The following is a 72,089-nucleotide window of genomic DNA, read 5'->3' as shown; positions in this document are numbered from 1 at the left end:
GCTGTTGGGAGACAAAACTATGGAGACAAAACTTTTATCTTAAAATTGAGGTAATTTTTTTTAATTTTATTTTTATTTTTAAAACTTTACCTGTAGAATTTTCCAAGGGTTGGCAAAACTTCAAAGTATTTCTCTACTTCTTGCTATCTTTGTAGAGACTGGTAAGTTTCTCCTCTCAGTTACCTATCTAAAACTGATTCTAAATGATGTAGAGGACAGGGTTAAAAAGAGAACTGGAATCCAAGAAAAAATGTTCACAAATGAAAGCTGATACCTGATTGGAAAAGTATTGCAAATTTTCAGTTTACAGGTAGAAGAAAAAAAGCAGAACAGAAAGTGTTCAACACAACTGTAAAACTCAATGCATATAGGACAATCTCTGAGAAGCTGAGAGTAGTAAGAATAACAGGGGTGGAAAGCTTTGTCAGAAGAGACAGGCAGAAGGAAGTAGGGTCAGTCTAGAGGTTTTGGGTAATAAATAAAAAATATGATAGATAGATAAATAAATAAATCTCCCTTATGAAACCAGTAGGAATAGAAGGAAAGGTTGCAGATTATTAAAAAAGGTCATAAGAATTCCTGGAGTAGTTATTTAGATTATATAAAGTTAGTAGAGTCAAATACCTTTGAAGAATCTTTTACAGTTTCACTTGGAGACATCAGTGGGTGACAGCAGTTAGAAAGCTTAATGCAGATGTAACACCTGTAGTGGCTCGTGCCGAAGGCAGAGTTGTGAACTGTACCCAAGAGAATCCAGAAGTGAATGGCTTGGAAAAAGGAAGAGCAGGACAAGGTTATAACACGACACTTCTGCCTAATGTTAATTTCAATTTCCAACTGTTTTCACTTTAGAAATCTCCTGACTCTACATGGTTCTATACATTTGTAACCCACAATGAATTTCTCTTCCATAAACATTTTCAGTCTGCCAGTCAACTTATATGAGCTTCTAGGATCCACATCAGTTTTGGCAAGGTCTTTTGCACCTACTCTTGTTTGTATTGAGATGCGTTCGTACTGACTTAACTGGACATCTCCTATTCCCCACACTAGAAAAGAGAGTGAAGAATTTCAGTCCATCTTACTTCATGCCACTTGTAGTTTTATTTTCCCCTATCATACCTCCTCTCAGTTTTCTCTTTTTCACAAGGAAAAGTGACAAGTGACTTTATAGTTCAGTCTACAGAAATCATACATAGATACATTTTCTAATGAGATAAAAAAATATTTAGAAAGTGTTCAAGTTTTCTAGTATGTCGGCAAACTTAAAGTACAATTAATTGCATGGTGTGAATACCAGTTTAGCACACACAAAAATAGCTGGACAGAGATGTGACACGTTCATAGAGATTTAGCCAGATCAATATATTTACGTTGATTTTATTGGTAGTATGTGGAGTTTTACGTGATAATTTCTGTTCCTTTTACCATATAGGATTGAGTAAGTGATGAAAAGTGCTTTCTTTTTACCTCTGTCTTCCTTTGTGTGTTATGTAATTTAACTAGTGCCACAGAACTGGGTTAAGTACAGGGGCAGTTGGTTGTTGAGCTGATCAACTTTCTCATCAGATAAACTGGATTATTTTGGGTTTCATTTTCTCTGTTCCAAACCACTGGTAATAAGTTTATTGTTACCAGAATTTTCCTTATCTTCTGTAGAGCCTTGGTTGAGTGAGAAGGGGCATGATTTCATGCCACTGAGCAGTCTGAGCAACCCAGGCTTTGAGCAAGAGTTAGGCCCAGAGCGAGTCACCTTGGACTCTCCTTGAACGCTGCAAAACAAGAACTTGGCAGCTGCAACAGACAGCTAAGAGGAACAGGAAAAGCGAAGGGGGTGCTCACTGCTCTGTGTATCTAAATTTGTAAACTAATCATATACGCTAGTAGGACGCGTGGACAGCAAGGCTTAACCAATGGGAATGCGGGCTTTGGTGTGTGATCAGCGTGCTCTCTGCTTAAAGACTATATATACCCTGTATACGCAATGATTAAACAGAAAACTTCCATACTCATATTGAGATTGTGTCGTTACTCTGGAACCGTCGCCCAGCACCCGTGAGCTGCGGCCTCGACTTCCCCTTTTCTTCAATCTTCTGCCTTTTTTCCCTTCACCACAGAACTACCAATCTTTTTTTTTCCTGTTTTACACAGTCTGAACTCCTTCCTGTTACACATTTTCACCCTTATCTGTATGAAGTGGTTTTAGTGATTTTCCGCATACTATTTAACACCAGTGTTATCACCGCTCAGACTGACTCTGAAGAATAGTTGAACTTCATGTTACAGCATTATGGGAGGCAATTCACAATGCCTGCCATTTGTCACTACAAAATCAGCTTCAGAACAGATTCTAAGAGGAGAATATGACACTGAAAAACCTCCTACTAGCTAAAAAATTCTCTTTCATCGTTGTTGGAGTCCCTTGCCTAATTGAGGAAAAACTGTGGCCCCAGTATATAGTCATTTAAAGACCTGAGAATTTGTGTTTACAAGACGAAATTCTAAATGTAACCAGTTCCCTATTTCTTCTAAATGCCCTTTCTTGGCTAGTGATAGCTTTGGAGTTAGTAGCTATTTAATTTGGTCACTGTACTATTTGAAAGACTTGAAATATCATTCTTCTTTCTCATATCTTTCCTTTTCTCATAACGACTAATGAAGGGATTGTTTTTTATTGACAAGATTCTCTCATTGATAAAAAGCTCCAGCCTCTGTCTGGCTTTGGAGCTCCCTGCTCTCCAAATCTTAGTCCTTGAGAAGCTTATAGGCAGCTTTAATATTGCTACTCTCATTTTTAAAAGGCAGCGTTCTAAGGAAAAATAGTCTTAATTTCTCTCTCTGACCTGACACTCTCTGTCTGTCTTCTCACCCTAGCTCCCCATGCTAAACAGCCTTACTCATTTCCATCTGGGGACAAATATTTCTAGTCAAGAGACACATCAAAGCTGCTTCTTCCATTTTCTTTTTCTTTCTTCCCACAAGAGACATAAAGAACTGCAATGAAAAATAAATGCATGAATAAATAAACATTCAGAGGATCCAACAACAAATCACCCTGAAGGAAAGTAATGCAGACAAGGAAATTGAAAAGAACCATCATCCTTATCAGCAGCCAGTGACAGGCAGTGATCAGGGAAACACTATCTCCTCTGAGGTGGTCAACCCAGTATATGGCAAGGATTTCTGGATAAACATTGTTAGTTTGCTTCTGTGATTGTTGCTTATGAAGGTTGCATTTCATAGACAAACTTTTTGTTGACCAGCCTCTATTATATACCTTCTGCCATTTAACCTTCTACATTTTAACACCAGAAACTCTCTTGAGAAATTTTAAAGAGACGTTGTAGAGAGATGAAGAGGACTGCTTTTTTTCCAAAGCTGTTGTAACTGAATGTAAGGAAACAAGAAGCCAGAACCTGAGACACCTTCTATTTGTGTGACTTAGGGCCAAGTGGTCCAAAACTCTTACATTGACAAAGGAGGAGGTTGGCTGTTTTGTTGCTGACAGGATGGGGATTCAATCAATCTGAGATTACACTTGAATGCAAATTCCTGGACTGCTTAAACAATGCCTACATTTGGGGTTTTGCTCTAACCTGGAATGAACCAGGCAGGAAGACAAAGTTTAGGAAATGTCTCGCATATGACTTCAAGTCACTTGCCTTTGAGATACAACCCTGCACTTAAGAACATTTACCAAAAACCTTAGACACAACCAGAAAGTTTTGTTGAAATTACAGTTAGACACACGTTATCCCATGCATTCTGCAACTGAGAACATGTGAGAAGACTGTAATATTTTTTTCCTTTTTTCACTCCTCTTTTCCAGAACAACAAGGAGAGTGGTGATGGATTGGTCCCAGCTGGCAACCATACTCCCACTCATCCAGTCTCTGACTCCCCCACCTCAGGGGAAGAAGAGGAAGAACAGGAATGAGAAACTTTTTGGATCAAGATGGAGACAGGAAGATCACTTACCAATTACCATTGTGGGCAAAATAGACTTGATTTGGGGTAAAATAATTTATTGACAATAAAAATAAATATGTAATTACTGATTTGGATATTGGAAACAAAAGAACAATAAACCAAACATTTACACACTTAGGAAGAACCCCCTTCCTTCTCTTTTTTTCCATGCTCAACTTCACTCCAAATTCCTCTCCTTCCTCCTTGTTATTGCCGTAGGTTACACTCAGACCTTTCAGCGAGGCAATGCATCATGCAAAGTTGTTGTTGGGGGGGAGTTACCGTCCCCCTGGAGTATGGAGTACATAGTGTTTTCCCTCTGCTGCTCCTTACTTCTCGCTTTTTTCCTCTGCTCTGGATTGGGCTCTCCACGGGCTGCATTCCTTTCAGGAATGTACCTGTTCTTCCACGGAGCACCTCCTCCTCCTCTGACCTTGGTGTTCCCTTTGTTGTTTCTTACTCTTTTCTTCCCTCCTCCTTTTTCTCCCCAGAGCTGTCTGACCTTTCTTAAATATGTTTTCCCAGAGGCACCGAACATATGGCTGATGGGTTCAGCTTTGGCCGGTGGTGGATCTGTTGCAGAGCCAGCTGAAGCTGGCTGTGTCCAATACAGGACAGTCCTTGACCTCTCTGCACAGAGGCCACCGCTGCAGCCCCCAAACTACCAAAAGCTTGTCATTTATATCCAGTCTGAGAGCAAGGGAAGCAATGTCTCCTTAAGTAATAAGAAGATGCTCTTTATGGAAGAGAGATAAGGAAAAAAGTACACCCTAGGAGTGTATTGTCCTACTTTGCCCTTACTATTAGCAGCAGCAGTGCCAGTTCTCCCACTTTTTTCCTCCCTCTCTCAGAATTGACCTGTATTTTCAAAAACAAATGGAGCTTGTTTGTTCTTAGTTTTAGTGGGTGCTATGTTGGTGATGTTTTAAATAATCTGATCTTTAACAATGCGGAAAGAGTGTTTTAGTAAATTCTAATCAGGCCTCTTCAAGCTGGACACACAAAAGTAGACTATGGTTTAAAGCTTTGCTTTGTTTTCTTCTTAGTGTCAGTCCTCTGTAATCTGGGCAAAGAAATCCTGTTACTGCATGATTTTGTGTGCAGTATGAACAGACAGTAAGTTCTTTGTGCCAGTGTAGCAGAGTAAAGCACTGAGTTTGGGCTGGGCTAGTTTCACTCGTTCCATTATTTTTTTAAAAAAATTAGTATGTCTCACAGCTTGTGTATACTTAGAATTCCAGCCTGGTACTTCAGATATAGAAGTCAACAGGATGTGGCTGATACAGGAACCAGATATTTTTAGGTAAAACTCCTGAAGTGGGATTTAATTCTAAGTCTTCTCTGCATTTTTTTTTCTGAAGCTGCTTGCCAGGCTTGAATGATACATGATTAATAATTGAGCATATCGTATTTACACATTCCTTTACAACAGATGCATGAGAAGAAAACAGAAAATGAAGGGGACGGGAAAGGAAAAGGTTTAGCAGCTTGGGATACTAAAAAGCAAAAATGTGCTTCCATTGTAGATCCTGCAAGAAAGGCATGAGCTGGTAGTGATGATAACTTTTCTGCCAATGTACCCGTGTTTAATCTTTATGTATTAATTTCTACATTCCTCCATTTTTATATATTCTCTTGCTCAAGTGAATCAGTGGCAAGATGTTGTAACTGTATTAGGATTAAGACTAGACTGCTTATTTCTTATCAAATGTGCTGCGTAGTGAAGATAGAAATCAGTTTAAAAGTCAATACAAGGTACTTTTCTCCTAGATTCGTTACTGTGTAGTTAGCACTATGGTCCAATGTCTTTGAGTTGACAATTCTATATTTTCTTGGCATGTGACAACTATTTGCTTGTACTTCCAACGAGAACAAAATAATACTGTCAATCAACTTCATTACAACATTTTACGAATCTAAAAATCAAAAGTCTCAGTTACACTGCCTTTAAGTGCTGGTGCTAATGCTCTACTTGTGATATATTGAAGTAACTACCACATCTACCTTTCTTCCCACTAAGAATTGCTGGCAGTAAATTGTTCTTAATTATTTTAAGTTCATAAATGACCAAAGTCTTCCTTTTGGAGCTTGGAAAGTACTGCAGAGAAGGCTGTGAAAAAAAATATTGGTTTTCACAGTTCTCTTCAAAATATAGCTCTTGGGGTGGAGGAGTTACAGTGCAAAAAACTTGAAAATGTCAAAACAAGACTTTATTGGGGAATTTTAAAAGGGCATGCTTTACAGTCTTAGCCATGGTCATGGTCATATCCATGTTCCCAGTCAGAAAAATCTCTGAAAACTCTGCACTGCTCATTTCTGCAGCACATAATGGGGTCCACGTAATTCAGTATTTAGTGTTCAGTAGTAGCCATATCTATATGCTTCTCATATATAGGCAAAAGAAATCTCATGGAACAATAAGTTAATGGAATAATATGCTTAAAGTTTATTTTATTCCTCACCACTAGTAGATGCTTGTTACCTTCAGTCCTGAAACATGAGATTTATATTCATAGAATCGTAGAATCATTTAGTTTGGGAAAGACCTTTAAGATCACTGAGTCCAACCATTAACCTAACACTGCCAAGTCCACCACTAAACTATGTCCATAAGTGCCACATCTACACATCTTTTAAATACCTCCAGGGATGGTGACTCCACCACTTCCCTGGGCAGCCTGTTCCAACCTTTGATAACCCTTTTGGTGAGGAAATTTTTCCTAATATCAAATCTAAACCACTCCTGGCACAACTTGAGGCTGTTTCGTCTTGTCCCATCGCTTGTTACTTGTAAGAGGAGACCGACACCCACCTCACTACAACCACCTTTCAGGTAGTTGTAGAGAGCGATAAGGTCTCCCCTCAGCCTCCTTTTCTCCAGACTAAACAACCCCAGTTCCCTCAGCCACTCCTCATAAGACTTGTTCTCTAGACCCTTCACCAGCTTCGTTGCCCTTCTTTGGACTTGCTCCAGCACTTCAATGTCTTTCTTGTAGTGAGGGGCCCAAAACTGAACACAGTGCAGTCTCACCAGTGCTGAGTACAGGGGGATGATAACTTCCCCAGTCCTGATGGTCACACACCCACACAAACCTTTAAAAAAAAATCTTCTACTGGATCTGTAGATTTTATTATTATCTCTACAAGTGTCCAGTTCCACATGGAATTTTGCCATCTATCTTATGTACTCATATAGTTACCTCTTAAGATACAACGTCTTCAGCATTCACAGCTCCATTTTGAAGTAAGGTTCTATCTTACTGCCACATTCTGGTATCGGTGCTGTCAGTGATAATGAGTCCAAACCTGCATGTAGTATTCCTCAGCAGCATACAGAAGAAACATGTGTCATGTAATTGTATTATTTTCAGAGTTTATTATGTATCTTTTTTCATATATGTTATAATAGATTTTCTGCTTGTTTGCCTATTAATCACTACAATGGTGTTTTCATTGATCCTGTCACATTCAGTCTTTCTCTGAAATGTCTACAGTTAGTACAGAAGCAAACCATTCCAGTCTTAGGTTCAGATTTATTAAGACCTTGCTTATGTAATGAATCTTCAAGACCTATACCCATGCTAATATAAGTGTGACTGGAAGAGTCTTTTACAGTAGATGGAACCTTGACAAAGCAAAGGAGTTGCTGGCATATTTCTCCTACCTCCCCAGTGTGTTCTTCCATCAGCATAGCTTCACCTACACTAGGTGCTTTGTATGCTGGTTCCTCAGCAGATCTTGTGCCAGCTTCCTGAATGACGTTCCTTTGAAATCCCCCCAGATGGTTGTGGGGTTTTTTTGATGACCAGAGATAGATGTGACCATTTAAAACATTTCTGCCACTACACCTGTTTGTTACCACTCTACAGCTAGGAAGTCAGAGCCCTCAAAGCTGACCTGGTGAAACAGATTGTGCAAGTGCTTCTCAACCATTTCAGCAATGTTTTATGGTTTAGTAGCTTGAATTGCTGAAACTGAATACAGAAATCCACAACAGAATGAGGACAAATAGGATATTTTAGAATTTTACAATGGGAATGTTTCAAGTAGAGCCTCCATTGTGGCATATGTGATGGCAAATCTTTCTGAACACTGTCTCAAATGTGACCTGTATATAACAAACTCTTCTTACAGAATAGTATGATGTCTTTCTTTTCCTAAGGAAATATTTAGCCTAATTTTATTTGAAGGCCCACATACTTCTACACAACTGCATGTGTTTTTTTATGTGCTAAATATTTCTGAGGACTACCAAAAGCCTAGTCTGACGAAGAAGGAAAAGCAGCTAATAAAAAAAAAAATCACTGCATGTATATATTTCCACGGTAGATATTGATATTACTGCTGGCGACTACTGATCAGTAGGAAAAGTGTGAAGAAAACACAAGTCATCCATCTGCTTCATCCATCTGCTGAGAAAAAGAACTATGTTACCATTAACAGGTCTGTCTCTATAATTCTGTGTGTTCTGTGTACATCTTCATGAGAAATGTCTTAGATACCTACATTGTTTAACTTTATAGTTAACCATACTAAATAGTGTTAAATTTACCAAATTACAAGCAGCTCTAAGGTTGGGTTTTTTTGAAACAAATGAATAAGAGAGCATAAATTCCCACATGTCTCTCTCAAAGTTCATGATAACAAACCAGTGACTCTTTAATGTGTCAGATAAAAGAGTTTGCTTTGGTATCAGATATAATTGATAATCTATATTTCATATTGTTTTGAGTGAGGATTTTGGCACAATTTGCCATTTTTCTTCTCTTTGCTTATATTCTATTTAAATGTTGACATACCTTTCAAAAGTGAAAGCAATAAAGCTGGGCTGTAAACTTCAGGTGAAACAGAATTCTTCAAGTCCATCTGTGGAGGTTATTGCTGAGGAGAGCAGTTTTCTTGAACTTATATATTAGAAATGTCAATCACAAACACAGAAAGTGAGGGAGACTCCTGAGGAATTTTGTTCAATATTCTTTATTTTTCAGTATTCTATATTTTATTTGTCCTATGGGTTAGGAGCCTTAGAAAGAGAACAACTTTTCTAATTAGACAATTCCCACCCAGAGATGGGAGCAGCCTATATCTAGCAGCTCCTTCTGTGATGTGTGATGAGATCTCCAAAATATACCAGGCATTCAGCATTTCTAGAATCCAGACAATGCCAGATATCCTGTCCGTGTGCACAGTGCCACTGTGTAAACTCAGAAGGTCCTGTGCTTTGCAGCATTGCATACACTATTTCTGCTGCTGCACATGCATAATAAGCTCTTTAGGAATTTATTCTCTTGATGGGTCCAAGAAGTATACTGGAAAGGTTAAAGACAAAGATTGTATCACCATCTCCAGAATCACTCCAACAGGTTTCTCCTGATCCCTTCCTTTCCCCAGCATTTTTGCATACCTGATTAGAATGAACTTCAGGCCAGGAAGTTTTTGTTTGGTTTGTTTTCCATTAATGCAAGCAGCTCTTGACACATATACCGTTTTAGAATGCTATTGGGTCACTTTTTAAGCATTTTCTGTTATCTTGAGTGCTAAGAACTATTTTTTTAAAAATCAACAATCTACAGTACTTATGGAATTATGTAAACATTGCCTTACTTTTTAAAAGGAAATTAGCTAAGTGACGTAATAAGATTTTCCTAATATAAAACTAAAAATAGTAAAAAGCCCCTTTTTTAAGTATACAAAATTATTTTTGTGTAATATATATTCATCTCCTGAGTGCCCTCGTCACTCATAATCAAGTGTAGGGCAGTGATGGTGGAGCGGAGGCAGCTGACAGTCTCTTCAGGGTTGCCATTGTGCAGTTGCAAAAGGTAGACAAAACATTTCCCTGTTCAAAACCCTAATTACAAGACCTTCTTTCAGATCAGTTGAAAAAGTCATAATTTTGGAAGAAAAACCTTTGCATTTTGCTAGACAAATTGCATTTAATTTCACTGAGTGTTTCACTTTATTGCAGAGTTGAACTACCAACATCATTTTTCACAGCAGTGATTTGGTTTGGTAGTCCCTGTAAAGACCCTTCCTTGTTGGCTGTAGTAGGGAAACAGAAAGAATCATGCATTCTATTTTCTGTCTCTTACACAGGAATCCAACTAGTAGGTGAAACAACTAGGATCTACATTTCCACAGGTTTTTTTGTCAGTGCTTAGCCCCATTGAGGTGATGTCACATATGGACAAAAGTAATGTATCTCATGCCTGATTCACCAAAGAAGACGACGTTGATGTGGTGCTCTAGACCCTTCCTCAACTTCGTTAATGAAAAAAATCCTAGAGCACAAGTCTTACGAGCAGCAGCTGAGAGAACTGGCGTTGTTTAGTCTGGAGAAAAGGAGGCTGAGGGGAGATCTGTGGGGATCTGTTCCTTGTCCCCCTTTTTTTTTCAGCATTGTCTCAGTGTCCTGGTTTGGCCTAAACCAGGCCGATTTTCCTTTCAGTGATTTTTACTTTCAGCTAAGTCTCCTCTAAATAACTGCACTTTCTGAAACTAACTGCATGTTTTTGCAGACAGTGTCTGCTTCCAGGACTGATAACGCTCGAAGTTTGTAGTTATCGCTGAGGCACCGGTAGGGATGTTGTGCAGTAAGGCTCTTGCTGTACTTTTTTCTTAGAGAAACCAAGGTCACCGCTGGATTCCTCACTGCTTACAAGTGAAAAGCTGAAGGGGGGGTCGCAGCTGCAGGGGGGAGCAGACAGGGCAGGTGACCCAAAATTGACCAACGAGGGTATTCCATCCCATACACGTCATTCTCGGTATAAAGCGGGGGGATCACGAGGGTCTCGCCCCTCTCTTGCTCGCTCTTGCTTTTTCTGCTATGGCTGGTGTCCAAGGAGGACTCCGACTGTTTTCCTGCTGCCCCCGATCCTGATCTGTGCATCCCTGAATCCAGCTCTCGACCGTCGCTAGGCCCAGCCTGGGCCTTCCCGGAGCCTGCCCTGCAGTGCCGGTGGTGACGTTGCCGACATCGGGGGAGCTCGATCTTGGTTTTGTATATATATTTGTATATATTTGATTATTCCAATATTATTATTATACTCTTTTTCATTATTATAGGTTTATTAAAACTGTTTTAACTTTCCAACCCGTAAGTCTCTCTCCCTTTTCCCTTTCCCTTTCCCTTCGGGTGGGGGGGGGGAGGGTTAACAGAGAGCGTCTGCTGCAGGTTTAATCGCCAGCCCAGCTTTAAACCGTGACAGATTTATTGGCGCCCAACGTGGGGCTCGAGAGAAGCTCCAACAGGTTCCTCTGATAAGTCGAATCCCAGCTCCGGCGGGAGGAGACCCGGAGAGCTCAGCTGAGAGAGTATCAGATTTCTTCCTTTGAGATTTACGAGGGGTTGGAAATTAAAACAGATAGCGAAGATGCTGATGTCATTTTTGAATGCTGTGTTATCTCATCTCTTTATAAAGCCTTTTACAGAGTTAAGTGTAATGATACCTTACTTGCCGTATGCGCTGTTTGTTACTGTTTATGTGCAGTTTATCACTGCTGGGCACTGGTCAATGTGCATTGTTTTGTTATGGCGTTTCATACTGATTTATGTCGTGATAAACTGGGCTGTTACTATTCTGACCGCGGTAGCAGCGATTTTATCTGCGGGCTCCGGGCGTCCTTTAGCTGATTGTGTTAATGATTACACTTCCAATTTTACTTTGGGAAATAGTACCTTCTCCTTTTCTGCCAAGCTGATTCCTCTAGATTTTGTGAAATTCGGATGGTGCTGTCTAGGTGGCATGTTTTTATTTTCGGTTGTCCTGAATGTGTTTCTGATGTGGGATAAGATTAAGTATCGGTGCAGGGACAGGTGTAGGTGTTATGCAGCCACCTCAGATCCTACAGCGTGTGCTGCCGCTACAGCTCGCACCGCAGCTGCTACACCCCCCAAGATGGCCACTGCAGTTACTCAGACTCTAACGAGTCTCAGCACTCCCACGACAGCCACTGCATCTACTCAGACCCCAGCATCTAACGAATCTGTACCAATTGCTCCTGTAACCAGGAAGAAATACCAAAAGAAATCAGCTCGTGAAGAGGAGGATGATGACTCAGAGCCTTCTAAGGCAGAGCCATCACATGACCCAGGTGAGGGCCCTTCTCAGGCAGAGTCAGGGCCTGATGGGGGAACCTGAACACAGATGGGGGTTCCCTTGATCGTCATTTTAAAGCAGACCCATCACAGAAGAAAGGTCGTTCTAAAGCAGAACTATCACAGGAGGAGGACTCGGATGTAGAGATAACCTACCACTCCTTATCCCTGAAGGACCTGAGAAATATAAGGAAAGATTTCAGCCGTTATGATGGTGAGCCAATTATTACCTGGCTGCTCCGATGCTGGGATAATGGGGCAGATAGCATGCAATTAGACGGTAGAGAAGCCAGACAGTTGGGATCCCTGTCCAGAGATGGTGGTATTGATAAGGCGCTTGCAAGAAAGTCAAACACTATCAGTCTCTGGAGGCGACTCTTGTCAGCTGTAAAGAGCAGGTATCCCTATAAAGATGATGTTATGAGCCACCTGAGCAAATGGACCACTATAGAAAAAGGTATTAACTACCTTAGACAACTAGCTGTGCAAGAGATCATTTATAGACACCCACGGGAAATTGTAGATCCTGTAGATCCTGATGAAGTGGAATGCAACCGATCCATGTTCCGGAAGGTTGTGAAGAATGCTCCACCGACATATACCCATACATTGTCAATATTAGTCTGGGGAGAAAATGCTATGGCACGACCTAGTGTGGATGAAATGGCTAACTGTATGCGACAGTATGAAGATAGTATTTCTTCCCCACTGCAGGCCCGTGTCTCGGCTGTGGAAAAACTGACAAAGGAAAACAAGGACTCATTTAAACAACTGTCAGACAAACTGTCCAGGATCGAGAATAAACTTGACTCTCTACCTACACAGGCCCGCGTTGCAGCTGTTAAGAGAAAACGCCCTCCTACAGGACCAGCTCAAAGGAAACGGAACACATCACGAGGTATCCTGTGGTTTGCCCTGCGTGGTTATGGGGAGGACATGAACAGATGGCATGGACAACCTACCAGTACCCTACAGGCACGAGTACGTGAGTTGCAAGCTAAAAGAAATACCAGAGAGAATTTTTCTAGGAGGATGGCTGCTCCAGTTACCAGTGAGCAGGACCCCAGTCAGGGTAGATGGGCCTCAAATTCCTTTTTCCAAAGTGTGAATAGGAGAAATGAAGGTCCAGTCCCTGTGAGCAGCACAAATCCATTTCTTGATTAGGGGGGCCCTGCCTCCAGCCAGGTGGAGGAAAGGGACAACAGAGTTTATTGGACTGTGTGGATTCGATGGCCTGGCACATCAAAACCACAAAGGTATCGAGCCCTGGTAGACACTGGTGCACAGTGCACCCTAATGCCATCGGATCATAAAGGGGCAGAACCTATCAGTATTTCAGGAGTAACAGGAGGATCTCAAGTGTTATCTGTATTGGAAGCCGAAGTGAGCCTAACTAAAAATGAATGGAAAAAGCACCCCATTGTGACTGGCCCAGATGCTCCATGAATCCTTGGCATAGACTACCTCAAGAGAGGGTATTTTAAGGACCCAAAAGGGTATAGATGGGCCTTTGGTGTAGCAGCTGTAGAGACTGAGGACATTAAACAGCTGTCTACCTTGCCTGGCCTCTCAGAGGATCCTTCTGTTGTGGGGTTGCTGAAGGTTGAAGAACAACAGGTGCCAATTGCTACTACCACGGTGCATCGATGACAATATCGCACCAATCGAGACTCCCTGATCCCCATTCATAAACTGATTAGACAATTAGAAAATCAAGGAGTGATTAGTAAGACTCGCTCACCCTTTAATAGTCCTATATGGCCAGTGCGAAAGTCTGATGGAGAATGGAGATTAACTGTGGACTATCGTGGCCTAAATGAAGTTACGCCACCACTGAGTGCTGCTGTGCCAGACATGCTAGAACTTCAATACGAACTGGAGTCAAAGGCAGCCAAGTGGTACGCCACCATAGACATTGCTAATGCATTTTTCTCTATTCCTTTGGCACCAAAGTGCAGGCCACAGTTTGCTTTCACCTGGAGAGGTATCCAGTACACCTGGAATCGACTGCCCCAGGGGTGGAAACACAGTCCTACTATTTGCCATGGACTGATCCAGACTGCACTAGAAAAGGGTGGAGCTCCAGAACATTTGCAATACATTGATGACATCATTGTGTGGGGTGATACAGCAGCAGAAGTTTTTGACAAAGGGGAGAAAATCATCCAAATTCTTCTGAAAGCTGGTTTTGCCATAAAAAGAGGCAAGGTCAAGGGACCTGCCCGGGAGATCCAATTTTTAGGGATTAAATGGCAAGATGGGCGTCGCCAGATCCCGATAGAGGTGATCAACAAAATAACAGCTATGTCCCCACCAACTAACAAAAAGGAAACACAAGCCTTCTTAGGCGTTGTGGGTTTCTGGAGAATGCATATTCCAGATTACAGCCAGATTGTACGCCCTCTTTATCAAGTGACCAGGAAGAAGAATGATTTTCAGTGGGGCCCTGAACAACGACAGGCTTTTGAACAGATTAAACAAGAGATTGTGCATGCAGTAGCCCTTGGACCAGTCCGTATGGGACAAGATGTTAAAAATGTGCTCTACACCTCAGCTGGGGACAATGGTCCTACCTGGAGCCTCTGGCAGAAAGTACCAGGGGAGACTCGAGGTCGACCCCTAGGATTTTGGAGTCGAGGATACAAGGGTTCCGAGGCCAATTACACCCCAACTGAAAAAGAGATACTGGCAGCATATGAAGGAGTTAGAGCTGCCTCAGAGGTAATTGGTACTGAGGCACAACTTCTCCTGGCACCTCGATTACCAGTACTAGGCTGGATGTTCAAGGGTAAGGTTCCCACTACCCATCATGCAACTGATGCTACATGGAGTAAATGGATTGCATTAATTACACAGAGGGCTCGAATAGGAAACCCTAATCGCCCAGGAATCTTAGAAGTGATCATGGACTGGCCAGAAGGCAAAGACTTCGGAATGCCACCAGAAAAGGAGGTGACACGTGCTGAAGAAGCCCCACCGTATAATGAACTACCAGAGGATGAGAAGCAGTATGCCCTGTTCACCGATGGATCCTGCTGTCTTGTAGGAAAGCATCGGAAGTGGAAAGCTGCTGTATGGAGTCCTATACGACGAATCACAGAAGCCACAGAAGGACAAGGTGAATCAAGTCAATTTGCAGAGGTAAAAGCCATCCAGCTGGCTTTAGACATTGCTGAACGAGAAAGGTGGCCAAGGCTGTATCTTTATACTGACTCATGGATGGTAGCAAATGCCTTGTGGGGGTGGTTAAAGCAGTGGAAGCGAAGCAACTGGCAGCGTAAAGGTAAACCTATTTGGGCTGTTGAACTGTGGCAAGATATTGCTACTCGGCTAGAGAAACTAGTCGTGAAGGTACGTCATGTAGATGCTCACGTACCTAAAAGTCGGGCAACTGAGGAACATCGAAACAACCAACAAGCAGATCAGGCTGCTAAAGTGTTCCAAATAGATTTGGACTGGGAACATAAAGGTGAACTATTTTTAGCTCGGTGGGCTCATGACACTTCAGGTCATCAAGGAAGAGATGCAACATACAGATGGGCTCGTGACCGAGGGGTGGACTTAACTATGGACTCTATTGCACAGGTTATCCATGATTGTGAAACATGCGCCGCAATTAAGCAAGCCAAACGGTTAAAACCTTTGTGGTATGGGGGGCGGTGGTTGAAATATAAATATGGGGAGGCCTGGCAAATTGACTATATCACACTCCCTCAAACCCACCAGGGTAAACGTTATGTGCTTACCATGGTGGAGGCGACCACCGGATGGCTGGAAACATACTCTGTGCCCCATGCCACTGCCCGGAACACTATTCTGGGCCTTGAAAAGCAAATCTTGTGGCGACATGGCACGCCAGAGAGAATTGAGTCGGACAATGGGACTCATTTCAAAAACAGTCTCATAGACAACTGGGCCAAAGAGCATGGCATCGAGTGGGTATATCATATCCCCTATCATGCACCAGCATCTGGGAAAATTGAACGATACAATGGGCTGTTAAAAACTACCCTAAAAGCAATGGGGGGTGGAACCTTTAAAAACTGGGATAAGCATTTGGCACAAGCTACCTGGCTAGTTAACACCAGGGGATCTATCAACCGAGCTGGCCCTGCTCAGTCAGATCTTTTACATACAGTAGAAGGGGATAAAGTCCCTGTGGTGCATGAAAGGAATCTGTTGGGAAAAACTGTCTGGGTTCTTCCTGCTACGGGCAAAGGTAAACCCATTCATGGGATTGCTTTTGCTCAAGGACCTGGATGTACTTGGTGGGTGATGCTGCAGGATGGTGGAGTCCGATGTGTCCCTGAAGGTGATCTGATCTTGGGTGAGAATACTTAATTCTGAACTGCATGATGTTAATTGCTGCATAATACTAACAGTGTTCATAAGTGTCTTTCAGGTTAAGACAGTGGTGATGAGACCGGAGCTAGCTGCAAGTGGCGTCCAGTAACCTCCTCGAGACTGACATCTTTAACCTGCAACCCGTGGGCATGAACTGTGACAAAACTCATACCATGTCTCCTGCCCTGAGAGACTCCTAGCCAGATGGAAACCCACAATCCTGAACTAAATGAACTTGATGAACTTTTTTTTTCTGTATAGAGATGAATCATAAACTAATGTTATCTGTATATATTTTAAAATGAAAAGTTAGTGGTGATCTGAGTATGACATGAATGGTATGGAATAAGGGGTGGAATGTCCTGGTTTGGCCTAAACCAGGCCGATTTTCCTTTCAGTGATTTTTACTTTCAGCTAAGTCTCCTCTAAATAACTGCACTTTCTGAAACTAACTGCATGTTTTTGCAGACAGTGTCTGCTTCCAGGACTGATAACGCTCGAAGTTTGTAGTTATCGCTGAGGCACCGGTAGGGATGTTGTGCAGTAAGGCTCTTGCTGTACTTTTTTCTTAGAGAAACCAAGGTCACCGCTGGATTCCTCACTGCTTACAAGTGAAAAGCTGAAGGGGGGGTCGCAGCTGCAGGGGGGAGCAGACAGGGCAGGTGACCCAAAATTGACCAACGAGGGTATTCCATCCCATACACGTCATTCTCGGTATAAAGCGGGGGGATCACGAGGGTCTCGCTCCTCTTGCTCGCTCTTGTTTTTTTCTGCTATGGCCGGTGTCCAAGGAGGACTCCGACTGTTTTCCTGCTGCCCCCGATCCTGATCTGTGCATCCCTGAATCCAGCTCTCGACCGTCGCTAGGCCCAGCCTGGGCCTTCCCGGAGCCTGCCCTGCAGTGCCGGTGGTGACGTTGCCGACATCGGGGGAGCTCAATCTTGGTTTTGTATATATATTTGTATATATTTGATTATTCCAATATTATTATTATACTCTTTTTCATTATTATAGGTTTATTAAAACTGTTTTAACTTTCCAACCCGTAAGTCTCTCTCCCTTTTCCCTTTCCCTTTCCCTTCGGGTGGGGGGGGGGAGGGTTAACAGAGAGCGTCTGCTGCAGGTTTAATCGCCAGCCCAGCTTTAAACCGTGACACTCAGAAACCGTCCTATCCCACGTGCTCAGATGCCATCTTCTGGGGTACAGGACTACCTGACCTTGACGACGACATTTTGTGAGGCAAGAAGGTAGGCGCCGACTAGAGTGACGTCTCTGCCCTGCAGCCCTCCACCCCCTCCGGAGAGACCCATCCAGGACATCGGGTGACAGCCTGGCAATGGGCCAATACTACGGCGCACGAACTGGATCTGTCCCGCCCTCGGACCTGTGATTGGTGCGAACTGTTGACTGGCGGCTCCATGTCACATGACTCTGTGAAAATTCTCTATAAAAGAGGCGGTTCCGCCCGACCACACAGGCCCCCACCCCCGACTGCCAAGAATCAACAAAGGACCCACGGGATGCCGCGGGATCCAGGGTGGTGACTATCCTTTCCCTCTCAACTGTTCTCTTTTCCTCTTTTCCTTTTAGTTACTTCTCTCTCTCTCTCTCTCTCTCCCTTCCTTGCTCACTAAGTTGCCTCATTGTTGGACTTAATAAAGTCAAAGTTAAGTTTATTGATACCGTGCCTCAGTTGTGCTTTGTCCGAACTCAAGGATCACGAATCTATTTTATTTCTGGTCAGGATTTTGGGGGTGCTTTACCTGCAGGCAGTTTAAGCATACCGGGTGATTTATAATCAGGCGGGTCCCGCGTGGACTGACTGCATTGAACCAGGCGAGTCCCACGTGGACTGACTGCATTGAACCAGGCAGGTCCCACGTGGACTGACTGCACTGGAGTTACTAATCAGGCGGGTCGTTCTCGGGACTGACTGCATTTTATTTCTATATTTACTTTTACCAATAAGGCGGATCCCTCTCGGGACTGACTGTATTTAATTTCTATATTTACTAATAAGGCAGATCTTAATCCGGAATCTGACAAGATCTTATCGCTGTATACAGCTACCTGAAAGGAGGTTGTAGTGAGGTGGATGTCAGTCTCTTCTCCTAAGTAACAAGCAATAGGACAGGAAGAAATGGCCTCAAGTTGTGCCAGGGGAGGTCTAGATTGGATATTAGGAAAAATTACTTCACTGAAAGAGTTATCAAACATTGGAACAGACTGCCCAGGGAAGTAGTGGAGTCACTATCTCTGGAGGCATTTAAAAGATGTGTAGATGTGGTGCTTAGAGACATGGTTTAGTGGTGGACTTGGCAGTGCTAGGTTAATGGTTGGACTCAATGATCTTAAAGGTCCTTTCCAACCAAAACAATTCTATGATTCTATGTGGTGTAGTAAATATGTTGACATTTATTTTTAATAAAGTGTGAATTCCTCCTTTTCTGTTGAGGTGAATAAAAAACAATTTTGAAACCTGGATCAATGTTGTTTAACATCCAAAAACTGAAGTGTAGTGCAGGTGATAAAATTTGGCACCTATTTTTTTAAGAAGTATAGTTGTCAATGATTTGAAGGGTCTATTAAATCATTTGATATTAAAAACAATAAACAGAAATTAACATAATCTTCTATCAGAAGTAACAAAAGAAGTCATCATGTCCTTCATTCTCAATTTTATATACAAGGATTTCATGTATAATATATATAACTTTGCTTACAAATCTAAATCCCATGTAATTTAAAAGATCATAATTATACAAGTCTTTTTAATAACAAATGTTTGGGACTTTGCTGCTTCAAAGATTTAAATGAAATAGTTTATTTTAAGCAACTAGATTTCAAACCCAATTTTCTCTCTTGTTTTTCAAGTTCATGGTATATAAAGAGGAAAGGAATTAATAGTCTATTATTATGTACATTTTGGCTTCTTTGTGAGCTGTCACTGTAAAGAGTCTCGTATACACATAAGACCTCTTTCTGAGCTGTAATGTCAATGTAAAGGAGCATTTAAATAAGCGAAAATTTCATCTGCTCCCATCTGAAGGCCCTCTGTATTGTCATCGTAATATAGGTGAAATTCAAATGCAGAGTATTTATAGCTGTACGGATAAGAGTGGGTTACAATAAAACTTTAAACGAAAATCCCACCAAAAGATGTTTTTTTGTTAAAAAGTGTTTGTCGTATTTTGAAACTTTTGAGAGATTACTAGTTTGTGATATTCTTCTAGACTTGTTTATGGGTTTAACAGCTGACATTCCTTGTCACATTTATAAATATATGGAAAAATATTCTGAGTTGCAAGTATTTATCATTTCAAAACTCAAACCAGTCTGTCACTAGTAGTTACAGGGAATAGTACTGTAGGAGTCCTGTCCTTAGCTGTAGGATGACAATTAACTGAGAACACAGAGCTGTGAAGCCAAGCCGAAACACAAAACACTCTGTCACTCCTTCCCTGTAAACCTACATGCAGAGAAATTTTGAGGTGATAGGACACTGTAAACATTTAAATTGTTGTTAAATGAAAAGATTCTATTTTTTTTTCCCTGAGCTTCTTTCATAACAAAGATGTTATTTTTTCTGTCACCTTGTAAGAAGTGAGTAGTAAGAAATACATTATTGCTTTGTTTTTTAGATTGAAGCATTGACAAAAAAAGAACAGAACAAAAAGAAAATCAAATAAAATTGCAATTACACTTGACTCTCAAGAATACACACTTCTCTTTCTTTGCAAGTAACTACCAATTGATTGTGATTCATTACTACAGACAAATTTCACTTCCTTCTTTGCTACTATTTTCCTGTAGTGTTTAGATGAAGAGCAGTAGGAAAACTGTGTATAATCTTTCAACTATGTGAATGTATGTGCAAACTTTATGACCATGAAATTAAATAAATCAATATTTAGGAAGCTCAGAACAAAAGACTGAAGCCATTTATGGTGACTTACATTAAGCAATTTACTTTGTGCTTAACATTGTTTATCTAAGCTAATGATGGAAGATTAACCTTTAAAAAGTTATATTGCAAAGTATGTTGATCCCTTTCTTGGTTCTTAATGCTTTTATCTCTGTAAGCAACATATGACCTTTACCAATACTAATGTCATGGACAAATGTTCGCCCATCCTGCAAATAACAAAGGTTTGAGTTGTTTTCCTTTTTTTGAGGAAGGACTTGAAGACTGGCAGCAGTGCAGTCTTTTTTTTTTTTTTTTAAAAATGGTGAATTAAATGATGACATCACTGTAGAGATCGTTAGAAGTTAAAAGTTTAACACTGAAAAATATTAGACAAGCATTCAGATTTTTGCAGTGGCTACTGTTTCCTCATTTTATTTGAATGAAGCAAAAATACTTTAAAGAATGAAAGTGAGAAAAACTGGTTCTAGGGCATGTTCTGATCCTAAATCACTGTGGCGCTGAACTACGTGGATAGGTATGAACCTCCAAACATTCCTATTGCTTTTGCTGTGATGCCTCATATGTTTATACCTACTTCTGATCTTTGTCTTCAGATAGTGCTGTAATAGAAATATTCATCATTGAGCATGAAAAAGAAATAATAATAATTCATGATAGATTCAGTGTTTACCATTCAAATTTTCTAGTACCTTTCTTAACAGGAGTTCTGAGGAACAAACAGTCAATCTTAAATTAGTTCACCAAGATCTTTTAAATGTATGGTCTGAGCACCCCTCCTGCTCCATAAATTTCTTTGAAAAATCTACAAAAGGCAATTAAGAAACGAAAGTTCAAACATGTTATGCAGCAACTTACACACATGACATTCCCGAGATTAAAAGAATATTGGTAACCATTGAAAAGAAGGAGAATTTATGGGACAGGCTCTGTAACAGTATTAATCCTTGATAGCAGTACAAAAGTGCTACAGATATTTTTGTTATGTAATACAAAAGCTGTCATTGACATTCAATGGAGTTGGAATATGTTTCTTTTAGCTTCATACAAAGTAACATCTCAAAGTGTGTGAGCTGTATTTAGATGGCATATACCTAGAAATACAAGTGTTTCATACTCACCCATGTTTACTCTTCTATTAAAAACAAAAACGGTTGGAACAATCTGAAGAAAGTCACATATGTAATGAAGCCTTGGGGACACCAAGTGAGAAGCACAAGTCATATAAATGACCACCTCAAAACTAGACTATTTTTGTAGAAGGGTTAAGGACATTGGGTTTTGAGAAGTTTTGCTACTGCTAGATGTAAGTTATCCTTTTAGATACCTAACTCAATGGAGCTTTTAAGAACATAATTAAGCCAGATTTTTCTCTATTAGTGTTAAATCCAACTAGAACTGGGCCAGGGCAGAAAATGGCAGTAGTTCCATTCCTATACCAAATACTGTGCCTAACTAAATTCTTAGGAAAAAGGGAGGCTACTGCAGCTTAACTTCCATTTCTAGAATTTCATGGAGCTTCAGGCAGATTTCTGATTTGAAGAACAGCTTTTAAGATACAGCATAGAATTTAGAAATGCAATACTTGCTCCTGTTAGGAGGTGTTGCTGCTGCATCTGCACAGCTTGGCAGAAACTATAAAGCTAGGCTCTAGATCTGCAAGCAGAAGGGCTGGACCAGCCTCATCTGAAGAATTTGTACTGTATCCCCTTATCACCTCATGCAAGATTTAAAGGCTTTTCAAAAGTCTTAAAAATTTCTTTTTACCATTTTTTTGCTGACACTGTTGAAGAAGAATAGCAGATCACAATATGGCACTTTCCTTGGTAACGTCTTCTGAGTTGTTGCATCACACTAGTCTGAGTGGTCTAGATTTCTGCTTTTAATTTCACCTGGTTCTTTAATCTTACTTACATGGTGATTTATATCTAAACAGCTAACAACAAAAAGTAAAACACAATATCAGTTTAACATAGTGATCAGAGGCTAACTTTAACAGTGTGAGGTTAAACTGCTTCTGAAAAATGCCGTGTATCACTGCAGGTTGTCAATATGACTATGTGTGTACATGGGATATTCATACAAGATATATGTATACAGTAAACATATGAAACACGTGTGATGTTAAGCATTTGGTTCTGGTTAAGACCAATGGAAACTGACGTTTCTGAACTCCACACAGGAGATTCTCACAGCATCCACTCATAGATATGTATTTCACAAGGAAAATGTAGCCTTTCTTCCAGAGCTATGAAAGTTTGGATCCATAGGTGTGTTCAGAAAATGAGACTTCAACAAGCTCTGGCTCTTTTTTCATTTACTTCTTCTTCAATCCACAATATTGGTTTTGATTCAGAACAATTTAATGGGGACTGTTTCTATTTTCTTTGTCAGTAGGCTGATAAACTATTATTACTAGGGAGCAAAACCTTTTCAATACACAATATCCCTAGTGGGTCATCATTTTTATGTTGAAATAAAAGAACTTTCTTCCTTTTTCTCCTGACAGTTGTTCCTGATTTGTCTGTATTAGACCATGCTTCTACTCTCTTTATTACTGCTGAGACTTTTCTAAAATCAAAGAAGGACTAACTATTCCCAGTCAAGCTTATAGTACAGAATGTGCGGCTCAGGGAAATAAACTTTGCACGAATATGTTGTCCTATTCCAAAGCGTAGTGTGTTACCCTTTAATTCTATGTTACTATTTCTTATTTCTCCTTTGAAATCAATGGGGGAAGACTTCAGACTTGTGGGCATTTTGAAATCAAATGTTAGGCCTGCAGGTCATGGGCTGGTGAGATATTAAACATACTTTTTTACTTCCTTCTACATTACTTACAAAATGAGGAGAAAACACACAGCTGACCACCCTGCAACTACTTAATGCTGCTGTAAATAGATCATAATAAGCATGTGGTATACATGATTGTCTGTGCTGATAAATGAAAGGGTGTGGATTGTTCAGCATCAGTGGAAGGATGGGAACAAGAAAAAAACCTTCCTGATTGCAGCTGCAAATGGTAGCAATTTTTCCTTCCTGTGTAATGAATGCAATTCATGTAATGCATATTACTTCATTTAATAGCAAAATTCTCACGTTCAGTTCACAGACATAAAGTATTTTAATTACGAAAATCAATGAGTAATGACAATCCACTTGCAGAAAAAGCAAAGATAGATGCTTCTTTGGCCATGTAGAAGGAGCTGTGATGCGAATACAGTTTCTCAGTGTAATAAATTCACTTTCCTAAAACTCTTTACCAAAAGAATATCCTTTAAGCCATGTTCTGTTTTATTTGTCTGTTTTCCCCTTGTAACCTTCCTTTACACACAGTATTTGACTGCAAACCAGCATTTTACAGTCTCTAGTGATCAAGTCACTTCATCCTCTATAAACATCACAAATTGAAAGAGCTTCCAGTATCTGAACTCCAACATAACATACACAAAATTAAAATAATTCATTGTCTAGAGACCATAACAAATTTTAATGTGCATTTACAGAATAAACAGAGGGCTGAAAGGGGTCAAACCAGTGGAAATGAAGGTAGGTATGTATGTATTACAAAATCCACACAGTACTGAATTACAAACTAAAAAGTGAAGTTTTGTCAAAAAAGGAAATAAAGATATCTATTGGTGACACGACATGTAGATAATATTAAAAACTGGCTTGCATGAGGACCAAAGTATGTCTACTCTGAAGTTATATCACACAGACTGTAAGCAATTTACAGAATTTAAGTTAGTTTTGCATATACAGGAGTTGTAAAATTAGAGAAAACACATTGAAATATAGAACACACACACACACAAAAAAAAAGATGTATATATATAAACCTCCACGCAATCATCAGGGGTTGGCCTAAGTCAGTAATTGCCACCATTGAACAAGAAACAAACAAAATAAGACAGGAAAAAAATCCACAGGGGAAAAAGAATAATAAAAAACCCCAAACAACTCAAAAGAAAAATATCCTCATTTGTTTTCCAGAAACAACGTCGTCTAGTCTGTTTAGCTACTTTGTAGAATTTCTTTTCTCCTTACTATTCCTCATGCAAAAAAAAAAAAAGGCTTTTTGAAAAAGTTTGTGGGGTGTTTTATTGGAGTCGATGTTAAATCAGTAGGTTTGTTTCATTATTTGGCCTCTGTTTGCTTCCAGGCTGGAACAGTTCTTTCAGCATAGGAAACCAAATGTCACCCATGGTTAATTCTATAATACTGATGACTCGCAGGCCAACCCCTGAGAATTCAAGGATGAGGCTTCTCCTTGCCGAAAGAAAAGGAAACTAGGTCTTGCTGTTACAAAACATTTGATTACATCACACTAGTTCTCTTCAAATAAAAGATCAGTGATACACCAAAGAAAATAAGATATATCAAGAACATGTGGTATCCTCTTCTTTCTATAATATTTATTTATTTATTTATTTTTTATTTAGTATTTTTGTTTGTACTTCCTGAAGAAGGTGCTCCTTGTGTAGACATTTAGAGTACATTGGGTGCAGAGTGGTGGTTGGAGGTTAGGGTCAACTTTGCTGTCCGCTCCGTGGATTTTACAGGCGATTTGCTCTTTGCTTTAAGAAGAGAAAGTGATATTGGAAAAAGTCAGCACTTTTAGACTAAAGCAAAGCACCCTTCACAAAGCCACAAACAAGAAGCAGGACAGAAAGTCCATGGCTTGTAGCTATCCTCGCACCTGCGGAAGAAGTTATAAGATATTCGCTCATCTTGCAGATTTCCAATGCTCCTTATAAGGCTGTTTTAAACACATACATTTATATATTTAATTAGCTCGCCAGGTTGGCTCTGGTGCCCATGAATGTCTTGGCATGCACTGCAAATAACAACACATACAAAGTATTTCAGTCCCAGGGAGGGTTTTTTGTTTTGCTTTGCTTTTGTTTCTTGTCTGTCTTTAACAACATAATCCAGTGAAACCATATACCAAGAGGAACAATCCCAAACACCTTCCACCTCAGAATGTTCTTCACAAAATCATTTCCAGCATCGCATCATTGACTGCTAATAACAAAGTCATCTAGTGGCTAAAGAATGTTTTCTTGTAAAACAGAGGAGATACTGGCAAATGACTGTGCCATTTACAAGGGGGAAACAGAATGCTAAAGGGTTTGGAGTATTTATTTTTGAGAAATTGTATTTTCCCAGATCTTCTTTTCTTTTTAAAAAGCTATGAAAACAAGGGTACATATCATTATTTCTAAAACCATGACCTTATATTTTAAGTATATCGGAATAAAATCATTTGGAACTAGACTAATCAGAGTGAAATTTTCGCACACCAAGGACATGAGTATTTAGATATCTTACATACCAAGTCTCAATGCTTGATAACTCCCCATGTCATAAAGAATTACCTTCAGAATTTGAAACGTATTATTTGAGGTGAAAACCATAAATTTGATTTGCTTACACTATAAATAAATGTTCCAATTATAACAGGTTAATGCATGATTAATAGATTTTATAACTGTGTTGTATGTTTGAAAAGGATGAATGTTATTGATGGTTACAGGCATAAATTCTATAACAAAGTAATAATGGTATTATAAGCACTCCATAATAATGCTGGACTTTTAATAACTGGTTATTTTTTAAGAACAATTAGTCATGTATAAGCTATTTCTATAAAGAATTTAATGTTAAACTGAATGCTCGATTCCACTGTAGCCCCAAAAAGCACATTTATCTTCTCATCAAGAATATACACAATGGAAGCAAAAAGAACTGAAGGTAAATGCTCATTTTTTCAAGTTTTCAGATGTTTACCAGTAAAACATTTATCTGTATCTGCTGACTATGTCTATAAGTGTAGCAAGAACTATTGCCATTCCTGTGGTTAGTAATTTTTTCCCTTCAAAAATGGGGATTAAACTAAATCCCAGATCTCTGAACACTGCTTCCTGTTGTGAATATATGGTGTGAGATGTTGCATACATAGCAGTTGCCATAAAAGACTCTTGGTCCTCTGTCACATACACAAGAGCTTATAAGTAACAGTGATATTTCAATTATCCATGTATGAACTGAATTTCTAAATGAATATTAACTTTTAAATGGAAGCATGTCTCAAAGACATGGCTAAGATTTTCAAAGAATTCCAAGGGAACTCTGAGCTTAGTTCCTACTGAAAGTAGACAGGAGTGGGAAGCCTACTTTTCTCTTGCCCATCTGATAATGCTAGCCTACCTGTATCACACTTCAGTAGTTTGCTGGGCTTCTCAAAACACTTTTTCTGTATTAGGAACAAGCAAACACACAAGCAAATTTGCTGTAACTTCTTCCTGTGGGTTGTTCCCATACAGGCAGTATTTACAAGCTTGTGCCCAAGGGTCGAGATCAAGTTCTGGTTTTGGTTTTATTGCAGTGTGGCTTTGTTGCTTCTTTTATATAAGGTATAAAATTTGTCATGTGACAGATTTTTATAAAGGCTTTTCTTTCCCTAACCAGGTTAGCAGAACTTAGTTAGAACCTTTATTAATGTTATATCATTTCATCATGTATTGAATTATTTTCACTCGTTTTATTTAATTTAAATATTTTTTTTGATTGAACTAGAGAAATACACTGCTCAAGACAATTATAAAGAGGTCTTTGGAGATATATCTCCTCTGCACAAAATATGTACAATGTGAATAAGGATAAATACTCAGAAGAGCCTCGTGGATATTTTTTAAAAGAGCTTCGTTAATGATTAATGGCATTATAATTTGAGAATTTGAAAGTTGTAATGTGTAGAAGAGAAAAGGTATGATACAAAATAGGTTTGACTTAAACTATTTCACAGTGGGAAAAGCAGCACCGTAATATTTGCAGGCAAAGCATTCTTTGGTTTTTGTTTTGTTTTGCTTTTTTTTCAATGTGACAATCTGTAGATTCCCAAATTAGGGATCATATATTACATACAGAATAACTTTTTTACTTATACTGTTCAGTCTCTGTATAAATCACAGCCTCCCTCCAATTCACATCCGTGTTCTACGTGCATGTTTTTCTGTAAGTAGCAAGTTTGTTTTTCTTCACCTTGCAAGGGATTTAGGTTAGAGTACATGCAGCAAGTACAAACTAAAGCAATACTGAACACATGAGAAAAATTTAGGGAGAATGCAACTAAAACAATTCCAGCTTCTAGGTGAAGAAAGAGGCTGTTAGGATTGTTGGAAATCGCTGTCATAAACAGTGTCCTCTGCATATGCTAACATCATATCAGGTCTCTATTTACTGGCTCAATAATTTCCAGAATGCTGTCTAACCCAAACGGATATATTTTCAGTAATATATCACCCCCGATAAAATTGACTTACAATATACAGTGACACACATGACTATATTAGGAGCACTTTCATCTTCTCAGTGATTCTTTTCAAAATACAATTGGAAGTTAAATATACTCAGGTTTCTTTTTTTGTTTCTGGAGATATGTAAAAGAACTGTATTTATTCTCTCATGAAGCCAAGTATTTCTTTAGATTTTGCAAGGGTTAAAGCTGCAAATGTAGAAGTATAAAATAGCAAAACCAAAAGCAGGCTTTTTAGATTTTTTCCTTTTTCTATTCGGTCATATTTGCTTATATTCTATTATTTTGGTTTCCATCTTGATAAAGGATAAGTGACCAGAAATAGTCAAAAATTTCCATTTGGACTGTGAATCTAAAAGTCATAGGGTGTTTAAATCAGACATTTAGTTTCGCTATTTTTAAACTTAAGTCAGAGGTGATGTACAGATCAGAATCCAAATCCAAATGTCTTGAAAATACAGAGTATCCAAATTCAGAGTTTTCATGCAGAGGTGTTTTTGGTGTACGGTTCTGACCAGGACTTAAATAGTATCACTGGAACCGTGAGCATGGTAATATAAGTAAAAATCTGTTGATCTGGCTGTGGATTTGCTAAATTGGTTGCTCATTTCCCTGACATTTCTAACATTATTTTCTAATTAACATAATGAGAGCTAAAAGAAATTTTACTGAAGGTCAAGAACACAGGGCAAAGCTGGACTACAATTACGTTACCCTCAAAGACAGTAACCTGGAAGAAGAACAGTAGAATGCATACATATATTATTTCTACAGTATTGGTTAAACTCTGCTTGATGTGTGGGTCAGGGATTCTCATGTTTTGACCTATCAGCCACTGGGATCCAGTTAAATTCTTCCTGTGAGATGTAAATGCCCATGTGTTTTCTTTTGTTTCCTGCCACTGACATACATACAAAAGAGCAAATTTCCATGAAATACTTAGCCGTCTTCTGTAAAAAAATGCTGTATTGCCAAAATCATGTGACTATGAGATAAGTTTCTGTGCAACAGAAAGAGTAGTTCATGCCGTTAAACTGTGATTTATTCAAATACGTAGTTTACTTAAATGCTAGGAAAACAGATGAAAAACAATAGTGATAAATAATTGTGATCTTCTTAGTGTTTAAAATAATAAAATAATCTCTGTCACAAATACTGAACCATATTTCATGGCTTATAGTGTATGGACCAAATAGCTAAACATCAACTTTGTTCTGTTAATGAGATTAATTTTAGAGCATCTAAGTATAAAATAGAGCCAGCAGAAGTTATAAATTTTTTTGTAAACCCTAAGTGATCAAAAAACTACTTATTCATTGCATAGCCGAATGTCTATAATCCCTTGCTTTCAGTAAGATATCAGACAAAATTTGTGTAAAAATACATGGGATTTTGGGACTCAAGTAAAGAAAAGCAGATGCTGGTTCCATAATTTGGCCCATTTATTTTTCACAACTGGACAAAACAGTTGTAAACTAAGCAGCTGCCTCAGGCGCTGTAGTTTTAGCGTGCCATATTTGTAAGAGTACCTTACATGGTTAATCACCTTGAGTCTCAAGAAGTTTGCATCTGCAAGAGTTGAAGTTTGATATGCCTTGTGCTTGCTAAGGTTTGGGAGCTCTCTGGGATGTAATAGCTTCCTGCACTCTGAGCCTCAATACCCGTCAGAGCCTCTGAAAACTGGATTCTTACGGTTATGCTTATAATGAGTAGTCTACTGTCATATAAATAACAGAACAAATCTGTGAATTCAACAGCACTGCTTTAATATTTTACTAAACATATAAGTTTAGTGAGGGTATCCTTGAGTTTCCTTTAATTAGTAAGCCACTGATCACAAGGGAAGACTAATGCCTGAGCAGAGTCCTGGTTTTGTGCTAACCAGTACAGAAGAAATACAGCCAGTCACACTAAAGTCTATCCTAGATTCTCGGTATGTTTTACATGATGCCAAAATATCCCTGCATATATATGGGGGATATATATTCAGCTTGTGGTGAATATGAGTTAATTTTATTGTATTACTGGTTTCTGAAACCACAGAGGTGTTGAAACCTTGGAAGTTTCATTTTTCAGGAATTTGTGCTGATATTTTCCATCTTTAAGTGCCTGGTTTGCTGTTTTGCAACACTCTGTTTTGCTTTACAGTGTTAGATTTGAAATAGCCTTTGTGTCAGCCCCAGTTGAAACCACATGAAATCATAATTTTGCATTATTTCCATGTAAAATAAGTAAAAGTTCATGAAATACTTGCCTTAATTTTATTGGGGATATTAATGAACCATAAGATTTATTGAAAGACGTTTGCAGTTTTACATCCATAAAGATAGGTGAAACCAAGTATGGTTGATTTTATTTGAAGTTTTATTTGAATGTGTCTCACATAGGTTTTAAATAAATAGATTCTTCCTCTCTGGCGTACCAACTTTTATCATTTTTATTCCTCTGAATTGCAGAAATTACAGTTACCTATAGCTCTCTTATACTGCTGGAATATATACCCACACTCAGGAAGAAAATTTCCTTTCTATAAATATGAGATCCCCTTTTCCCTCCTCAGGGTAATTGCTTCTCAAGTGTGTTTTAAGGTTGAATCACCTGTGTTTGATTTTGGGGCACTGAATGACAAAAGATGAGCAGTAAGTGTCATATTCAAGCCTCCTAATGCAGATACTTTTGCTCAGGCTTCCAGTCCATCTTGCTCCACTGGCTGTACAGTAGTCAGACTAAAATAGTGTGAATTGCTCATCAGTGCCTTGGGCAAACATACCACACAGGACAAATGAATTCATCTTACATGCCAGAAAAAAAGTTCTGAATTTCTGATTTTTTTTGCATTTTGGAAGAAAACTACTGCTTCCAAACTGATGGAAATTTAGAGTATGAATTTCCCTGAAGTCTGCTTTGACTTTGTGTCCGGTGTGTAGCTCTATTCATTTGCTGTGTGCTTCTTTTCTGCCAGTGATGCCCAGAAGAGCAGGTGAGAAAGAGGGATGGGATGCTCGATGGATGGTTATTCCCTAGCTTTCACTAGGTAAGGGCCCAGGCGAACAGAGGTGTTCAATGGACAAAAGAAAATGACAACCTTCCAAGTTTGAGTAGAGGAGAGAATTGTGCCAGAAGTTTGACCATAATAACTCCTGGAGCTCTTTCAGGGCTAAGTCAGGTCACAGCCTTTAACTTGCTGCCAACTACACTGAAAGCCATGTTCTAATGCAAACTGGAGATGGGAATACTTGGGAGAGGAAAAACTTAAGACATGAAATACAGGTAGTATGTAGTAAAATGATACTTGGCTTCAGGCAGTGGTCCAGAACAAGCTATAATAAATCTATAAAAGGACAATAGCAGTATGAAGGAAGAAAGAAAGATGAGTCGGACTTCGAATGACTTCTGCAATTTCACAATGCCAAGATGGACAGAACTAGAGTTACGGGTACACTGGTGTGAACAAACATGGGATTTTACATTCAGGCCACTTTCTACATCATCTCTTACATCAACCCACACCTAGGGAAACACTTAAATCTTGTTCTTCCTCTGCAGCATATCTGAGAGTTATGGTTTTTTTTTTTATTTCTTCAAACAATGCTCTTGTTCATCTCTCATTCTTTAACACCTTGACTAGAACCAGGCTTCTTAATTGGGCCATCATGCATTATGAAGAATCTAAAATGATCTCTAATGTCATTCTCAAAGATGAAAATGGATCATCAAAATTATCTGACCCTGTCATCCTTTTACCTTGAACAGGCAGGAGGGAGGGTTGAGATCCCTAGACATATAACTGAAACTGGAAGTGCATCAACATTTATAGATTTTCATACTGTTCTGATGAAAATAGCCAAAAATCACTGTTGAGTTTGAACACAGTTTTTCAGGAAGATGAACTGGATAGTGTAGTTGGCTTAGTCTACCTCTAGTGTAATTTTTGCTCTCTCTTCTGTCCTTTATCCTGTAATTCACAACTTCCATTCTCATCAGTGTATTTCCTTCTGTTTTCATATGTAGCTTTGTTTAAATAGTGTTAATAAGTATTTCAGAACTAAATAATATTTTACAGTTTTGCATTAGCTTCATGAGTGTCATTCATTTGTGTAGCAGTCATTCTAAGTTTTGTTCAAATACTTATGCTTCTTGGAAAATTATTTAGGCTCTTTTGCTCTGAAAGTGAGTCTAGCTATCTGGACAGACTATCCCATCAAAAATTCAGCTTCTGAAATTTTAATTTCCCTAGCATTTTCATGTGATATTCTCATAAACAAGTTTAAAGTAGTGAAGTAGCAATAAGTTAGATATCCATTCGGTGAAATGAAGTGTAGATGAATCGTCTCTGCAGGTGATATGTGGGGTAGAGCATGTCAGAGTCAAAATGATTTTTGAACCTAAGGCACACAGCTTTCAGCTTTAGTTATACCCAGAAGCATATTCCTCTTTCTAGCAGCTTAAAACTTTTTTTGTGCTCAGCTACCTCAAATTTCACGTGTTCAAGGTTATAGTGAGTTCTTGATGTCTCTGAATTGTTTAGTGGCTGTACAACTGTGACTACTTCCATCACTATATATTCATTATATTGTGGAAGCTTTTTTGTCTTGATACTCAAACTTCTCTGAGTGGCTTTCTTTTCTTAGGAGAATGACATTCTGCTGACACGGGGCTCTCAGTCGCAAATGTCAGGCACCAGCTATTTGTAGCAGATATCTTAATTCTCTTTCTCCCTTTAGTTGGTGTTTGAGCCTACAAAGTTTTAAAGTTTTTTTGTTTGTGGGTTTTTTTCCTTTACATTGACTACCTCTTCACACGTATAAGTAATGCATTGACTTCAGCTGTTTCTGTTTCAGTGAGAGAGTACTTTTTCGGAAAAGGTTTGCTAAGAGAGGTGTTTGCAAATAGCCTGTGAAGCACCAGTGTTAGCTCTTTAAACAAAACTAGTGTGAGAAGCAGTCCAATATCCAGTGCCCATTGCAAATGTTAAAAGCTGAAGGGGAGGAGGGCAGGCTCAAGCAACTGAAGGCCATAAATTGGTTAATTCGTATTGTTAAGAGAACCACTGGCAGCATGCTTTATGACTACTCTTATCAATGCTGGGCACCTTTCTCTCTCATCCTGTACCTGAAAACCATGGATATAAAATGTCTTAAACTTTTTTAAATGTGTGACAGAAAAATTTATAAACCAGTTCATTTCTATTTATCTGTATGAAATGACTGATTCCAAAGCAAATGTAGTTTTTTGTGACTGTCCTGTGGTAACTCACCCTCATCCATTTACTTGCATGTAGTTATACCCCACCCTGAATGAAGGAGGAAACTTAGGCTGTTAACAAAAATTCTTCTTGAATTGACTCTTTTTTTTAGTAACCGACTTCTGCTGTTGTAACTAAACATGGCTCCAGCACAAATTGCTCAGCTTTTTTGTAATATATATTAAAGTTTGTATATTTGATATATGTCACATTGTAACTAAACTGTTAACAGAGCCATTTCTGAAAGATACCATAAAGTTGCAACAAGAGTTTTATTTCAAGAAAAATAGAATTGAACTCGTCTTTTTCCTCCTGTGCTTTTTACATGATGTTTATCCTTTCATCTATCAGAAAAAAATCTTAAGTAGGATGATACTTAATATTACTCTGTCATCTTCTACAGCACTGTCATACCAAGAAAAACATATACAAAGAGGGTTATTATAGACAGAAGGAAAATTATATTCTTTGTAAATATTTCAGCATGAAATATTCAATCCCTTTTCTTGCTTTTCATGCCTGACACTGCTTAGGCTTATGTTTGACATACAGTCAACCTGATCTCCTTCTATTTATATCATTTATATAAGAGCTATTTTCATGGAACTCAGCTAAGCTCCCATTTATCTGTACCCATCCAACTGGATGAGTCTGTTTTCTTCTGTCTGATTCCTAGATGGTAAGTGTTTTGAGGCAGGGACCATTCTTCTGATTCTTTGTTTGCCTGGTGTGTAATGCAGTTGTTAAAGAGATTAGAACAATGCCTCTAACAGAACATACCTCTGTCTGAGGTCTATGACTCATGAGTTCTTAATGGTTTTAGCTGGAGCAGTTTAAGATGGTAGTGCCTACATTGCTCTACCTCCCTCTCTTATGGAAATCAAACTGCTAACAATAGGAGTGATATAAGCAAACCCCATGCCATGTCTTCATCTATCTCAATTTAACAACCCAATATTTTAGTTTATCATCTGTCATAGAGGCTTAATTTAATGCTCAAGACTGTGAACTGGGAGAGCTGAGGAGCAGGCACCTATTTCCTTTTGCCGTCCAGGTTTGGAGCAATAACTTCTGATTGGGGCAAGACAGAGATTTTGGGTGGCAACATTTTAAACTGTAAGAGCTAAGTCAGAGTTCACAAGTCAAAGCCTTCACCCTTGTTATTACTGTGATACAAATAAAAAAAATACGTTATCACCTGTACAACCACAGTGTAATGGTTTGAAAATGGTGTATTTTGAGAATGAAGCTTGAAGTATTTGTGCCAAATCCTGTATTAATTCTATCATCTCCTTCACTTTTTATATTGTTGAATTTTTCTGCTTTTATTTCAGATTTTTTTACCTTTTTCGTTACAGTTCTGAGATGTGGGATCAATCATAATCATGAAATGTCATTCATCTTTATTCAAAGACTCTTCAGGTATAAGATGATCACTGATCGGTACATATTGTATGCACCAGAATAATTCAACAGAGTACAAAATAGGTAATCGACCTGTTATTTTGGTAGAGTTTCAGACAGGCACAATGCCACGTAGCCATATTCTCAAACAGTATTTTTCTACTACAGGGCTTTGCACCATCTGAATGTCTAGCTCTCTGTGAGACCTGCTGCTAGTTCTTGGCTTCGTAATTGATTTATTATTGCTCCTTGACAAAACATCTTGCCCTTTTAACTTTTTTTTCAGTTGCACAGAATGAACTGAAGATGGATACACCATCTTCTGTAGTCATGTAGAAGTCGCTTTTATAGTCATTATACCACTATGGCTGTGATTTGGTGGCTGAAAGCCTCAGTCAATGTCACAGGCAACAGCAGCAGCTGAGGGAATAACAGCAGTAGAAATGGGACTGGCAGCAGAAGTAGCATCCAGATTTACTATCTGTATTTTTGTTGTTGTTGATGAACACACAGATTGTACACGTGAAGCACTGGGAATGCTGTCTGTGACAGTTAACTTTCACATTTTTATTCTCAGCACATTAGGCAGCTTTGTTTCAAGACAGTAGCATTTGTCAGTAGGCGAGGGAACAAACTTCAGTGAGGTGGATCAGACTGGAACAATCACAGACAAACAGGATAGCGAGTTGCACTGCCAAAAAGTATGATGGCAACTTCCTTACAATAAGGTAAAATGAAGGGTTTGGGGCAAAGTCTTCTCTTCACAAGGCCAGCGGAAAGATCATCAGCTGCTCTTCAAATGACATCCAGCTTTATCATCAGCAAAGCAGGATTAATTGATTATTACTGTAGCTGTAAAGAAGGTTATGTGTCTGGAATATCTTTGAAGCTCATGAATTATTTAATCAAATGGAAAATTACTGTTCGGAGAATAAGAAAATACTAAGAGTATTGAGCTTTCTATTTAGTCCGGCCTAAAGTTTCAAAGATAAACACTAGAAAAAAGTTGATCAAAGTTAAAAAAAAAGCACATAAAAAACCTGAAGCAACAAAACCCACCATGAAGAATGCCCCCTCCTCCTGAATCTGAATGAGCTGAAAATAACAGTTTTCAGGTATTTTCCTTCCCTTCTGCTCCCAGACAGCTTCACTGTCCTAAACTTCTTTAGGTGGTACAAGCTGGGTAAAGCTTAGATTCTTCTTATAATTCACTCTCACTTTATGAGTGGAAGAGAATTCATCTCTTTCCTCATGCTTGAGCCAAATTTTTTGCTGTTGTAGGTAAATGCCATTCTTCTGGCTTCAGCAGAGTTATATCCACTCCAACCAGCAGATAATTCTACCCATTCTTTCTAATTTTAAGTGATGCAAAGGATTTTCATAATGAAGTAGGGCAACATAGACAAGAAACTTCCTGCTTCTCATCTGAACCAAGTGAAAATGTCCTCTGCTTTGCTGTATGTGTCAAGTAACAAATGAATTGTGTTCTGAAGCAAGGAAATCCCATCAGTTATTTCAAGAGCAGGCCCTGTCACATATGCTGCAATCTCTGATGACCCAGTGCAAGCTGCCTGATTGCTTAGCAATGAAAAGCAATTTGAGTGAGCTGACAAACAGCTCATAAACAGCTTCCCCCTCATCCCATTTTTCTTTTCTTCCTTTCTTTTCTTCTCTTTCTTTACTATGTGACCCATCTGCAATCTTTCCAGTGGTTAATTACCAAAAAGAAAGTTATATCAGGCATGTAGAACAGAATGACTGTGATTCTGCTACTCAGGGAACTCCTGTGGGGTCCTCTACCAGATCTTTATATGTCAGTTTTGTTCTGAAGGTGAAGTGAGTCTGAAAGGTTCATTTTTAAATAGGTGAAAGCAAGGAAGAGATGTGATTCAGTGCATATATAGCAATGGCAGACGGACAGTGAAATACACTGGTAAGGTTACGAAAAGAATAGGAAAGAAATCTGTATACATGTGTGTAGATAAACAGCAATGTAGGTGGAAAAGGGGCAAAATGAGTTTCTTAAACTTTGTGCATTTAGTTCCTGCTGTGTCTGTCCTCACTGTTTCTGGATTGGCTTCATAGGAGGCAAATATCTAGTGCAGCATCCAAAGACAGTTTTCCATGTTTTCATGCATGTATCCTGTACAGTATCTGAAAAAACAACTGCTTAAGAGTAATCCAGTCTATGTTTGAATAATAAAAATGGAAATCTGCCATGGAATCCTCTTTCCTGTAGTAGGGTGTTTCTAATCTGCCTTTACTTTTTTCTCAAATTCCCTCTTACCCCTGCTTCTGATTAGCTAAGGTTATTTAACATTTTTTTCCAAACACCATCACTTTTACAGGAATATGAGTTACAGTGGAGTTATCATACGTTTAAGGACAGAGTCCTTTATTATCTCAACAAATCTGAGAAGACCATGATTTTCTTCTATGATTCAGTATTAGTGCTTAACCATGAGCATAACTAAGGATGAAAATAATAACTCTGATTTCAGAGAGGATATGTTTGAAACTAAGCATACCCAGTACTCAGTCTGGCAAGAGCATGTGGGATTGAACAACTACTAAAACTTGTAGAACAACAAAAATGAACACATATTGGTTGGCAAGTGCTTTCTCTTCTTAGTTCCTGAGCCTGTGTTTTTTTAAGAGGAACAGAAATGAATAGAAAGGTGACAGTGGTGTAGTATCAGCAATTGACAATGGCAATGAGGAATGGTTACAAAAAGTAGATACCATTTTCCTTGTGAAAGGAGTTAGAACTGCAGATCCACCGAAAATAGTTTGTTTATTACTGAGTTCAGTTGGACCAAGCACTAGGAACAGGAGTTTAAATACTTGCATGCATTTGGTTCTATGGGTAAGTATGCACATATAAGAAATTAAGATGTGGGTTTTTTGAAAGAAACACAGGGCAGTAGTGAGTTCATTCTGCATTGGAAATCCTGGCCTAAAAAAAAAAAAAAAAAGAGTTTAGATGCTGTTAAGACCTTGCTTTGTCAGCGAAGTTATTTGGAGCAGATTAGCACTTCTCAGAAGATGCTTACAGTTTCAAGGTCAACAGCTAACTGGCTGATAGGGCTACATCAATTAACATGGCTAGAATTTGTTCCATTATTTCAGAGAAGCTAAAAAAGTGGAGTGGCTTCATTTCAGGAAGAGAGAACCAAAGAGCAAGTTTCAAGTAAAAACAGTGTTTGTAGTGTATACAGCTGTAAAATGGGATAGTTGTTGCATCATCTTTTTGCAAGAATTTTTGAGAACAAACGGATAAGATTCAGAACAAGAACACAACTCTCATTTGGCTTTTGCTTTAATGTAGTCCTAAGGAAACAGAGACTTGACTTTTTGTTGTGCAACAATCACAGCAATGGTTGGTGCCTCCCAGCCTTATGGGTACTTGCAGTTTCTAAAATAGCTGACGCAAAAGTCAAAGTATTTATCTTAGTGAAGAAAGCAGTAATGTTGGCTGTCGCCTTAATGGAGGCTAGAGCAGACTTTTTGTCCCTTCACTTTAAGAGGAGATGTAACATAAAAGAAGAAAAAAACCAACACAGAAGTGGGTTTATATCCTAGAAGATTCCAAACTGGACATAAAATTTGTGCTTACAATAGGTTGATTCCTGGATTCTGTAGATGGAAGGGATGTCATCAGTTTATCAGTATCAACAGACTGAAGAAATATATTTTCATCCTCTTCTTTTGCATTCACACCTGACGATCAGCTTCTCAGTGTGATTTATGATGCCAAGAGTCCAGGTTGTTCTGTCTTAGGTAAGGACCACCTTCTCATTTGTGCTCCTTTTCAAGTCACTCACTGCAACTCTGCCATCATCACAGGAACAGTTTCAGCATGTAGTTAGGTAAACAGTTGAATTTGTTAGAACAAAAAATTGATAGAAATGTGCAGATGCTATATGTAAGCAGTCAGAAAATGGATGCAATGCCACTTTTTCATTTGTAGCCATTCCCTCCTGAGTTCTTTGAGCTTGATCTTCTTGAGTCTGAAAAGCAACTAATGGCTTTGAGTGCTTTAACAGAGCATTGTCAGAACAGGAAGAACTTGGGGGATACACACATTCTCAGCACACCAAATTCTGCAGCCCTTTGTGTTGCCATAAATGTTGCGTGACCTGAATGCAGGTAGGAGAGCTTTTCTAGATTTATATCCATTAAACAGTGAGACTTGGTGCAGCCTGTAGAATATTTAACTTCCTTTTACCTGAATTCATTGCAGGTCTTAGACCTCGGTTAATTGTAACATTGCCTAGAGTTACAAGGCTCTGTGATGACTGTACTTTTACCTTTGGACTAAGATATGTTGTTATGAATTATGCAGAAAAAACAAGTCTGTCACTCCACCTACATAGGACATTTTCTGGATATATGCAGATTAGCTTGTCTAATTACTCAGATTCCTGTTAAGCTGTGATGGTTTACTTCACTTGCTGCAGCCCATGAATATGAAATGAAAAGGTCAAGCTGTGGTAGATTTGTCTTTTGCTTTCCTGACTTTTTTGACTTTGAGGTGGACTTCTAGTGCTTCTCAGTATATTATCTGATGACTGTCTGTGGAAGACATTCTCTTTAGCTCTTTCTTCTTATATTGAACCTCCAATATGCTAACAATATCAAATATCTTTTTTTTACACTCACATAGCATTTTTCAGAGCAGTGCAAAATGCTGAATGGACCTCATACCACTTTAATTTGTCAGCCCTGGCTACATACCTCCCTCACAGTTATCACAAATACTTTTACTTTTGAGTAAAAGAAGAGAATAGCAGAAATATCTGTTTAGTTGGGAAATACTGATATTTTAAAATGGCAGTGACTGTAAACTGCTTTTCTAGAGCTACCTATTAGATTTCTGTTGTTAAGAAATAAATGAAAATCTGTAGTGTGCTTCAGGATAGAAGGAGTTAAGTGGAGTGCTATCTACCTTTCAAAAATAAATTTTGGGGACAAAATGTTAATATAATCAATCTTTCTTATATTAGTAGCCAAGTTCTTCAGAAATAACTGAATACAGATTTCCCAATAATTTTGCAGCATCATGTTTCCCTCTGCTGTAAACGTATTTCACAATAGTCTGTGAGCATGGGAGGAAAATTTATTGCTTGTCAATAACTATTTACTGGCTCTCTAATATTGAAGAATATTTGATAAAATTACCCTTGATTAACAGTACTTATCTCTTCAAACAGTATTACTGAGTTAATGTATTACTCGACACGAACAAACATATCACAATCACCCCCTATGTCTTTCAAATATGAACATGTGGTTAATAATAATAAATTTGTATTCAACTGTGTTTCTGTGTCCTAGGCTGGATGGATACATTGCTTTCATGTAATGTAATCACACAGCAGCCTTTTGCATGCATATATAGTTATCATGATGTTGAAGAAGTGAAGAGTTTCTCATTTGACAGTATAAGGAGAATGTGTTGATTTGATATCATAAAAAGAAAGACTATTACTGTCTACGACACCTCCTTTCTGCTTTTCTGAGGTCTCACAACTGATGTCTCTCCTTCCTTGGCTGAAGTTGCTCCTCAAATCTACATAGAGCTAAAAACCTCCACTGCCTTGTGCTCCCATGGATATTTCTATTGGTGTAGAGTGAGTGTAAAATGGAGGGAAAATCCAAATCACACCATAGCTGGAAAATCAGGCCCAGATTTTCTCAAGTAAAAGAAAGTAAGTCTTAGTTCTCAAGAGTTAAATTGATGTTCATAAAAAATATCAACAGTAATTACTCCGTAGCAAGTGACCATTAAATTGAAGTTAAACCTAATACGGATTCTTGGTACACTTTTTGTTTCTTCGGTAGATGAGTTTCACCTTTGATGAATACAGCATTAATCTGTGCTTCATCATAAAACAAATGAATTAATATATTAAATTATTTTTTAATCTGTTTATTTTTTACATTATTTGTGATTGGATTGTCTGTACTGGATCGGCAGTAATCTTTGCTCAAGGTAAAAATTAGAGATTAAATTTTTCTAGTTTTATTTTTTTTACAGGGACCTTTCCATGTAATAACCTACTAGTTCTCAAATAACAAATGTCCAGTAATCAGACAAGACATTGCTTGGACTAAAGACATAAACAATATTATAGATTCAATTATATATCTGAAGTGATTTAGTGGATTAGCTGTTGTATGCACACTTTGGTCGCAATTCAATGTAGTCTGTAGCTACATACTTCCTAAACTCATAACTATTTTAATTAATTTCACATAGAACTGAATATGAACCAGAGTTTTTACTTTATGGACAAGTCTGCTACTTTGAAATATATGAGTCCAATGTAAAATAAGCAGTATACATTTTTCTCTGAAAGGAAAGCTATGATAGAATGATGATTTAAAATCAATTGAAATATTTCTTTTCTTCTAACAGTTTAAATATTTTTTGGCAGAGCTAAAAAATGGAAGTGGCTCTATTTCAGAGAAAGAGAAGCAAATGTAACTTTTAAATAAATTAAAAAAATATATACAGAGGTAAAATGGTGGTAGTATGTGCATCATCTTTTCTAATAGCAATACGAATTTTCATGTGAATAATCCTATTGTTGCAATCTGTAACTAAATGTATTTTCCTTATCAAAATGTTTTTCTAATAGTATGCTTGTAAGATGAAAGTGATTTCACAATATGTGTGCTATGAAATTTGTTGTATTCCCGGTTTTGTTTTTGATGACATGGCATTGGCTAGCAGAAACATGATGCATTGGAACAAACTAGGTTAACTTCCATTACATGTTTTAAGATAGGCTGTGATCTCCTACCTTACATTGGGTCCTCAGTGCAAACAGAAGTAACCCAGAAACCCTTAAACATGCACAGTTTTTTTTCCAGAGGATTTTTGATTATTTAGAACATGTCTCAGTTTTTTATCCTGTCCATCTCTCTATTGCCACCATAAAGGGGTCAACAGCTGCAATTCCTATATATCCATGTACCTTTGCATAACTGTGACTTTTACTGTGTCCAATGTAGAAAATGCAGACTTATATTGATTATAGGTAATTATACAGTGCTGTACAAAATCTCCCAAAAAAATGTGTAATATGTTAATTTCTATGTGACAGTTGAGGCATTGTCATTTTAATGTTTGATTCAAAGCCAATGGTCAATCAGCTGAAGATAACAAACCCACATTCTCTGACAAACCCATGGTCTTTCTAAAGCCTACACAATGGAGAAACAATCTGGTGTATCTAAGGTTTGCTTAGATGTAGAAGTCAAGTTCTTTATGAAGACAGGATTTATACTAAAAGTAAATTAATTTCATCAAATGTTAGAGATATAAAAATTAGGTGACTGGTGTAAATTAACTTAAGAAGAAACACTTCTGGATGGGCATTTTATTTAATTTGTCATGCACAGCCATCTTAAAATGAGATGAGTCATTCAGTGACATGCCCCTCTCTCTCCACACACCACAGGGAAAGCTAAGCTTCAATTAGAGAGCTAACCTTAGGTGGATAAAACCAATAGAGATAATATACACGTATAGGAATTTCAGGCTTTTTGCTTCTTCTGCACAGAAACTTATTCTTCAGCTTTTAGGAAGTAAGGAGACAGCAGGAGGAATAGAGCCAGAAAGAAGGAGGAATAAATGAGTACCACATTCTTCCTAATCACAATTCCTGGTTACCTTGTTGAGTTATACTCCTTTTACATGCTGATAAGCGATCAAATGAAAGCTCAAAATGCTTTACCATACCTGATTGTGGACTTTGTTTGGGGATTTTGGCTGCTGCTTCAGGGCTGGAGGTGACACGCACACGCTGATTGGCAGAGTTATGGATGCTACTTGGAACAGCTGCTGAGATGTTTTTGCGAGGTTTCATGTCTTGCAACCACATTGGAGATGCCTCAAAGGCTTGCATTCGTCGAGAGTGGCTGTTAGCATTGACTTTGAGAAATGCCTGGGCCTTGTATTCCTGAAGGTCTCCATAGTTGGCATCGGTCACTCTGCACTCATACAAGCCTTCATCCTTTTTCCTCACTTTTGAAATCTGCAGCTTGTGGGAGATGTCATTCCCTTGTACTTTCACTGTCTGCAAATTTGACAGGAAAACAAACAAACAAACATATTTTCAGGTATTATTCTTTCTCTGGGAAGACTCCACCAGTGTAGAGCCTGTCCAGAGAAGTCAAGTGCCAAAGTAATCGGTGGTGTGATTGTGCTTACTGCAGGGAAGTTGTATTAAGGATGACAGTGAGTATTTGTATCTATGAGGATGTCTGACATCTTCTTTCCAAAACTGTTCAGATGGTTTGCTCTGAAATGCTAATTGGCCTCAGACAAACAACCCAAACTACTGTGCTCATTCCAATTAATTGCTTAAGATCATAAACATTCTTAATGAGCTTTCTTACATAAACCTAATGTCTGTGTACTTCATTGGTTAAACCTTTTCAGTTAGTTGGCTTTGTTGAATAAATTCAGTTTTTGAACTAGTGCATTAACAATTTTGTTGGAGATGTTTGCTGATATTTAAACTTCTTAAGTAAAAATTTGTTAGATTAGCTTGTAGTATTCATTGCATTGAAAGTGCATATTTGACATTCAATTTGTCTCCTTCAGGCATGTCCAAAACTTTGGTATTTTCTGTTTATTAACCATGACAAGACATCTTGTGTCAGGTAGTTCCTTTTGTCTCATTTATATAAGTATGTACTTATTAGAAGTCATATATAATTTCTACAGCACATATTCAACTAGCATATATTGAAGATCGTTTTGAAAGTTGTCAGCTAAAACAAGACTCCTGATTTATTTTTAATTGCTTTTAATATCTGAGGGTAACATAATATATTTTTGTCTCACATAATTAAAACACACATGAGTAAATTATGCATCCAGAAATGTGTGATAGGTATTAAGATGCATTAGAAGAGGTAACATAGATTCCTTTTCTGTATGTTCACCACTTTAGAGAATTTATATTTAATTAATTGTCTGTTACTCTCTATCTGGATTAATATCTGGTACCCCACAGGAAGCCAGTTAAAAGGGATTCAGTAGGACAGAAAACTTCAGCTTTGAGGAACTCCTGAACCTGGTTTACTTCCAACATTACATAAACATGGTTGCAAATGTTGCTTTGTATCGTATCAATGACAGGCAATGAGGAAACGTCAGGGTGTTGAATATATGGTAGATCACAAAAATGGAGAACTGCTAGATTGAAACTAGGCACGTTATTGGTTATTATACAACACACTGCTTCTGATAGTTTGGCATGCTGTAGTCACCACTGTTGGCAAAGCACCTTCTGCCTGCTTGATAAATTGAAGAGCAATACTTGTGAATATTACCTGCTTTAAGGTACTGGATGGACTTTACAACCTTTTGTGTTGTAGCCAGCTCTGAATTTATACTTGGCAAACTAAGTTGAAAGTATGGATTGCATACTTTCAAGCATAACATATGCAATATTAATTACACAGAAAGTGCTGGATAGTTATTTAAACCATATTCAATAATAATATATCTCTACTGAACAGTTCATATTCAGCAAAAGGATTAAAGAATTTTCGTATGAATGGAAAGAGGATCTGTAGGTCATGTTCTGCCTCCATTTGCTCCCACGCAATATCTGCAAAGTTAACAGTGTTGCATAGCACTAATAGAAACAGAATTTGGTTGGGTTTTACATTCAAAATTTAGAAATTGTTACAGTCAGCATTTGTGCATGTTTTCAATTTATGCCTGATTATCATTTAAAACCAATAAAAGTGTGTATTTCAGCACAGTTTAAAAACACATTTAGTATATTTTACCATTTCTTTAAAGAATTTACTAAATGCATTTAAAAGTTTGATCTCCTCTTCATGAAGATGCTTTCCAGTAGTACTAATGGAGACTCTATGTATGTCTTCAGGAAAGAAAAAAAAAGGAAAGCTACATTTCTAACAAGTGTATTTAGACTGTCAACCTAATGTTGACTTTTTTTTAATTGCAAATATAAAATGTTTTATGCAAGCTTATAAAAACACTGTATAAACACCCCATTGTGAATTATTATGACACATAATGAGAGAAAGAGTTTTTTAACTTGAAAGATGGGACAAGCTTTACAGCCTATACCGTGTCCCAGATCTTATGGATTACTACAGGGATTTTTAATAACCCAGTATTGATAAGGAATAAATTGGCAGCTAGCACTATGTCTAGTAGAATAGTATCCAAAAACCATATGTAGACCTCATTTGTAAGGTAGTCTACAAGTGTAGTTGAAGATATGGTCCATGACACAAATCATTTATAGTGTATGGTGAGAAGTATCATAGGAAATATAAGTATGGTTAGAATATGTATAATTTTGAATATAATGTATCTGAATTCTCATTTATAAATGCCCTTTAGCTATACCTAGCTGCACTTTGACCTGATGTAATTATTATGTTAGTTATTTGTAGGTATCAAAGAGCAGCAGAGTAAAGGATTTTACAGAAGTGAGTCACCTCTATCTGTTGCTGTTTTAAGCTTTGCTGTTACTTATAGCCTTAGCTGTAGCTAGAAGGCACTTCCAAAGGGATTGTGTCTGAGAAAGGAAAAACCTCTTTGGGCTCATAAGGATACTCATGCTGCAGTATCTGCTAAGTATCTGTGTCTTTCCACTGCAGTGAGCACCACACCATGACCCCACCACCATACATTTCTTGGGATGCTGAGTGAGGAGGGTCTGAACTTTTGAGGTCAGGGTCTGTGGCTGTGCCTGATTCAGGATATGGGTCTGCTGGGGAAGGCATCCTTTCCCTGGACAAGGGCTGGAGCAATGTTGCTCATAATTTTGTTGAGACGACATTCTGGTTTAAACTCCCAACAGCAGATCGGTAACTCTGCTGTCAGAACGCACTTTCCAAAGAAAAGAGTCTCAGTGGCCAAGAGTGGACATTACTCATTACTCCCAACAGGGAGGTCTTATCCAATGACTTTCTGAGCTTTTTTTTTTTTTTTCTGCTAGCAGATATTAACCTGGGAAAGCACCCATTTAAATAGTTGTACACCTCACTGAAGGAAAGTGCAGCTTCACGGCCAAATTTCAGCCTTAAAACCAGACTTGGAGTGCTAAGGCAGTCTCAGCAGTTGTCCAGGGTAGATGAAAACAAGCGGTATAAGGATGGGTGCAGGCTGTCTGCTTCACGGGACAGAAAGTCTGCCGAAGGTGTACTGCCTGGGCCTCGCTGGCCGATGCCTTCATGCCCAGGGGTCCCCCGGGGTGCAGGCTGCGAGGGGCAGAGCTCTCCTGGCACCGTCTGCCAGGGCCGGTGAGGAAGGAGCTGGTGGCTGCCGGCCGCCTGCCCGCTTCAGCTTGCGGTGCGGACGAGGAGGAGATGCGCCGTCGGGGCGGGGGGAAACAGCCTCGCCGCACCCCGCCGTGCCTGCTGCGAGGCGGCCGCCGGCAGCGCCCGGGGTGGGATCTGGCTGGGGAAGGCCCCGCCCGGCCGGCGGGGGCCGCCCGCGCCCTGCGGCGCCACTTACGCTGATCTTCGTGCCGTCGCTGTCCAGGTCCCGCTCGGGCAAGAGCTCCACCTGCAGGGAAAGGAGCCACGCCGTGGGTCTCCGGTCCCCGCCCCGCCCCGCCCCGCCGCCGCCGCGGGCGCCCCGCTCCGCGCCCCGCCCCCCCCCTCCCCGCCGCGGAGCCCGTGTGTCACCTGCGGGCCGCGCCGGGGAGAGCCGGCACGGGCCGCGGGGCGCCCACCAGGCCTGGCAGAGGGGCATTGCCCTACGGACCCGCCGCCCGCAACCCGCCCGGCTCCCGTGGGCGTCTTTTCGAGGCGGCTGAATGCAGAGACCCGTGCGGAGGTGTCAGCGGAGGAGGGGAGAGGCGTCCCGGAATGGCAGTGTAAGTGGTCATGGCCCTCTCCGTCTCGCTTGGGAGGATGAAATTGCACTGTTGTATGATTTTTTTCTTTTTGCTTTTTTTGGGCATTGGTTCCCCCCTGGTCCCCACCCCCCCAAGTATGTGCCCTCCTGTGGTAGCTGCATGCAGAGTTAAGGTTGCCAACTCAACTGCACCAGCTGTGAATTGGAGGGCATGTGTAGGATCTTGCCATTTGGGAAATAAAAAATTCCCACAAGGAGCAGTCTCTGAAAAGCTGCTTTCCGAAGGGAAAATGAGAGAGAGAGGAAAAAAAAAAAGAAAACAATTTAGGCTTTGGAAATCCGTGTGGTTTTGTGAATGTCCCTAGCTGCATCCTGAGAGTGACAGGCACCAAAGGCACCATCCCTTGAGGTGGGCATTTTTCTCTGCAGGTTCCTGCGCTGTTATTTCATGGTAAAAATTAAGTCCTTGGGGAGATCCAGAACCTCCCTCTGCTCCCTCACTCTCCCTCTGTGTCTCTCCTTCCCTCTCTTCCTCTCCACCCCTTCTCCTGTGGCATTCCCAGGCGGTTTGGGGACCCCATGGCAGAGGATCAGTACCTGAGTGCCTGTCACCTCCGCTCCAGCCTCTTGGTCCTCAGCAGCCCGCAGAAACCACCACTGGATTTCAAGGTACACCGAAGTGGAGCCACTCTGGAAAGCACAAGACATCTCCACATTCTGCCCTTCAGTGGCCGTGACATTTCGGGGAAACTCAGTGAATTTTGCTGCAAAACAAAGGCGTAACATTTTGGAATCTCCTGTTACCTACTCATTGTTTATTCTCTGGGTTTTGTGTTGCATTTTTTCTTCTGTCTCTTTCTTTTCCTCCTTTTTAATTAATTTCTCTGTTTTCTTTTATCATTCCTCCTCTCTTCTGATTTTCCAGTTTCCCCACACCTTATCTCCCCTGGTTTCTCTCACACCCAGGTATGCCTTTCTTCCCTTATGCACAAATCCACCTTCTTTACACTCTGAGCTCTGCTCATGGGAAATGCTCTAGACCCCCCCTTCTTGCTCCCATGGGCTAGTAAAGTTTCATGTAATTAGGTCCAAATACTCTTGGGCAGAATGCAGTATTTCACCAGCCTCACCGAGACATTTTGTGAAAGACCAATTTGGAAGGGGAAAAAAAATCAGAGTGATTTATTGTATTTCGTAGGGCTGAGCTGGAGACATGTGAATTGTTAAACCTTCTACAGCTGGCTGGAGTGGCTGTTGGAACGGGCACTCTTCTGAGGTGCGGGTTGTGACCATTCATCAAAATGCCCATTTCAAAGACTTTACCTGAGTTAGTTATTCTTTCTGAGAATCTCTGCTTGCATAATCAGACCAAGAAGCAATACATGTTCTATTTCTCATTCCTGGCAGACACTTTCTAGAACTAACCCTCACCTTTGTGCCCCCATCCTTTAACAAACAGGATCTGCTCATTTCAGTGTACCACTGCTAGGTTTAAAAACTAATCCTGGTGGACATAGTCCAGGGCACCAGTATTTCTTTAAGTCTCAGTCTTTGCTTCCATCTCATCCTTTCCTATAACTCACTTTAAAATTCTGCAACATAATGAAACATGATAGTCAAGTGAGGGGGACTACTGACAAACAACGGAATAAATAAAATCTGTGTTTCAAGAAGGGAAAAATTTGGAAAGACCCTGCAATGTTGCTTTCTGTTGTGCATTGTTACAGATTGACTAGAGCATATTATGATGCGAAGGAAATATTGCTTGTTGTCTTCTCCCCTCTTTCTCTCTTTATCCAGTCTTCCCAGCTAACCTGGAATTGGTGGGGTAATTTAGCAATACACCGAACTAGTGTTACTTCTTTTTTCGCTTACAGATACTTAGCAATGCTACTAGCTTTATACCATGCCCCTTTTTCTGCCGCCCCCCACCCCCACCAATTCAGCGTTGCTAGTCACCGAGATAAACTGACAGAAGGACTGTGCATTTTGTGTATTCGGGGTTTGTAAGTTTGTTTTGTTTTTTTTTTGTTTGTTTGGTCGTTCCCTCCCCTCCTGGTCAGTGCGTGTGAGTGGTGTGGGGACGCGGAGGGGAATACTGCCAGCAACCTCCCCCACCGCACCGCCAAGCGCAGCCCGGCACAGGCTCGCAAAGCCGGCGGGGAGCTACCGGCAGGGAACAGCGGGCAGGGAGCAAGGAGGCGGCGGGCAGGGAGCGGGGGGCGGCTGGCAGGGGCCAGCAGGAGGGGCCAGCAGGCGGGGCCAGCGGGCAGCGGGAGGCGGCAGCGGGAGGGGGCAGCGGGCTGCGGGCGAGGGCAGCGGGAAGCGGCAGCGGGCGGGGGCAGCGGGAGGGGGCAGCGGGCAGCGGGCAACAGGCAGCGGGCAGGGGGCAGCGGGCAACAGGCAGCGGGCAGGGGGCAGCGGGCAGCGGGCGGGGGCAGCGGGCAGCGGGCGGGGGCAGCGGGCGGGGCAGCGGGAGGGGGCAGCGGGAGGGGGCGGGGGCAGCGGGCAGCGGGCGGGGGCAGCGGGCGGGGGCAGCGGGCAGCGGGCAGCGGGCGGGGGCAGCGGGAGGGGGCGGGGGCAGCGGGCAGCTGGCGGGGGCAGCGGGCGGGGGGCAGCGGGCGCGGGCGCAGGGGGCGGCCCCGTGCGATCTGTCCATGGTGCTGACAGAGTCGCCGCAGCCTTGAGGACACGAACAACTGGTTCCTGCAGCGCCGGGACTGCTTGAAATGCAAGGCGCGCCTTTCGGCGAGGAGGGAGGAAGGTGGCGGGGGTGGCGGGGGGATGTCTTCAAAGAAGTCAGTTTTGTCTTTTTCTCTTTTTCTTTTTTATTGGGGGGGGAGGCAGAAATCCACATAGACACAGAATCGAAATGAAGGTCTAACTCTGAGGATTGCAGGATAATAGGAGAGGAAAGGGGACGCAGCACGAAAGGAGACTGCAATATTTTAAGGGAGGCAGTAGATTTAGCCATCCGGCACTTGGTTTGAACACAATAATTATGCATGCGTGGGTAGGTGTTTATTGTATGCATACATGCATATATACAAACATGCACAACCCAAATACATGTATGTCCATTCACCAACACACCTTTACTCTTCTGCAAGGTGCCTGTTATTTCCCTCTTTGCAATCAAGTAAAGGAAGTCTGTTTTATTCCCACTTTTGGGAAACTTCTCACTTCTGTTCCTATTTACAGACAATTTTTAAGCTAAACATAATCCTGATGCTTGGTGTCCTCATCTCCTACCCATTGTGATTGTTTTCCTTCTTTTTATTATCTTCTTCCTCATGCCCTCCCCCCCATCCTGTTCTCAGTCTGTTTTAGCATAGAAAAACACACACACGTATTTGACAATAAGTAATCTTACCTTGGGTAGAAAGTCCTTGTTGAATATACATAACTGAAAAGAAAATGAATCCAACGTAAGCTAGAAAGATCCCCATCATTCCAAGACGAAGAAGAAGTCACATCAGGGTAACAAAAGCCAAAGGTACCCTCAAAAAAGGAAGAATTTATATATGAGTGTATGTATGTATCTCTAAATATATGAACAGAAAGAGATTTTTAAAATGTTACAAAAGGGCTTTGTATTGTAGCCCTAGCTGCGACACTGGCAGCATTCTGCTACTCAGTGGAGTCTTTTTCTTTGGGAAGAGCAAGTATTGCAATACAGCGTGGTTCAGATGATCTGTCTCAGGCGCTGTGTTGCTTGAAGTCCAGATTCAGACTGAAAAAAAAAAAAAACAACCCGTTGAAAAGTGGGTATCAGCTGCCTTCTGTGCCTTTTTTCAGCTACCTGGCATCTTCGTCCAACGTCAGCTCTTGCTGCTCAGGATAGCGTGATGACTGCCCTCCCTACACACTGATCCAGCTTGGGAAGAGGGGAGTGAGGGAAAGAAGTGGGGGGGGAGAGAAATATACTGTGCTTGTATTGCTTCAACTTTTCTCTCTAATGGCTGAGATAACGTCTTTAACCCTTCCCTCTCTCTCCGTGTTCTCTACACCTCTCTACCTGTTCTGACTTCTACTGACTCCGATGGTGGGGTAAAGCTGTGCCTTTTTTTTTTTTTTCTTTTTTTTTATTTTTTAATAGCGTACCGCTTGTGATTCTAGAGAGAGCAAGGAGCCTTTATAGTACTGATGTAATCTTTGGTCTTACATCCCAAAACACTCACTGGCTAAGAGGGCAATGCAGTGGTTTGATTTTTGGTGAGTTAAGCTGTTTCTGTTTTCTCCTTTTTCTCTCCCTCTTACAGGGTCTGAGGGGAAAATAGTTACTCAGTAAGCCTATTACACTCGCTATTGCCTGCTGCAAATAACTATGCTTCTAGCATCTTACATTAAAATGCAGTTCCTTTTGTCTCCAAAGACAGATAAAGAAGATGATACTTAGAGTATGCCTAGGATACATGTATTTATATAGATTTATGTGCAAAAAAAATTTAGCTAGATAAAAATGAATTTTGATATCCTACAGATTGCTCACAGTAATATATATATTTATGTACACCAGGAAACATGTTTACAGCATATTAAAGAATGCTTCCTTCTGCAGTGAATGTTTCCTTCTGTCTGCCTGTCTTCTGCTTACATATATTAATAATGTTTATATGAGAGACTAACCTTGACTGTGTTAGGTGTTCAAAACACCCTGAAAAACATCTGCACTGAGGGAAGTTCTCTGACTAAAATCATCGTGCTGCTTGTAGTAACAAGCCATCTAGAAAGCGCTTGTTCCACTAAGCAAACACCAAATACCTTCACAAGGCTGAAACAATGACTAAATAGAATCTGAAAAGAGCACCTGACAATCACTCTAGCTCAACTTAACTGCTAATCACAGACCAAAAAAAGATACAAGCAGTACCAAATTAAAGAGAATTTTATCTGCATGGACAATATGTTTTTCTGCTGGATGAAGAACTGGATAGGTTCTGTCATTCCTGGGAATGGGAGTGCAGCAGTTCCACAATGGTACAAGATGCAACTTTCACCTTACTTACTGTACCATCCAAATTATTACATGCATACAAGACATCTGACATAGCCGCAGAGATTTCTTTCACAGAACTAATGTCATCTGACTGGAGAACAATCCTTTTGTCTACATTTTAGCATTTATTTGTTTTATAATTGCATGAGTTCCCATCATTATTTAAGAAAATAAGGAACGCATTTCCCTGTGGTAATGGTCTATTCCATTGATGTCATATCTTAAGCATAGCAATAATTCTGAGTAAAAAATGAGTACAATAAATCAAATATAATTTAAATTATTAAAATGATCCCCAAAATAGGAAAACAATTATGTTGCCTGAAATATTTTCTATTACCACAGAGTTTTAATTACTTTAAAGGAGGTCATGACGGGGATATTCAAAACCAAATAAAACCTGCAAAACAAAAGAAAAGCACAAGTCTTTAAAGGTGTACCTAAATTATCTGAAGTAGCCAAGGACTGTGAGACATTCAGTGATTAGACACACGCTATAGGGGTCTTTACAGGTTCAGATGGTGAATGCTTCAATAATTTCTATAAAAGAAATCAGATCCTTTTCAGATGGGCAGCCAAAATCCTAAGTCACTCCTGAAAATGAAGGCTGATTATAGGATTCACTTCAAACCCATGTACGTCATCAGTAATCAGCTGAAATTACAAATTAGACACATATTATCAGCAGTCAAGTTAAATGTAAATTAGACAGGAGGAAAAAGAATCTAAGCAGCATCACCTGGTTTAGAAGAAAAGCAGAAAACAAAAATAGTTATTTTTTTTTCTCTTTTTTGCATATTCCAATTCAGGACACCTGATAGGTAAACTTAATTTTGTCAATTTGTAATTTAGAAACAATAACAATTCTCCCAAATACCTTGTAGTCAATGGAACTAATGAAACCTTAAATTACTGCCACAGGGAGATACAAAATAATATATATATATGATTATCAAAATATCAGAAGAGAGGATGTATTTATTAGGAAATTGATTTAATTGAAAGAATCCTAAAACTTGGTTACATGTTTATTATTTTTCACTTTATTCATGTGCTGCAAAAAGCCATATGATTCTGTCAAATATTGCAAGCAGAAAAGAGCAATAATCCACTTCATGTTATCAATGTTAAATTTCACCTTGATGGATGTGGTTTGTCCACAATCAACCATGCTGTATGAATCTGGGCAGCGAATGTGTCTAGTTACCTTGTGTGAAATCTCTGCCTTTTTAGCTGTAGAAAGAGTTTTTGTGTAGCCTAACTTACGTAAGAAGTATCAGTTGTGCTTTATGGCAGAAATGATATGGTTTATGAGAGGTTTTTGCAGCATCTTTTTCCCCCTTTCAGTGATTCTAACAGTCGAGTAGTCACTGGACATTCTTCCAGGTCATAGCCAGAACATCCATGCAGAAGGGAATGACTTTCCAAAGATGCCAAAGAAATGTAATAATGGAAGACCCATTCATGCTGCCTTGGACCTGAATTGTGTGGTTCATCCTGTGTCTTATTACTACTTCAGTAGATGTTCCAGACCAAGTGCTTCTTCAAAACCTAAATGGCCATGCATATTCACCAGTCTTCGCAGCTTACAGACCCCAGGTCTGTGCATCTGTTTTAACTATTAAGGAAAAACGTGGCTATGGAGGTTATGATTCCAAACTCAATAAAGGTCAGAAATGAAAGCTATTGTATTGCCAGTCAGCGATGAGGTTGGAGTGCTTTGGTCCCACAAAGACATGCACTGGTATGGGCTACCTTGCCCTGCAGGAAGCTGGTCAGCTGATGATTTATCTTTCTGCATGAGACCATGACTGAGTGTTGCTATCCAACAAGCTCAGTTAAAAATCAAAACAAAAAAGGGTTTTTTTGATATTTTGTTTGACATTATTTTGATTGTTTGATATTTTCAACTTTTTTTCATCATTACTGTTATTTCAAAGATTTGTTTACTACCTCAAGGGAAATTTTGCATGTTCTGATGAAATTTCTAAAAGTTAAAAGGAAGTTGGTTTTCTTCACTGAGGACTGCTGTTTGGCTTTGTTAACCCAAGTGTTCGTATGAGCCTCTCCCAGCATATCGCTGTTGCCTCTTTGCATCAGTATCACTGTATCTTTGCTATAAGTAATTAAAATATATAGGAAGCCTACGAACAAGCTTGATTTGTAATGGGGAAAACAAACCAACCAATCAACCAACCAACCATTTTTCAGTGTTTCTATACTTGCAAGTTTAGCAGAGCTAGTAGCAACGTAACTCAACAGTAATTATTTTGATAATAATTCTGCAAAAACTTGTGGAGGGTTACCTTTCAAACCTGAGAGTGTCAGTGGGACTTCTTACACAATTACATATTTATTCAGTTTAAGGAGATAACACATGCACAGAATTACTGATGTCCAGACCAGTGAGAGCCTTGGCTATGCTTAGAGAATTTGTAATCTTTGCGAACAGAGAAAAGTTAAACAAAACTGTATGTTTTAAGTACTTCTGGGACAAGAATTTCTCATATCTGTGTATGATGTCACCATGGGCTCCCAGAAATGGTAATGAAACAGATAGCTCTTTCACAATGAAAGCAACACCATAACCTTAATCATGACAGAGAATAAAGGTACAACCTTTCAAAACTAGGAGCATTTGGGGCACTTACCAGTCTGAAGAATACTTGCTAAATGATGCTTTTTGTTACTTCAGTGGGATTGCTTGTTCTGATTACTGTTCTGCATAAACACAAGCATACACTCCATGCTTGTAGTTTGTAAATGTGTAATTTTGTGAAACTAAGCATTTGGGCTGTGATGTTTCTATGTTAGCTATGTCTTTCAGGGTTTGAGGTTGTGGTGGTGGTTAGGTTTGGCTTTTTTTCCCCACTTTCATTCAAACATATATCAACTATCTATGAAACCAACAGTGGGAGAGGAGGAGATTAAAATAAAGGTTACAAATAAGTACTGTTTTACCTTTAAGATCTTTTATTTGAAATAACCTCACACTCTTACTCTTCAGATCAGGTGCATTATATTTTATAGGTTATCATTAGTGTTTGGACGTTGCACCTTTGCCATATTTGTGAAAATTCCTGCACATTTGGCCATACTCAAAGGTCTGAAAACAATATGGGTTGCATATACTCAATAACAGCTCACATCCCTTAGAAGCCTGTGTTCATTCATTGTGCCTAAACTCCTCACAGCCTTGAATGCTGACTAAGTGCATATATGGCGTCTTCACAGAGTAAAGAGACGTGCAAAGGAACTAGCTGTGCAAAAAAACCCTGTAATTAGAATCTGGAGAAAGAAGACAAAGGCAAGAGAAAAGAAAGACGTGACAAGGAGCTGAAGCACCAGTGAAGTGGTTCAAAGTTAGAAAATGTTATAATGAAGTTTGTCCATTATCTTAATTCATTCCTTTCATTTGCATGCAATTATGAGCAAGCTCTACTTCAGGTGAACCCCTCCTATTTTTAACATGGGCCCATACTTCACTCAGCAGACAAAATTGTCCTAGTCTAAGAATGGGTTCCTGCTCAGGCCCATGAAGTAAAGGATGCCGTTGTACGTGGTACTTCTGCATTATTTCTTACAAGTATTGGAAGAGAAAGGATGCCTTCCCTTCAGGGCAGCTAAGTTATGGCTTGGAGAAGTAGAGTCCATCCCTGAGTGCCAGAGTTCCTGAGCAATGATGCACAGTCCCTTACATCAGATGTTTCACAGATGGTCAGTAACGGTGTGCTTTTAATTTCTGAATGCCCATTTCAAGATCCTGAGGGCTGAGATGAAGAAGCACTTAACAGTCACAGCTGCAATTAAAGTGCATAGGTGCTGTACTTGAAGGTGCAAATTATTACAAACTGTGACAAAAAAAACCATGACCTGGGTCCTGGGTAGCTCAGCATTGACTGTTGTCTGTGTGCCTGTGCTATCTGTCTGTAAAGTGGGATATATTATCCTATCACTTCAGAGAGACTTTGTTAAGACAAATTAACCTTCATGAAGCTCACAGAGCTTTGTGTGATGAGCACCATAGCGAAGCCCATAAGGAAATGAATGATTCTGTCTTCAGCTCAGCATTTGAGTGGTGTGCATAGGTGAGGCCTAGAGACACACACTGAACAATAAAAATAACAAAATATCAAAGACCTGCTCATTAATTGAACTCCATTCTTCACATACCCTGAATGAGGTGGAGGGAGGGTCTAGAAAAAAAAACATGTAAAGGTGTATATAAAGACTACATGATGTTGCATATGAAGGGAGGTAAGATTAATTCTTGCTTTGTTGTCTCTTGAGTACTTGATTTCGCAACTTTAACAATGCTCTTTCAGTAGAGCTTTTTACGCATAGTGAACAATTTATAGCTCTCTGTCTACAATTGTCTCTCTGTACCATTAGGTATCTGGGAGAAGAACTCACACAACCTTAAAATGGGACTTTGGGCATCAATCCAAATGCTTTTTCATGGTTTTCTCTTCGTTTTTATTAGAGAAAAAGCAAAAATAAAGGTGAAAAAAGCAAAAATAAAAAGCTGCTTTAAGGACAGTCTGTACCCTGAGTTTATGGAAAACACATGAAGCTCAACATTCTATGCAGAAAGCCTTGGTGCTGTATTACTCTTCTTATGAACCTCCTCCTTTTTTTTTTGTCCTTTTTTTTTTTTTTTTCCCCAGTTTGTTCATACCCAGAATAGTGAAGAAGTATCTTTACAGTATGATGAATTTGTATTTCTGGATTAAATGAGTTTTGAAAAACTTGAGTTCCTAAATTGCCTAGGATCATGTAGTCAGAGCTTTTTAGCAAAACAAAAGAAATAAATGCAGAAAATCTATTGTAGGATTTTATACTGTCTGAACTATGGATATTGACTGCAGCTTTTCTAAATTCAAGCTTCACTGAAATTTCAGTTTGATTTCCCCTTTTTTTGCATCTTTACATCTCTGAGGGTGTTGGTTCCAAATACAGTGATAGATGAGGGGGTTTCTTGGAAGAAAGGCAGACTGGAGAGCAGGACAGTGGCTGCGCTGTTTAGTCCATGCTATTCAGTGCGTTGTTAGTGAGGGGTGCTCTCACCAGGTTCAAAAAAATGTGGAGGGCTGGAAACAGCTATCACACTGGTCAGATAAAAGACTTCATTCCTTTATTTGAACCATGCTAAGGTCAATCACACTCTGTCCATGAAAGAATTAATACTTTTTTGTGGAAGTAGCCCCAAAATTTACTTGATTCCTTCAGTTCTGTCAGTTTGATGAAGGAAAAAGGTATTCTCATAGTGCCCAAAGAGCATACTTAATTTTCTTAATGGAGTAACAAAGGAATACGTCTTGCAGAATTTATCTTTTTCACTTCTTCAGTTCCTCTTTTTTCCCTGCCTTCACTGGCACGGGCATATTTGGTTCAATGGCACACTGAAATAGCAGCAAAGAAAGCAGAAGAGGTGTTATGTGGGGGGTTTTTTAGGTTTGAAGTTTTACAATGAACCATGAAGGTACAGAGTAGCCTTAGGGAGGAACTGTTTTCTTGCAAGACAAGTTCCTTATTTAGCACTCGAAAATACTTTTTCTGTTGTTGCATGGTGGGTGTTATTTCTTTGTTTTTGAAACAAAATCTACTTATTCGAATAAGTCTTTATGAACAGTACTGCTCTGTGGTCATTTTTGTTAACTTGTAATTTCTAATTGTCAGTTAAGCCTTATGGATGTGCATAAGTTGTATAAATTAACTGTCTTACAAGCTTATGAATTTCTACCTACCATAGAAGTTGTATTTTAGAAAAATCTCATTTGGCAAAATCCAATTATGACATTGTTGCCAATACTAAGTTTTTTATGGATTTTTGGTTTGTGTTTTCGATCTATGCTATGCCTAGCCCTCTTGTGGACAATTCTTTACGGAATGGAGACAGCGAGGAACAGCTGGGGATAGGGACACTTCTTTGCAACTTTTCCCAGCAAACTGGGAAATTGGAAACTGGGAGAGTCAGTGCAACTTGCAGCCAAGCCAGGTTGTGGAAAGTACAATCTGATCATTGTCTGTCTGTTGTCAGCAAGGACAAGATCACTGGAAGCTATTTGTGATAGTTCATCCACAAAAGCATAAGGCACTTACAAAACTTTTCATCTGCAGAATTCAGTTCCTTTCAGCTATTCTCCAAATGCCTTTACACCTTCTTTTTTTTTTTTTTTATTTTAAAACCAAAGAAAAAAACCCAAAGAAAAGCGTCCTTCATAAACCATGCAGTGAAGTACACCTAGCTTGAAAAGGGAGATCTCTCTGATTTCATAGAACTCTAATCTTTCATTATGCTGCTGATGAGAGCAAATATAAGAATTTCAAAATAGAGCAGGCTGTTTGTGTAAACAAGGGATATTGCATATCACTTTGAGGTAAGCCAGTGACAATGCAAAATGCCTACTATGATGCCCTTTCAACACATTGGAAAGCTTCATAGAAAAGAAGTTGAAAAACACTGGGAGAGAGTCATCTATTTGCATAAAAAATTATTAGTTTTTTTTTCAGTAAATAAATCCGCTTTCATCATTTTAACTACAGGTATTTCTTTTGTTCTAATTTTTATGTAGTTCAGTGAAACAGCTACCATAGCAGTTTCAGCCTGTGAAAGGAACTGTTTTCTCAGTAGAGAAAAAGCAAGACTGTCAGCATTTGTCTTTGGGCATTATTTTACCGCATTTGCCTGCCTATGAAACAGTAGCTTTAAAATAGGCTCAATAGTTGTGAGTCTATCTTCACAATTCAGGACCAAGAAGCCAAGAGGGACTGGAAGCTTCAGAGATGATTGCAAACTGGGAAAGCTGTGATTACAAAGGTAGCTAGTAAGCAGAAGCCCATCACAGCCTAGTTTTCATCTGAGCTTTGTTAAAAAGAAACTATCCAGTCTTTGACATACTCACCTTAGAAACAATCTGGTTTTTTTCTCAACATTTTTTTTTTACATTTTATTAAGTCTTCTTTATCCAGTGAATCAGTAAGAATAGGTTCCACTGTTTTTGGACGCATCTCCACTCTATGAAGAAAATTACATCCTTGGAATGAACTGTGAGTAAGGATGACAAAATTTGCCCCATAGTACCCAGCATGGTACAATAAACCCATCATACTAAGTAACATCCATGGAACAGCAGTCTACAATTCAGAGGGAAGCACCTTTTTCAGTAATTATTTATCAGATATTCACTTTCTACAACATTCAAAATGGGATTTAAAATGGCAAAAAGCCTGTAATTTTGATTTTTTGAACCTACTTTTAAGGGACATACTCTTTAACAAGTAAATAAACTTTTGATTGGCTAAGTATTCATCATGTTCTGTACAGGAAAAGCCTTAAGGACTATTCATGATTCTGCATTTTGACAACACAATTATTAATTAAAAGCTTAAAGGCAGAAGTGGAACCTTGTTGAAGTGTGAATATGCCTATGATGAAACGTTAGGATTCGTTGATTGGAAATGATTGAAAGCTTTCTTTGTTTTTCAGGGTGATTTATCAGTAAGATTTAATTTGAGCATGGTTTTTTTTTTTGTTTGGTTGGGTGTTTTTTTGAAGAGTTTTGTTTTAGAACTATAATTTGGAATATTGTTATACAAAATAAGCCATAAAATTAAAAAAAAGTAAACTTTTATTGAGTTAAACTATTAAAATACCTTCCCATCTTGGGGACACTCCTACTATATCCTCATTTTCAGTTTGACACAAAGCTGATTTAAATCAATGAGAGTCTTTTATTTTACTTCAGTGACCTAGGATTCACAGTTTCTCTGGCTGATAAAGAATAGTGTTGACCATATAAAAATCCTATCTATCTGTCTCATGCATCTGGACATTGCCAATGTGCTCCTCAGAATCAAACTCTTTTAAATTGTTCTCAGAAAAACCATTCTTATATAAAAACAACATTTCTGAATTAGTTAATTAGTTAATCTGCTAACATCTGACACTTGTGAAGTCAGGAAGTCCCATGTTTTTGGACTATGATGAAAAATCTTTCAGGATATACAAGGCTTGATCAGAACTCCCATCCAATCGTATTGGAGCAAAATCTTCAGTATCTTTTTAGTCGCTGCCTGGTTTTCTTCACTTATTCTTAAATATTCCTGTTTTTTTAGGGTAACACAGTATTAAGTATCTAAGAAATACTATTTGTAGATAAGTAGTTTTTCCAGTGCTTCTTTTGTCACCTTGATTACTAGCTTTTGATCTTGACAGGGTAAGAAAAAAATGACCTGAAATTAAACTTCTGAATCTCAGTAGTTTCTTTTGCTTTTTCTGTTCTTTTCATTCTTCTCTTTCATTATTTTTTTTTAAACTCCATTCTAAATAATGCGGGAAATCTTGGGATACAGGAAATACAAAAAAGCACACACCAACCCTAACACTGTAGAGCAAGCATGACTATAAGTGCCCTTCTTTGAAACACTTGTAAAGGATATAATTCAGAAGCCAGAAGGGGGGACCTGTGAGAGGAGACTGAATTCAGACACAGTATGCTGTGTAACCAAACAAAAGAGTGCTGCCTTTCATTGTTTAATATTCCTAGCAGTAAGGTGGTACCACTTAGGATGCTGAAAAGTAACACACGGTGGGGCATATAATTAAGTGCAGCCTGAAGAATAATTATGCAAGTACAGCTCAGCATAATGAGGAACCAGGGTTGTTTTTTCTTTAATATCATATTTTGACATTAAGTACAAAATTGAAATGTGACACTAATACATCTGTTGGAAATGGAAGGAACCTGCAGATACTGGCATTTTAAAAAAAAGACTATTTTTACCTTCTGTGGAATAGTACCTTTCCATATTTTATTTAAGTAAAATAAAGTTTTATTTATTAAGGTCTTTATATAATTTCAGAAGAAGAATGTGAGAATTCCCATTGATCTAAATGGAAACTGACTCCATCCCTTTTTTGAACTATTTATATTTTTCTCTGTAACCATACAAATAAAATGTCACAATTACTCTGAAAACTGCAATGTATACCAGTTAAAGCCAAGTTTCTGGGCTGTTCAGAAGAAGATATTGTAAACTGAGGATTTCAGCATGAGCCTGTTCATGAGGGATGCTCTAGGGTTGCCTCAACAGTAGCTTTTTGCTGCCACTGCAGAAGATTACAAGAGAGTTTGATTAATACAGCATTTGGAAGAGTGAAACGATGTCTGTCCATGATAATTCTCTAATTCTGGGACCTAGCCTGAGTGGCAGTGGGTTTTTCTCTCAGTACGTGAAGGTTATTTAAAAGGAGAATCAGAAGGTATTTATTTGACCTTCATCCTTGTTGCTGCCATTGCAGTCGAGGTACAGGGTTTATGAAAATAACATCTCTAAGCCATACTTTGCTGGTGCTAGTTGGATCTTTAACACTGATCCAAAATAGGGGAGCAATCCAGCTGCTTATGTTAAAGATATCTGCTGCTATTATTAGATTACCTAGATTATCCCAGGTGTTAGCATGGGGTTGGTAGGTGTATAACAGAACTTAGAGTGACCCTACACCTGTTTGAGAATGCAGCTAGAGACAAGTCAGGATATCCTAAGGTGTCATTTAGGCACTAGGTGCCTGTGCTTAGGCAAGCAATGCCCTCATAAAGTTTCCATAGTTTCCTTTCATTCTTCCACAATATAAGAGTCCAAGAGAAAGACATTAACATTCATCTATACTTGTATAATCACTTAATGTGACGAAAAATCGTAAGAGGGAATATGGATATAAGAATCTACGAAAAATCAAAAGAAATCCTGATGGAAAATAGCATTTTCTGAGCACCCTGTTGATTCTCTCCTTAAATCCATGATATTAAGCTTTAGCAACAGAGGAAATTTTTGGCAAAATAATTCTTCTGATACTGAGATCAAGGGATTCTGCTTTCTGTCTCTCTTAGATTAAGAAAATCTATATATTTATCTTCCCTAGTAAGATTTTGGTGAGGTTCTGGTAGAAATATTTATCTCTCTAAACTGTAAAAGCTTCATCTCTTGGTGCCAGGAAAGGTGTCAAATCATTAGTGTTTCACCCTGAATTCAAGTGGTATCTTGCACTTCTAATAGTTTGATTTTATAATTTCAGATCAGTATTCTCTAAACAGTTAAAGAAACAATTTTGAGTCTGAGAAAATATTAGGACTTTGAGTTCACATCTCTGTACAGGCTCCCTCAGCATTTGGAAACTCCCATCTATGGAAGGCTTTTGTATTGAATTGTTTTCACTGATGCCCATTAGAGATAAATATAGTCAGTGGTGGCTGGTTTGTATTATTACAAAGCAATGTTAAGAAAACCTGTATTATTGGCACAGTACCTAAAGGAGAAAGAAATAAAACAAAATGCTTTTTGCATCTAGATATAGGACACACCCATTTGTTTGAAGATAATTTAAAATATCATTTTAAAGTTCATTTAAAATTTTGCTTGGAAGACAAACATGGGGATAAGGTGACCAGATCACAAAATCACTTAGATCTCTACAAGTAAAAATGTATGTCACTTATTGTAGAAAAGAAGTTTGCTGACCCTGCTGTTTATGTCTGACAACCTGACCCATAAACATTAAGAAGAAACTACCTGCCAGGAATGCTCAATTTACATTGCCTGCCACGTCTTTACAGCTGGAATAGAAGATGCCTGAAAGAAAACTTTTTTTTTTCTTTTTCCTTAATTGCAAGAGAAAAGTCTGCCTTCTTATGAATCTGAAGTAGGACAGTGAGTCATTCTAGCTCTTTATACTGTAAAGTTGGAGGCATTGCGAAGGACACTGTTCTGTACTATAAAACCAAAGGGAGCATTTCAGGTATAATTTTCTCCAGTGCTGGTGTAAGTACTGCGATGGTAGTTACTGCATAATGCACAGTGCTGCTACACAAGTTGACCCCTGGGGAGCATTTAGTAAATTGTAAGTCTGTGAAAGCACAAAGTAAAGAAAGATGGACTTTCCTTCTGAACATGCTGATCTGATTCTTTCAGGTACCTCGAAGAGAAATAAGGAAGTTAAAAGTTGCCCAAGAGCAGCAACACTTCTTGCACTTACTGCAAGAAGGTGGCTCCATCCTTGGCCTTGAAAAGTGCAAAGTGATGCTTGCAGAGTGATGCTTTCTCCCAGCAGCCCACAGGAGGGGTGTGGGGCCAGAGAGCAGGGTGACTTTCACACCTTGCCTACTGGGGGCTTTTCTGAAATCATACAGATTTCTCTGTCTATTAATGTTCCAAAGCATGTGCTGGCTCCACCCATTAGTTATGTGGCTTTCTCTATTTCAAAAAGAGTAGAGCTAGACTCAATTAATTAAAGAGAACTGCCAGCAAATAAAATAAAAAACCAGCCTCCCACCCAGTGTGATAAGTTCGTACATTGATCTGAAATGTCCGTGAAGTATTGGTAAACACCAACCCACAATATGAAATCCTTCCCCTCGCTGAGCTATCTAGGTGTCAAAATGCAGTTTTATAAACTTTTGACCAAAAGCAACAGTTCAGCCCACTGGTTTAATCCCATCAGGCATGTCTTTGGAGGAGCTCAGCTCTGATCCTTGTTCTGGAATTGACTTTCTCTGCTTCATTGGGAATGCTGCATATAATTAGAAGTCCTTTATCGAAGTTCAAGTTAAGAATTATAACTGTTTCTAAAGAGCTTTGGAATTCACAGATGAAAGCCAATGTATTGGTCCTAAGTTAAACTTGTCAATGGCCACTTGCTAAAACTGCCCACTTGCTGTAGCACAGTGTCATTACTTCGTGTGCCCAGTTCTTCTGTTGTAATGCCAGCACCTGACTGGGATTTCCTGGTGTAGCACTGCCCTTCCTGGAAGTGCCATATATCAGAGGAAAAACACGGAAAGACTCTAAGTCAAATCCTTAGCCCCATTAGTTTCATCGAGTTGCTCCAGTTTGTATGCTGTAGAGTCTCAGTATTAAAAATGCACAGAGATAGGCAATTACTGGCAGGATTTAAAAAATATTTTTATCAAGGTTTTTTTCTTTTCCGTACTTTGGAAGGATAATGCATTCCCCAAAAAAGCAAAGCTAACCTTTTCAGCTATTATATGCCTTGGTTTGGATTCTTTTTGAATCTGGGGTGCAGGCGTGACTTTTTCTCCAGCTGCTTTTCCATAGTTAGTTATAAAAGTCTGTCAAGGCTTTTCACAAAGCAAATTCTTTGAAGATGTGGCTTTTTAACTTATTTTTATTTATTTATTCTTAAAGCAGCAGCGATGTAAGACCTCTTTAAAGGTAAACAGCAGGAGCAAGCCCAGGCAGCAAATGTAGTCCACCAAGACTTTTCTTATAATTTCCTTCCCCCTCTGCCCCCCTCTCCACTGCAAATAAAAGACTGAAGAAAGGAAGAAAAGGCTTACACAGCGACATCTGCATCCCTGCCTTTAGTTAGTCACACTTTCTTAGCTTGAGGTGGTATGCATTATTGAAGAGCGTCCAGCACTCTCAGGTAAATATGTGCCACTCAAATAAATAACTACCTACTGTACTCCTCTGTTCTCCTGGGCAGTGTTTATAACAATCCACACGCAGCCCAATTTTCATTTTTCATCCTTACTTTCATTTTTCAGGAAACAAATCTTTTAGCAAATGTCTGTGATATAGAGGGGTTGATCAGAATGAAGTAACAAATTATATTGATTGTTGGACCAACACAGTAGCATTGTGACAAACCAATATTCAAATGTGGCTGCCTGCTTTCAGCCATCTAAGTCCATGCTCAGGCTAAGGATCTGTACAGCAGCTGTTACTGTGAGAATTTGGTTGTCTAACCTCAGGTATCCAGCTTAAAAATATTGGGTTCATGTTGCATAAAAGTAGAGTTAGTTATTATCTAGGAGCTAATTAACCAGTATAAATTAATTTAGGAAGATCTTCCTTTCATTGCAACCTGACACAACGAATCTGCAACAATATTTAGTAAATTACAACTTCAGCAATTCCCCATTAACTGCATAATTTCTCTCATACATTCTGCTTCGCTAAGTTGTCCCACTAAACATTTTACTGCTTATAAGCTAGGATAGTTATAATGGGCTGAACAGTGAGATTTAAAAAGAGAGCTTTTGGGGGTGACGGATAGTTGCTCCTCCTTTTTATGGCTACCTGATAAAGGTCAGTCATTTATAATTTTGTTGAATTGTGGTTCATTTGACTGATATCTACCTGTATAGTTTTGGTATATGGCTACTAGTCTGATCTACTGGCAAGATTTAATTATTCCAAGGTTACATAGTAGAACCTTTCTAATCATATGAGCTGGATATTCCTAAGCCATTTTGATTTTGATATTTTAGCAACCTCCATGAACTTCAGCAAGGAATTTAAGGTGAAATGCTCAACATTTCATCATATGGTGGAAAGTCATCTGGTGTATCTCCAGAGGAGATTTTTTTTTAAAAAAATAAAGAATTTTTAACATTTTCCAGTTTTCTTTCAAAGATAAATTCATTCTTTCTTTAATATTAAAATGAATGCATCATTTTTTTGTGTACATGTGTATATTTACACGTGGGGAGAAAGTAGACAGTGCTATTTCTACTGGGCATTCAGGTGTATTGAGCAATATCACCTGCTTCCAAATATATAACGCCCCTTGACTATACGTGAACACCTTGTGTTCATGTTAGGAACTGTAAAAGTCAGTATTCAAGTGTTATTCCTGTATATGGTGTATGTCAGTGAAACTGTTACCTGTAACAGGAGATGGACGTAAGTTGGGGTGCTAGAAGGGTCTAAGCATTCAAAAAGCTTGCCTGATATATTCACTGTTTTGGGTTACACACAGCAATCAATATCTTGATTTGTACATTTGGGTTAAAGCATTCATCCTTTAATGTGCAGGATTCAGGATAATTTCTCTTCTGAACCTGAGAGTTTCAAATGCATAGCCCCGCCTAGCAAGGAGAGTGTCTTAAACAGGACTGTAGGTTATTTGGATAAATATATTTGTTGCAGTCCTCAATCGTGAAACTTTTTGCTGTAAGATATTGTGCAGGGGAAAAAAAAGTTTCAGAAATGAATTAGACAGTTTTATTTCATGAATGCCCATTGGTGACTGTTAAATGCACTATCCTGGATGAAAATTCTGGCTTAAAAAAGAAAAAAAAATATAAAAGGTGTGGGTGGGGGAAATCTTAAGCTTCTTGTTGCTGCAAGGCAGAAAGTGATGTCAGCCCATATTTCATCTGCTTCTTACACTCCTTCTTTAAGCAACCTCTACTAACCATTGTCTGATGTGATGATACTGAGTGACCTTTGGTCTGTGCCAGCATAGCTCCCATTATGTTCTTAATGACACATCTCTGCACTCTTTCATACCACAGGATCCAACTTCAATCTCAGAGCAGCTGGACTGGGCTGTGGGAATGAAATGCCTTGGAACATGAGGGAGGATGCTTCCCCAGAGCGCCCCACTTCCCTCTTACAGAATCTGGAACTCGTACCATGCATGAGGCAAGGCTACAAAGGTTGACTCATGGTGAAGTCATTGAAAAGCTCGTTTCTATTTCTGTCCCTGATATTGCTGCAGAATTTTTGCCTGATGCTAGGCAAGCTGCTTAAAACACATTTTTCAGAGTGCTGACTAATGACCTTTCCCGTTTCTCTAAGACATGCCTTTGATACTTGGTGGTAGGAGTTCCCCAAATGGGAATTCAGCCGGTGCTGATGGACTGGTGTGGAGGCTGCAGTCTTTGGGAGCTGTGATTCGAGCAGGGTGGAGCAGGCAGAGCACTCGAGTCTGAGTCATTCCAGACAGTGGGCTCTCCAAATCAGTGGTTCTTAGTCTTGGTGCTTTAGCTATCCAGTGTAAAATGAGGATAATATTACAGTCATACTTTATAGGCAATTGTAAAAGTAAAGGCATTGCTGTTCATGAAATATAGTCATTGGCACCACAGAGAAGTCTAAACAAATGGTTTCAAAGGAGAGTTTGAATAATGCAGTGCAAACAAGACCTAAGGACACACTTTACAAAAAAGAAGATAAAAATTTTTTGAACACCTCATTATTTTCCTGAATGTAATCCATCTTTGTGCTGAGCAAGGCAGGGTTCATGTGTAAGTATCTGACCAAGTAATAAAAACCCAAGACTGAATTAACACTGCAGAGGTGACTTTTTCTGCATGTCTGTCATTTGCTTTTATTTTCCATCACTGAGGGTGCTTTTTAAGATGCATATGTGTGCAATAGGCATACAAGCTAATATGAAAATGAGGTTAGCTGTGCTCATAAAACTCTCAATAACTTAAGAAAAATTCAGGGACCTTATTTATTTATTTTTTCATTGCTGATTCTGTACAAAGACAAGGTAATTTGTAATTTGAGAGCCAAACTTCTAACAGCTGATTTTAGGTACAACAAATGATACGGTGGCTGCCAGAAGCAGTAGGACCCCAGAGTCATCTGGTGTCACCAGCCATCTGTCAAAGATTTTTGAGGGGCACTCCATTAGTTTCAGTGCCACTGTTAAATCAGGGAAATGTTCTACTGGTATTTTCTATAGATTGTCTGATATTTTCTAGATAAGCACTTCTGTGGCCTCAGAATATCTTTCTAAAGTGAAATTAGGATTTCCTCAGCAAAACAATTATGCCTTTTCATCCAAAGAATGGTACCGTACAAAAATGGAACCTTCAGGCAGATGACTCAGAAACATGGAAAGAGACCTCAGAGAGCGAAGTGTGATGTAGGTTGTACACAGCATTTTGAACAAATTTCTCAGTTACGTCAGGTTGCTGGTGACATTTTTTTTCAAAATTGAATTATATGAACACTATTCGTGGGGTTTTTTATGTGTCTAGCACATATTTGGACACAGAAGATTCTGCGTAACCCTAAAATAGACAGTCAGTTAGGAGAGTAAGAAATAGTCTTTACATTTTGAAAGCTGACTTGTAAAACTTTTACTGGACTTCTGGTCTAGTGTGAACTAACACGTTTCCACAAATAAACCACTGAAGTTCCCTCGTGCATCACTTTGTACACTGCTTATCTGTAAAATGGGAGTAGCAAAGTAAGTTCCCTACTAAAAGAAGGACAAGGAAAGGAAGAAATTAAAATCATTGAATCACTGTCAGCCACATATTTCTTCTGCTATTGATTGTGAAAACATGTGGTTCCATCTAAAATTTGTGGATGATGCTAGCCTTTGCTTCTGTGTCTTTTTTTAATCTTCATGCTTTCTAAGTCCTGATGCCTGAAAAGCCTCTCTAATATTTTAAAACAGAAATGAACACTCCTTTTAATCTTGTACCCTTTGGGAGAAACAGATTGACTCTTTTGGGGGATAAGGGGTAGGGGATATTGGATTTACTTGTGTGAAGAATTGATGGAAGAAAGCTCAGCTGAAAGAAATGAAATTTGTATTTAGGGCTGAAAACAATAAAGGGTCATTTCTCAGCTAAGCACCTGTGAAAATTCTGTGTCCCATATTCACAAATCTCCTTCTGCATCACAGCAAATTTATTGCTTCCACTGAGAAGACATTATTGCTGGGATCTTCTGGTCATGGTGTGAGAGCTGATGTCCAGCAGTCAGATTTGATCCCATGGAGGCCTCCAAAGACCAGCAGATGAACCTTAAACTGGAAACAGCCTGAATTCCAGATGCTGGAAATACATCTTCACAGAAGCAGTATAAGGCAAATTAGCTGATGTTGATTAAGGATACACATACATTTCTTCCTAAGACTTATTTTCAGTTGTCTATAACTTTTTTGTGTGCTTTATTTTTCTTTTGAGCTTGAAATTTTACATATAAGTTCTAGTGCTGGTTTTGGTTGGGATAGAGTTAATTTTCTTCATAGTAGCTAGTAGGAGGTTATGTTTTGGATTTGTGCTGAAAACAGTATTGATAATGTAGAGATGTTTTCATTACTGTTGAGCAGTGCTTACACAGAGTCAAGGCCTTTTCTGCTTCTTACACCACCCCACCAGCAAGTAGGCTGGGGGTGCACAAGAAGCTGGGCGGGGACACAGCCAGGACAGCTGACCCCAACTGACCAAAGGGATATCCCATACCATATGACGTCATGCTCAACACATAAAGCCGGGGGAAGAAGAAAGAAGTGGGGGACATTCAGAGTGATGGCATTTGTCTTCCCAAGTCACCGTTAAGCGTGATGGAGCCCTGCTTTCCTGGAGATGGCTGAACACCTGCGTGTCGATGGGAAGTAGCGAACGAATTCCTTTTCTTGCTTTGTTTGCATGTGCGGCTTTTGCTTTACCTGTTAAACGATCTTTATCTCAACCCATGAGTTTTCTCACTTTTACCCTTTTGATTCTTTCCCCCTTCCCACCAAGGGGGAGTGAGAGAGCAGCTGTGTGGTGTTTAGTTGCCAGACAGGATTAAACCATGACAACTCTTAAGGCAGAAACTCACACTTTATATACTGAGCAAGTGTATGTCTTTTCTGACCAAACAGAGACAAAGAAAAACATTGCCTTATGTAGCTTTCTTATCCAGTCTCATTTCATAATATATCTAGTGGTACTGGTTAGAAATGAAGAAGCTGGAAAAACAAAGTCCTTTGGTGTCAACTGTGGATTGCATCAGTCTGGGAAAAATTTGCTGTGCTTTTTCACATTAAGGAGAGTTTAAAAGCAGACTATATACACATATCTTGAGTTTTTTGCTACAGTGAGCTACTGGTTTGCCATGGTTCCTGATAATGAGGTGCATCAAGGCTCTTTTAAGGCACAGAGCTATAATGTCTGGGGTCTCAGTTCAAAAAGGACAAGAGACAGTGTGAAGTACATTGAGGCACCAGATTTGAAGAACCTACAGGAACATATATGGAGACTTGTATTGAACAGAGAGTGAGAAAAGCCTCAGAAGTGCAGATGACATACACAGCATCCATATCCTTTATTTCCCTTTAGTTGACTATGGTATTAACCATGCAGAAATAACCAGGGAACACTAGTAGACAGTCCTGACTCAAATAAAAGTGTCTGTATTATGGCAATGTGATTTTGCTTGATACAGATTCTACAAAGGAATTGCAGATTACTGCTAGGTAGGTAAATAGGTAGATTGTTATTTAAATAACCTGTGCTTCTGCCTAAAAAAATCCTTCAGAATCTGATGTCATTAAGTGTCAGTCCTCTTGATAAAGAAGGGATACTTAAGAAACTTCACACAAATACATTCATAAAGGTGTGGATACTTCAGAAAAAGACTGTTGAAGTGATAGGGAGTAACACTGGTGCAAATTCACATTTTAGGCTCTTTTAAATATCTAACTTGAAATCTAACATGCACAAAACGTACACATTCCCTGTTTCTCAGAGAGAGACCCTTACTTCTTCTCATTGACGGACAGAGGACTTGAGCTCCCCACTTTTGATCCTCTGAATGACACAGACATCAAGACCAAAATAACTGGGATAAATATTCTCCATTGTCTTGTAATGATATCCTAATTGCTTTTTTTTTCCTTATGTGTGAGTCAAAAGATGAAATTTTTAACTGCCTACTGTACAAATTCAACTAGGAATCTGCTCTTCCTCTTTGTTACATCATCATGAGTAATAAATATTCTGCAGCTGGAAGCTGGAATTCGTCTGACAGGTTTGCTGGTGATATATGAGCCAGAGTGAAATCCTGTGCAATCTTTCAGAGCTGTCTTAGTTTTGCAGTGCTAACAGTACAAAACATTTGTTTTAGTCAGTAAAGTAAGCAGGTATACATCAAGTGCATATGGGGATTAGATCAGTTGGGTAAGAATATGGTATTTTTCATATTAATTTTTCAAGTTGTAACTGCACTTTAAAGCTTTGAATGTGGCGACACAGCTAGTTTGACAGCATCACCACTTCAAGCCTTTTAACATCACTGCAGGATACATTAACACACCCAGCTTTGCCACAAAGAAAAGGATCACGTTCAAACCCTGAAGTAATAAACTAAGTGCTCCAACAAACATTGTCAGCAGCTAACCACCCACCCTCTGCCTGGGATAAGCATTTCTAGCCACTGAACTTCAACCCACCTTATCCTTAATTAAGAAAGAAATATATTACAAAAGAGGAACAGTTTTACACACTAATGGTGCTCTTGAAATTATATTTAGAGTACAAATTTGACATTGTAACCATGTGGTATACAGAAAAAGAAAACAAACCCTCTGGTATTTCAGAAGCATGCCACGGTTTAGCATATTTTGTCATAAAACTAGTATGTAACATGACATGTTTTAATTTAATTTTCTTAGCCTTAGATTTTCCAGATTTATTCTTCAGAGTTAAGAGTAGATGTTTGTTCCTGCCTGGCATAAGCAGATGTTCATGTGTGTACTTAGGTACGGTAGTTTTGTTAGTATCAATTTGCTTAGAAAAAACATGAGCCTTGTATGCATTTGTAACTTAATTATGTTTTGAATGTAATAATTCACTGAAAAACATAATTCCAGTCAATATATTTTCAAGAAATCATCAGGAGCACAAGCCCTTTAGATGTCAGTCAACTAAACATTCAGTTCATACTTGTTTATGGATGACGGTGTAGGATTCATGCAGAGCAACATAAAAATTGCAGCAATGCTTTTTCATAATAAAAAATTATTTGCTAGTAAAGTACTGCGAATCTTATTTCAGAGGGGACTGAATCTATATATATGCTTAAAATCACAGGATGTGCTTACAAGGTGCCAAGAATATACCCACTGGAATCAGTTCTGTTACTAGAACTAATGCATTGCTGGTGAAATAAGAACCGGGCATATGGTGACTATGCAGAGCTGTAGTGAAGAACCACAGAGAGTATAGCAGTTTTGTGCTGTCACTGCTAAACCCTGCTCTATTCTGAATACAGCAAGAATGCTCCCCTATTTAGGTCAATATAGCTGAGGAAATATGCAATACTAACCAAAGACTTTGTAGTCTCTTACAGTGAAACACTGGATCTTCATAGGCACCAACAAGTTATCTATTTTCTTTACTGAAATCTGAGGCACCTGGGCTCTATTGCAGGTTCAGTAAATTCACGGGCAACACTAAGTTGGGTGGGAGTGTTGATCTGCCTGAGGGTAGGAAGGCTCTGCAGAGGGATCTGGACAGGTTAGATAGATGGGCTGAGACCAATGGTATGAAATTCAACAAGGCCAAGTGCCAGGTCCTACACTTTGGCCATAACAACCCCATACAGTGCTACAGGCTGGGGGAAGAGTGGTTGGAAAGTGACCCAGTGGAGAAGGACCTGAGTGTATTGGTGGACTGTCAGCTGATCATGAGCCAGCAGTGTGCCCAGGTGGCCAAGAAGGCCAATGGCAACCTGGCTTGTATCAGAAATAGTGTTACCAGCAGGACTAGGGAAGTAATTGTCCCCCTCTACTCAGCACTGGTGAGGCCACACCTCAAGTACTGTGTTCAGTTCTGGGCTCCTCACTTCCAGAAAGACATTGAGGTGCTGAAGCAAGTCCAGAGGAGGGCAACAAAGCTGGTGAAGGGTCTAGAGGGTATGTCCTATGACGTGTGGCTAAGGGAACTGGGATTGTCTAGCCTGGAGAAAAGGAGGCAGAGGGGAGACCTTATCACTCTCTACAACTGCCTGAAAGGAGGTTGTAGCGGGGTGGGGGGTTGGCCTCTTCTCCCAAGCAACTAACAAGAGGACTAGAGGACATAGCCTTAAGCTGTGACAGGGGAGGTTCAGGTTAGGCATTAGGAAAAATTTCTTCACAGAAAGGTTTATTAGGCATTGGAATGGGCTACCCAGGGAGGTGGTGGAATCATCATCCTTGGAGGTGTTTAAGAAAAGACTAAATGTGGCACTTAGTGCCATGGTCTAGTGACACAGTGGTGTTAGGTCAAAGGTTGGATTCGATGATCCCAGAGGTCTCTTCCAACCTAGCTGTTTCTGTTATTCTGTGATTCCCACATCCTTTCCTTTTATTTCTTTTTGTCCAGAATTATTCTTAATT

General features: G+C 39.3%; 1 protein-coding gene across 2 annotated transcripts; it reads right to left on the bottom strand.

Moving 5' to 3' along the window:
* Nucleotides 1-24,828: 24,828 nt before the first annotated feature.
* On the bottom strand, nucleotides 24,829-49,625 carry VSTM2A (V-set and transmembrane domain containing 2A). 2 transcript variants are annotated; one of them, XM_068397045.1, is made up of 5 exons: nucleotides 49,547-49,625; nucleotides 46,771-46,937; nucleotides 45,829-45,879; nucleotides 42,058-42,394; nucleotides 24,829-24,917 (listed from the first exon to the last, which is right to left on the bottom strand). In XM_068397045.1, exons 1-5 carry the CDS (start codon nucleotides 49,623-49,625, stop codon nucleotides 24,829-24,831), a joined length of 723 nt encoding a protein of 240 aa, XP_068253146.1. The 2 variants fall into 2 exon arrangements, with proteins under 2 accessions (XP_068253146.1, XP_068253147.1); XM_068397046.1 differs by lacking the exon at nucleotides 24,829-24,917 and adding an exon at nucleotides 24,963-25,039.
* Between the last annotated feature and the right edge of the window lie 22,464 nt (nucleotides 49,626-72,089).

Source organism: Nyctibius grandis, chromosome 3 (assembly GCF_013368605.1).
Source record: "Nyctibius grandis isolate bNycGra1 chromosome 3, bNycGra1.pri, whole genome shotgun sequence".
NCBI lineage: Eukaryota > Metazoa > Chordata > Aves > Nyctibiiformes > Nyctibiidae > Nyctibius > Nyctibius grandis.
Note: the sequence above shows the minus strand (reverse complement) of the source record. Positions and strands in the feature narration are given on the sequence as shown.

Coding starts and splice junctions, on each gene's coding strand:
- VSTM2A (XM_068397045.1), bottom strand. CDS start 49,625: ATGATGGGGATCTTTCTAGCTTACGTTGGATTCATTTTCTTTTCAGTT. Junction 42,395..45,828: donor GCGACGGCACGAAGATCAGC/GTAAGTGGCGCC, acceptor TCAAATTTGCAG/ACAGTGAAAGTACAAGGGAA. Junction 24,918..42,057: donor CAAACAAAGTCCACAATCAG/GTATGGTAAAGC, acceptor CTCTTCTTAAAG/CAAAGAGCAAATCGCCTGTA.